General features: G+C 41.3%; 2 protein-coding genes across 2 annotated transcripts; one reads left to right on the forward strand and one right to left on the reverse strand.

Moving 5' to 3' along the window:
• The first annotated feature begins 796 nt into the window (after nt 1–796).
• ubl3a (ubiquitin-like 3a) lies at nt 797–35,425 on the forward strand. Its single transcript, XM_075487494.1, has 5 exons — nt 797–1,456; nt 26,558–26,666; nt 29,523–29,609; nt 30,867–30,944; nt 33,498–35,425. Exons 1-5 carry the CDS (start codon nt 1,430–1,432, stop codon nt 33,548–33,550), a joined length of 354 nt encoding a protein of 117 aa, XP_075343609.1. The 5' UTR covers nt 797–1,429; the 3' UTR covers nt 33,551–35,425.
• Nucleotides 35,426–52,198: 16,773 nt separating this feature from the next.
• hmgb1a (high mobility group box 1a) lies at nt 52,199–56,138 on the reverse strand. Its single transcript, XM_075487495.1, has 5 exons — nt 56,032–56,138; nt 53,687–53,847; nt 53,363–53,508; nt 53,032–53,206; nt 52,199–52,920 (listed from the first exon to the last, which is right to left on the reverse strand). Exons 2-5 carry the CDS (start codon nt 53,831–53,833, stop codon nt 52,771–52,773), a joined length of 618 nt encoding a protein of 205 aa, XP_075343610.1. The 5' UTR covers nt 53,834–53,847; nt 56,032–56,138; the 3' UTR covers nt 52,199–52,770.
• Nucleotides 56,139–58,705: the final 2,567 nt, after the last annotated feature.

The raw sequence follows: 58,705 nt of genomic DNA on the forward strand, positions 1-58,705 counted from the left end.
CACTTCTGTATAGGAGGTTATTAGTTGATTTGGTTTGGCAATTTAGTGGGATTACCCAAAAGTGAAATGAAGTTTTTGGTGCAGATCCAAATTAATTTATCTATTCATCATTTTTGTATTTTCATCCCAATTTCATCTGAACTTTATACATATATATATATATATATATATATATATATATATATATATATATATATGTGTATTGTATAAATGCAACAATTATTGTTATTTGTTACCCTTTCTTATTACTTTCATCACCAAAATTATCCAAACCTCTCGAGTTTTTACCCAGATCTTAGTACATATTTATATATATATATATATATATATATATATATATATATAAATATTATTAAATAGAATAAACTCAACAGTTCTTTTGCAGGAAATAATGCCTCATTGCAGTGTTAGAGGGATAAACCAAATACAAAAAAATCTGTAAGAAATTATAAATCAGGTACACATGAACACATTTGAAAAAAAATCAACGCATAAACACACACAAAAAAATGTAAAAATATGTATACAAAACAATCAATATGAACAAAAGAAAATATTATTTTGTATACAAGTTCTACGTAGACATAATACCAAAAAATAAGTGAAAGGAATACAAACAAAAACAACCCAAACTTGACAAGGTTCCACAACAAAATAATAACAACAACAGCAACAATAATAATAACATTTTTATTTATTGCGTTACAAAAAAAAAAATGGTGTTCTTATTTTGAAAGTTTTTACCGGAAGTTGCGCATCGTCATCTGTTGCTGGATTGACGACGTCCCTTCTGAGAGAGGATGACAGCTGAGCTGGTTGTAAAGGTACAGCAGTGCGGTCCGTAACACCAACGAAAACCGTACCCGCGCTTTAAAGAGAGGGGCCTGACACGTTTAACGGTGTGTCACTTTTTTTCTCCGCCATTTCCCCGGACGCATCTGAGTTTAAATAAAGGACGGTAGCCGTTAATCTTGCGGATATTTTTTTTATTTTTTTTTGTTTCTTACCAAGAGAGCAAAAGACCCGTCTCCAGTCCGGATGTGCCAACAGCACTTGTTTTTTTCGTATGGCGCAGGCACCTTTTCCATAGCAGGGCATTGTTGAGGATTTGGAGGTTCGAAGGAGGCTCTCGGGTCGACAGCTTACCCCTTTAACGTTAGCCCTACTTTTAAGGTTACCACTTTGTGTGTGGTACAGTCGACGAAATGATTGTGCAATAGAGAGAAAGAGGCATTGTAACCCGTCTTGACTACCTCAGTGTTGTGACTGGAGAGAGCGAGTCACCGGGGATAAATTGTGTCCGTCTCCCGCTCGATACCCGACGAGGACGCGTTCCTGTGGGGGAAACACTCGCGTCTATTTCTGCTTGCGTGACAGTTGTGTTTATATGTGCCTGTGAAGCCCTCTGAGGACCGGGAAAACCTTCAAGATGACGGGCAGCACCCCAGCGGACATGGTGAGAGAAATTCCTGTCAGCTCTTTAACACTTTTACCTGTAACAGGGCTCCAGGCAAAAAGATAGACGCTGAAGCAGAGGAGCATTTCTGAAGTTCAGGGCTGCTTTTATTATGCAGATTATTATCACACAGCTGTGCAGTGTGGCTGCAGGGAAATCATACTTCCTTGTCATGTTTAAAGTTGGGTTTGTGGACTCTCAGGGCAAAAGAAACAGCAATAGCTCAACTTGATTCATTCTATTCTATTTTTTTTAAATCACAATTGGTGTAGATTACTTTTCATGGTGATCCTTTGCTAGACAGCTCTAGATTAGATAGCCATTGACTCCCTTTAGATGAGACTCTTACAGGAAGCTCTCGAAGCTCTTTATCTTCTGTTGTTGACGGTGAACATGAAGCCATTTGTTTATTATTGTGCACTGGAAAAGTTTGTATGCACCCCCCACCCCTGCCCTGATGATAATCTGACAGGAGTGAATGTGGCCTGTCATGTTTGTCAAAGAAGATAGGTGTTAAAATTGGCTTTGTTCGTAGACATTATGAATGAAATAGTCTCTGTATTTTTCCATGACCTAAAATGATCCAGGATGGACATGAGACATGACCTTAACTGAGACTGACCCAGACAAAACGGGGAACCCTGAGAACCCAGGTGTAGAAGCACACACACATTATTTGGGTTATTCAGAGACATTATTTGGCTTATGCCTACTCATATCCAATCATATTTGATCAATAAGGGATCCAGCGTGTGAAACAATGACACATATAAATACAAAATGTTACCGGAAATCGAGGCTCTGTCGGATTCCTGCGAAAGATCTGTCATACCGAGTCCAGCGCTGAAATACTTCATTTGTTGCCAGAAATAAAGACTTAATTTCACTTGAGATTTTACTCCTAACATAGGATTTGATGGTCCTCCTGTCAGACTCTCACTAACGTATCAGAAAACATTGTTTGGACTGCCGTAAAGAAAAAGAAAACATTTGAAACGCAACATTTGACCAGCACTTTAAAGCGCTGTGACGTCCAGGCATCATACGAGGCCGGCATAAAACACCCCTCTGCCCTTCCCATGCCTGTGAAGGGTCTTTTTTCTTCCGTGCGACAGGGTGGGAGGCAGTGTGACTGATTTTAGGCTCTCTGGGATGACCTTTGGCTAGGACCATCACTTGTCATTTTGATTTGGAGGAATCAAAACTTTGAGAAAGTTTCAGGAGTCTTATCAAGGCAAGGCAAGGCAATTTTATTTATAGAGCACAATTCGTACACAAGGCAATTCAAAGTGCTTCACAGCTACATAAAATCACAAGAAGGCAATAAAATCATTAAAAAAAATAAATAAATAAAAAATAAAAAGGAAAAAAATAATAAAAAATTAAAAAAAAAAATTAAAAACCCATTAAAAATAATCATTAATTAATTAATTAATTTAAAAGTGAAGAGTGCAGATAAAATACTTTCAGGTGTCATATGCACAGCTAAACAGAACTGTTTCCAGCCTGGATTTAAACATTGTCAGAGTTGAGGCCTGTCTCACATCTTCTGGAAGACTATCAATTGGTTTTCATGTTGCCAGGAAATGAACGAAGGACAGTGGGATCCTTGAAATTTGTGCAAAACGGACACAATGACGCAGCCGCATGGTTTGTAGAATGGTTAACTCTGATATTAAAAATTGCCAGAGCGTTTAAAACCACCAAAATGGTCCAGCTTGAACAAATATAGTGAACTGCTAGTTACTACAGTAACGCACCTTTGTCAGATGGAGGCTCCGACGTCTACTCTGTATTTTACGTTTGGCATTTTTTGCGATTCTCCAGTATCACAGATAGCTGGCCTGAAAACAAACGGGCTCTCAATAGCTTTGCTGCTCTTTTCCTGTTTTTTGAAGCGAGCGGCGCTTGCACTGCAGCTGTCACAGACCCCGTAGATCAGGCCTAACGGCGAGGGGCACTTTAAACGGCGGCCAGCCTCCGGCCTCTCTGGCTCATGGTCATCGTCAGGTGACTTGACAACTCTGTCCGTACCCTTTCAATCACCATCCTCATGTGACAAATGAACTCGTTTAACACCCGTTCACGGACTGCAGTATGTGTTATGAGCCCTCGCCATAAAGATTTATGTTGGCCTCACATGGGTTAGCAATTCCACAAATTGAAGTTGCCTCTGGCTGGTTTTTTGCCCAGTGTTAAACAGACTAATTCCCCCTCTGGCAGTTTTCTATCTGTCATCTTTGCTGCTCGTGCACAGTGGCACTAAGAATACTCCCAGGTCTATGTATAGAAAGGATAAACCACGTAATGTGCCCCTCCACGTAGATATCAGTTATCCCAACTGTGCGTATGCTCTTGCCCGTCCAAGCTCGGCTGATCCTCTGAACAGCAGGTTCATTTTGGTTGTCTGTCAGATGTGAGCCAACCTCTACGTTTAAGTCCAGTCAGAGCTAAAGCGTCAAGGAGCACTGCACGTGGAATTCCCATGGATTATGAGTCGCAATCATGATACGAATCTTTCAATTTCTGATCCGTTACGTCTGGAAACCTAATCTCTGAGAATCCAAAGGAAGAATTTTTAGAAGTTCCTCTCCTACGATGTTGTCTTTGTGGCTTGTAAAGTGTGTAAACTTCACTCACAGTCACGGGTCAGTCTCTGCTTGTGGCGACTGTAATTAGTGTCATTAGAATGGTCACACGAGATGATCTTTTAACCGGAGAACGTTTGGGTTTGGGCCTCCAGCGTGTCTTTGAGCATCTCTTTGAGCCTCTGCCAGCTGGTTTTCGAGCGCAGTCCGGATTTGTACTCTTGAGAATTTCCCTTTTTGGGGGGGAAGAATCACCATATCATTACATAATTTACTGGCAGTGTCTGGCGTAGAGTTAATCTTTTCCGTGGTAAAGTTCTTTTCAGCTGCCTAGTTTTGAACGTTGTTTTGAATAGATTTATTCAATCCAGAGTTGCTGGCTCCAGGCTCATGCTGTTAACATGCCTGCAGCAGAAACCTAAAGGTCAGACTCCACATTGGAGGTTTCCCTAATCTCCAGAACAGTTACTCTCCTTTGTGGTGTAGCTTAGTCTATACATCAAATGAGCTCTTGTGTTCCCCAAGGAAATTTATATCAGCTATCAACATCTCACTGATCCTGAGTAGGTGATTTCAGCAGCATATACACATTCTCACTGCACCCCCCCCCACCTCCCCCCCTAACTCTTTCAGCCTGTGGAAGGAGCAAATGTACACACACATTCTTAGAGAGGCTCCATTGAGTGGGAGTGAGAGTAGGAGGAGAGAAGATTGCTGGTGCCAAACACTGTGGGTGAATGAATCTGAGGGGAAGAATAGGAGAAGGAACAGTCATGTCCCTTGAGGATGGAGGATGGGATTTTTTTTTTCCATCTCCGAAGGAAAAGAAGGAGGGGGTGAAAGGATACAAAAACTGTGAAGGGTAAGGGGGGGGGGGGGGGGGAAATTACCTCGCTCCAGGGCGGATCTCAGAAGTGCTGACAGGGTCGAAATGGTACCCATGGCAACAGCGCAACGCTTGAATCTGAGGTTTGGAGGCCTGTTTGAGTATATGTACGGGGTGCACTGCAGATACGCGTGTTGTAATGTGTGAGGGACGAGGCGGAAACAGGAGGAGAATGAAGCCCCCCGTTTCAGATAAGACCTGCTGAATGATCACACAACCGACACGGCTGAGAGCCTTGGGGAGCGGGGAGGGAATGGAAAACATCATCACTTCCAGTGTGCCCCCAGCATAGCGGATGAGACGAGGAGAGAGCAACGCATGATGATAAAGCAAGGCTTTATCGTGATCACCATGAACACCTTTCATTCATTTTTGTCTAATTGCTTTTAATTTGACAGGGAAACCCATCAGAGGTTTGCCGGCCGGATCAAATAATCAGAGCACCAAAGTTGCTACAGAAGAAGTTAGTGTATGCCTGTGATAAACATTTTGTGAGTGTTAACAGGACTTCTTGTGGCGTGGGGAGGTTACAGCTACGGGAACAGACGCGATCCTGACGAAGACAAAAAAAAAAAGCCCGTTGGCACACGTGTTCAGTCACGCACACTCAGTGGGTAGAAGTCAGACACCCTGTCATTTGAGCAGCGGTGAGGACATGTTCATTTGTGTTGGAGGTGGCAATCACAGCCCTGACTCAAGCAGGCCAGGAGGTACGATGGAACATTTCAACCCCTCAAACATCAGGTCATGCTCACGCGACGCCTGCTGATTCTTTTTTTTTTTTTTTAGTGACAAGAGATTTGGAAATTGCAATAAAATAGTTTTGTTTGTACAAATAGGTAATTGTGTGTAGCCTCTTTAACTCTTGCCCGATCACTCGTTCTCCTTTATAATCAGCATTTCAGTTCTCAGACCTGCATCGTTCATTCGTGTTGTCGTGCAGCAAACAGCAGTGTAAGCTCTTAAAAATCTTCAGGTTTTTTTTTGTTATAGCAAATTGTAGGATGCACAAGGGATTTCCATTACTTATTATCATTAATGTAGCAGTTACCTTCATAAATGTCTATTGTAGAAATAATCGGAGCTTTTTAGAAATGCATTTTACAGATTCCAAGAACCTAAAGTGATCCACAGTCCACAACCCAAAGGAGCTCAGTTTAATATAGTAAAACTCCAACATATGAAGCTGAAAGCAAAGGCATTTTTCACAATTTTGGCATAAAATTTATTACGTTATTAAGAATATTTGTTTTACTTGCGCCACCGTGACTATTTTTTATAAACTAAACATCTGGTAAGGATTATACATTTTTTGTTTATTGTGTTAGTGTGTGGCTCACAGCTACTCCGTGTGTGGCTTTGAGAGCAGCTCGTCGTTTATACCCACATAGACCCTATTGGCTACACAGAAACGCACACACACACACACAAAAAGGAGTCAAAGGTCAGGGTCAGAGGTGATCAGTGTGTTGGTCTCTGATGACAGAACAATGGATGGGGAACCCTTGCTGCTGAAAACGGCAATCCCTGTCCCTAATTCAACTTGTGCTTGGCTCAGCATGCCTGACACAGAGCAGGAAGAGAAAGAGAGAAGTCTGCAGGCGCTCTGCAGCCTCAGGCAGGTGCTGCTAACAGGGCTTTGATTGACACACTCAAAGGAGGCGAGAGCCCTGCTGAATCCTGACACTGCTAGTTGGACGAAGCATGTCAGTGGATATGTGTGCATTACCATGCATGCCATGTGTTGGCAGTCTAAGTCACACTCCGGGATTACATCATGCCGCCTGGCGCAGCAGTTGATGTATTGACTCTGACATTGTCACATGTAGGCCTGGTAGAGCCATGGAAAGTTCTGATGGCAGCTCTAAAGGTGCCAGGACTGCGCTCGATTCATATTCCGTGGATGAATCACTCATAAATTAAGGGCACATTTTGATTAATGTGAATAGAAAACCACCGAGTTTGTCTGTTGAACTGTTTCTAAATGTGTCCCTTTTATTGTTAAGCTGTAAGATTGTGCTTTGTCTTTGCAAGATGATTGTATTGCATTTTGTATTCGTATCGACAGTTGCTGGTATCAGCAAAGTCTTTGTCAATATATAAGTCCAGCAGTCCTCGTGATTGCCTGGAGTTAATTCAGTTATGTATTGATGGATGTCTGTGACACCAACAGGAAGTCCTATTGGGAACCTCTCATTTATTGATCGCTTATGTAACAGCTTTTTCCTCATGTTTGTCTTTGTGATCTTCTTTGGGGCATGTGTCGGGGCACATGTGTCGTCCTCTGTGAAGAATGGCACACTGTTGCAGAGTTGTAGCATTACATGCCTATCAACACTATCCCATTTTCTAACTTTCTGAACTGTTCTCGCTTAGGAGTTCCTCTTAAATGTTGTGAGCATATATTGTATTGCTGTGGCCTCCTCAAACTGTGTATTTTTGACAAACCCATGTAGTCCATTACCGTGCAGCATTTAAACATAGAGCTTCTTTGGCATGTGACACTAAGGAAAGAAGAATTGGTGTAAAATGAATGACACAGGCTGCGGTTATGGAGAATAGATTTTTATATTACACCAAATACTCCAAATACCGGAATATACCAATTATTCTTCAGATCCTCAAAACAAAAACAGATAACTTCTGCAAAAGGGACTTTTCCCTGTACTTTGAAAACCATAGCCAGGTTTCTGTTCACTAGAGAAGCAAATCTGCTGCCATTCCAAAAAAACAAAAACAAACTGCTTCAAACAGGGATAAGACACTTTTCCTTTGACTTGTGAAAAACTAGGCTTAAACTAGACAGTTAAAGCCAGTGGTACAGAAGGCTACGTTGCTATTGGTTGTAATTCAGTAGAAGAAGTAGTGTTCCAAACTGGAAAAAAAGAGTTTGGAGAGACGCAAATCCACTGCGGTGGACATCCACAAGAGTAAAGTGGAGAGAGCTCTTTTTCAGGAATAGCTTTCATCTCTGGGAATATTTGGGATGCGTAATATCTGAGAATAGCCAATTTTCATGCTCTTGATCATTTAGGCTTGATGCAGATTTTGCAAAGCAAATTTTAAGAACCACAAGGATTAATTCCTCAGTGTAATGCCAACTGTTAGATTTCCTCAGTCCCCAGGTCTGAAAGTCCCACCCTATTTCTTTTGTTCTCAGTTTGCATTTCTGGTCAGCTCGGCTAGAACACTGAATAGTTCTGTGAGTTCCACAGAGGATTTTTAGGGAAGGTCAGTGTGTGAGTGTTGGGTTGAGGTATTATTCTGCCAGAAAATCCCTCTCTTTTCATCAGTCAATGTTGACAGGTAGGCTTTGCATAGGCTGAGGAATGTGAACTTCTTCAATTGCTCTGGGGGGGGGTCCTCATTTGAGAGGAAACTTCTAGTCTGTCCTTCTGAATTTTGGTCCTGATCCTACAAGACAATTTATCGACATTTCTTTCATACTCGATGTCCCTAAGTCCCGTATTATATGTGCAGTGAGGGCGACAGAAAGCGCTAAAGTCTCTGAAGCACATTCTGAACACTGAACACCTCAGGAGAGGGATAAAGTGAGGACACTCCTCAGCTTTTCTGCCAAATGTTTCAGAGTCCAAGCATGACATATGTGAGTGGGTGTGGGTGTGAGTAATATGTAAGCAGCTGATAAGACGCCAACTTATGCGAACTCGACCCCGTGTTCCTGCGGCCTGTTTTGAAGGGCTTGTGTGCATTTGTCCACAGGATTATGCATGCGCACATTTGCATGCAAAGCCAGCGAAAGCACAACCTGTCCGTCCTGTTGAATGTGACGCGTTTGCTGTTGGCGTTGCCGCTGGTGTGACTTCCGTGCTAATTCATTGTTGCTCCGGATCCCAACACGAACTGAGCTGCATTTAACAGCCATCGTTGCATGAAATGATTTTGCGTGTCTGCTTGTGGCAGTGTACCATTTGATGAGCTGAGCTTGCCAGCCAAAATGGAAGAACTCTTTCATCCTACAACTTTTGTGACATTTTTTTTTCAGATACGAATAATTTTATTCCCTGTCAAAATCTGTGATCTTCGAAGATCATCCTAGCTGTTTGAAATAAAACTAGAGCAGGGAGAAGAAACTTGAGCTGTCAGATGGACGGATAAGAAAAGAAGAACGGCAGCTTAAAAAGAGATGTAGTTTTACTGTATGTAGTTTTTTGTGCAGTAGCTTCGTAGACACTTCAATTATTCTACTCAAACCTTTTATCCAAGCATTCATCTGAACTAATATGAACCATTCACGCGAGCTTGGTGTCACCAATGAGCTTTTGTATTCCCTATAGATAATATGGTTCCAGTCAAAATGTTCAATATGTATTGATTTTAGTTGACACCAGGCATTCGTTGTACTGACAAATTCATCTTGGAAAAAGCCTTTTTTTCTTTTTTTTTTTCCCCTATTGCATTGACATGACATAATAAGTAATGCTCAAATAAAGATGTAAAACTATTACTATTTTCTTAATATGTTACATGTCAAAGTAAAACACTTCAGTAAAAGAAAAGAAAGCTTTTTTCCTTTTCATTGTAACGTTGATTTGAAATAGACTATGAATGTGCACGTCTGTGTGTTGAAGAAATAGAGGATGGGGAGGGGGGTGGGGTTTGACTGGTTCAATAAAAGGAGCCTTTCAGCTGCACTGGAAACAATTTCCAGCTGAGGGGACATTCGTATTAAAGCTCTGCTGTGCCCTCACACACTGTATGCTTTTGTATTTTGCTCGCCTGCATGATTTCGCCGTGTCTTTTCCTGATAGATTTTGGAACAGGCTGCCACTTCTAAATAAGTGCCTGATATGCAAACTTCTTGGCTCGCGCAATCAGACGGTCGACTGTTGACAGAATTAGAGGGTCGACGTTTCGACTCTTCGGGTCCCAGACAGGGCAGATGAGAGCCACCGAGCTGTCATCCAAAGGTCAAGCCTCATTGACTGGATGTTCCGACTGGATCTGTTGGCCTCCAGTCATCTGTAGCATTCCTTGAAGCCGGCTTTTACTCCGCTGTGGTCGCACACAGAGAATTCTCCTTTAGTTCTTTCAAAGCCCAGATGGATTGACAAGCTTTCATGCGCAACACCAACTCGGCCTGGCTCAGGAGCGACACCTCGCTCTGTGATTATCATCATAAATCTCATAGCGGGGTTATTATGAAATATTTAAACTTTTTAAATTATTTTATGGAAAACAAGCGAAAAAAAAAAGGTCATTGCGTTTAAGAAGCTAAAGCTGCTAAACACTTGGCTAATAAGATAATCCAACTTCATCCTCATCTTTTTTCTTTAGGGGTTTTCCTCTGCTCTTTTCAGACATCGAACCTTGGATTGGGAGATGGATGATGAAAAATGAACGCTAGATTTTGGCATGCAAATGGGAGTGGTTTTAAGTTTTTGTTATTCAATTCATTCAATTCAAATTCAAAAGTACTTTATTTATCCCAGAGGGAAATTAAATGTTGATGTAGCTCAATTAAATCAAGGAGTTATTATAGATGCTGATGGCTGTGGGCAGGAAAGATTTCCTGTAGCGGTCCGTTTTGCATCCAAACTGAAGAAGCCTTTGACTGAAGAGACTCTGTTTTCCGATAACAGTCTCATGGAGAGGATGTTCAGGGTTGTCCATAATTCTCTTGATTTTATGCAAAATCCTTCTTTGCATTATTGTCTCCAGAGGTTGCCCAACAGATGACGCAAGAGGAAATGACGCTCTCAACAACAGACTTGTAGAAGATCTGCAACATCTTGTTGCAAATCTTGAAGGACCTTAGCTTCCTCAAGAAGTATAGTCTGCTCTGTCCTTTCTTGTGGATCTTGTAGATTTCCTTTATGCGACTACTTTTAGCTCCTTTTAGCTCCAAGAGACTTTCTACACATGTTATGCAGCAAGGAGGTCTGTTCCACTGTCGGCCATTGCATGAACCTAACTGTTTTCCTATAACTCTGGTCGTATAACTAACCTTCTTTGACAAAATTTAGTCATCTTCTGCAGCTGTGGCTACTATTATCCAAGCCTGTCGTTGACTAGTGAATCTCACATTTTCAAGCATCCCCATGGAAACCACGACATGTTGCATTACTGCAGTGATGACGGCTGCCGGCGCTGAGAGACAGAGGAGAAAGCCGTAAACCTGAATTGGGCATTTTTCATGTCGATCGTAAAACAAAAATATATAAAAATGACTGCAGTAGTTCAATCTTCCAGCTGAAATTATACTCTGTCCACGCACCAAACACATCAGGATCGTTTGTTTCTTGTTTAAGCATGTGATGGGCATGAAGGGACGCTTGGTTTATTGAGCTGTAATAGCAGGAGCGGTCACAACTCGGCAGGATGTGTTTTTGCCCTTTTGCGGTTGCCATACAGTCAGATGAGACGGTAACATTATCCATTGTTACATCTTCTGATTTCAGGTTGTTCGCAGAGAGATATGATGGTGGAACCTAGACAATGAGGAATAGAGAAGCTGAGGTCACAGAGGAATTAAAGATAGAGTTGGAAGGGGGGTGGGGTAGATAGCAGGGAACATGGAGAGAGGGTATATTTGGCCTTCATGCTGTCTTGCACAAATTTGTCATTGCATGTTGGGTGCTATGGAGCACTCCGACTATGAATATCTCTAATGATCCCAGCAAGGATTTTGTGTGTGTGTGTGTAGGCTGTAATGAAGCAGTGGACATTGGAAGAGAATGATTGAGGGCTTTTAAAGTCTCTTGTTTTCTCGTAATGAGGAACAGCCTAAAGAGAAGCAACGGAACTTTGACTTTCGTAGAGGACGAAAACGTCTACATTTAGTGAAGTTTCATTGCACAACTCTTCAAAGTGGCTTCTCTGCGCCAGATGCTGTATGACTCGGCTGAATATACAGCAGAGCTCACCAGCTCTTTCATGAGCATTCTAGGCCAGTAGGTTCAGAAGCTCGGATGCTTTTGGCTGAGTAAAGCTGGCACATTTTAACTGAGCGTAGCTGACTTCCATTTAGGTTGGCACTGACTTCCTCAGTTAGCTGATCTTAGTACAGTAACGATGCAGTTTAAATGGTCCCTTGGACCATAACTGCTCAGAGGTACAATCCCTGTTTAGTTTTTAATTTAAAGGTCACGGTGTTGAATAAACAGGGACTTACTGTGTTGCCATAGTGTGCTCAGTTCTGCGTCTTGCTGTGACACTGCAACCACATGTGGTCATAATTGAACAAAATGCTTAAACGAAATAGCATGTATGTAGACATCATGATTACGGTCACGTAACAGGCAGCGCAACTTCCCATAAACAGCCCAGCCCGGCTGATTATGTCATCCTTCACTTTTCCATATTTTTTGTCGCCTTGTGATGGAACAGTGTTTGTCAGAGAACTTGACTCGGCCCCCTCGTCCCCTTGTCGCTGCCTTGTTCCTTCCTGTTGTTGCTTGTGTAACGGGTGAACCTCCATTGTCTCCCCACTGAGGCTTCCTCTTTTCTGTTGCGCAAAAAAAAGCATAACCAGTGGCTCAAAGATCAAAACCAAGAGGGTACCCTCAATGGTGAATATTTTAGATGTTCTAGACACAGACAGTTACATACTTATATTGTCTTAAGGCCATGTTTATGCTTGTTATGTTTGGTACTGCTCATGACTGTTTCAACATTTATTGAACTGCTTTCATTGCATACTTGTCCTGATGAGGCCAAAACAATAAAAAAATTAAAGGTACTATATACGTGTGTGGCTGGAGCTGTAGAAGGTATGTACCTATGTAACTGATTTATCAAGACATTCCCCCTGAGAGGCTAAACATTCAACAAAACTAACACTGCAAGGTGCAAGATTGGGAGTACACACATGAATATAATCTAAATTACAGGTACTTGGCTTTTATACATGGCTGTAAGTTGAATGTGTAAGTTGCCCGTTAAAGCTGCGGTCGGCAACTTTTTTTCAGTCATATTAGCTTGAACTGTCATGGGATTCTGGAAGTAGAATATTAAATAGGCTGTTTAGGAAAAATAACAAAATCTGTAGCTCCCTCTGAAGCCTGTAATCATGCTTGCAAAAACCGAGCGCTCCCGGCTGTTTTTAACCAATCAAGTTAGGGTGGAGGAATCCTACCTGTCAATCACAGCTTGTGCACACGCTGCTGAGCGTGAGTCTGCCCCAGCTTGTGTGCGCGCACACTGGTGTGAACTCACGTGCACAACCTCGTCCACAGAGGGGGAGGGGTTTGGGGGGCGATTCGGAGCTTGTTAGAGGTTGGGGGAGGGACCTGAAAGTTGTATCAGTTCGAATTTTCCGACTTTAGACTCGTAATTTTGAAAACCTGCCGACTGCAGCTTTAACTACCTCAATATGAAACTTATTTTGAACATATTTAAATTTGGGTTTTTTGGGGCTTTTTATGCCTTTATTAGATAGGACAGTGTAGAGAGACGGGAAGCAGGAGGCAGAGAGAGGGGGTTAGACATGCAGCAAAGGGCCGTCCAATGCGGGACTCGAACCGGGGCCAGCTGCAGCGAGGACTGTAGCCTCTTGTACATGGGGCGCCTACTGTACCCACTACGCCACTGACCGTCCCATTTTGTACATATTTAGCAAAAAACTTAAACCTTGAGTCACTTTCTTTACAGGTTTGACTTGCTAAATAACTAACGGGACTAGCTAACATCCAACCCTCATCCACAATGGAGGCTGAAAGGAGCAACGTAACAGTCAATGTTTTTTTTTTCCCCAAAGATGCTAGCAAAAACATTACATTTGCATATAGAAATGGGTAAACGCTGAATAGCTGACCTAAATTCCTCAAAATACTGTAAAATAACGAGTTTTACTCAAAAATCTAAAGCCCTTAATCTGCCGGTATAGCCGGTTGCACAACAGCTTTCCCCCACTTCAGACTAGTTTTCTGTGTTATGGAGCCAGTCAAATAGTCTGTTGTCTTTTTGCCACTCAGTGGGTATAACCCAAGTACAGTCCTGACATTTGATTTCATCACATGCATTCCCTCTGTTTAGGAAAAAAGTAGCTACATTGGGTCAGTCAGCATTGGCTCCTGGTGACTGACTGGATACAAAATCTCCCCGTGTTGTATTCGGTATTCCACTATTGCAAAGCAGCAAAAACACGACATAAATTAGAAATGTTAATGCTAAAAGAGGTAAACAAAAAAACTAAACATTTGGTAGACTCAGCAAAGGGGGGGGGGGGGGGGGGATCGGCGAGCTGGAGGAAGTGAAGCCATTGCTTTATAAAGTATAACAAGAGCAAGATTCATTGCACAACAGGTGCTTTACTAGAGCAAGCTTTTGTTACAAAACCAGCCTATACGTAGTAAGATTTAGTGTTTGTAGATAAGTTGTTGCACTGCAGCACTACACAGCAGACATCAAGTGCACAACCATAAACACTGAGATGATGAAGATGACTCTCTGCTCTCTCCTTGGCACAACACAACCTCTGAGCTGAGCAAGCACATGCGTTCACATAGAGCTTGATGCAGACAGACAGGCACGTTTCTCTGTTATCATGCTTGCATGGCTCTGGACCAGAGGCTAGTGGTCATCCCATGTACACTTATAGATAATTAGCCGATTTTGATTATTCGAGCAGTAAGGCTGTTTGGCTGTAGGTCTGTGCTTCTGGAAAGCATGGTGTGTGTGTGAGTATTAGCCCTGGTTTCTGTCCAGTACCATCTGGTAAATTCCAGCACAGAGGGCATTTTAGCTTGCCAGCTATCTCTATGTGCGTGCCCCCCTTTCTCTCTCACACTCTAATAGAAATACAGTCAGACACTCGCACGCACACTCACTTTTTTCTCTTCTACACACACTCGGTCACGTGAGCTGTGACTGCAGGGCAGTGCTCTTTTCTGAAGGAGAAAAGAAAATGCAGCGTTGTGGATATAACTGCTGTCTCGCAGCCGTTCCTGCTCTCTGCACTGATGTCTCATTGTTCTCACACGTTCCATCCGTTTCCCTGTTAAAGTACTGCTCAGCCTCCTCATAAATGCACCCTTTCCAAGATTAAAGACTAATTTTGATTTGTCTGCCACCATCAAAACCTCACTAAAACGATTCTGGACCTGCAAAGTGAGAAGACGGATTTGTCTCTTTTTTTACGACGTTCTTAATTATTATTTTTTGTTTTCTTCAATTAATCCTCGAAATAAGATCCACCGAGACAAAGCGAAAGATTGGCTTCGGTATCTCCAATGAGTCTTTGACATGCACACATTCAGTACAGAGGACAAAGGACAACCCGAAAGGTTACAAATCAAGCTAATCCTGGCAGCAGGGCATCGACTACACACTGCTGGGGCGACCACCTAGGAAAGAGGACACATGGATTTATAGAGACATTGGAGGGGGAGGAGGAGGGAGACGAGGGGGGGAAGCAGAGGTCACCCCATACTCTGCATGGGAATGCTTTACATGACTCCAGGGTTTTCACTCTGCGGGGGGCAGGAAAACACGGGGGAGGAAGTCACATTGGTGAGGCACCCTGTGATGGAAGTGAAGGAGAGTGACAGGAGGGGGCCCGAGCAGACAGAGCTGCTGGAGAGCAAATGGTAGGATGAGAGAGGTAAAAGACAGGAGGTCGTTTCTATTGTGCGATCATCAGGGATCAACAACCCTCTGTGTGGTCCCTTCACACCCGCAGCATGCTGACATGTGGCGAGTTGGCCTTTTGAGTTTGTTTGTTTGCTGGTTTCTGGTATTAGCATAATGCATAAGCAAACGGGTCACGGACAGTCAGGTAGAACTTCACAAGAGGGTTTCCGTTTTTTGGAAAGCAGACCGCAGAAAATCTAAATCTGCTGCTAATAAATCTGGCTTTTTCTAATCACGCGTTTCGCAACTTGCTCCATCGTGGGCGTAGTTGTACACATTTCGAGCTGTGTGCTACGCCTGTTACCAGAGAATTCCACTGGGGGTGGGGGGGGGGGGGGTGCACCAGATGACTTCGGCCAGAGGCAGTTTTATAGAGTCTATCATGAAGGTCTGCATTCTGTCGTTAAAGAAACTCGTATGATGTGCTGTACGACTTTGTCAGAAGGCAAAAGTGTTTATAACTGCTCGAGATAGATGTGTTGTGATGGAGAGGGGAGGAAAACATGCAATAATGGTGTACACTTTCAATTTCATGGGTTTCTCTGACAGACAACTTTGTGCACAGGAAGATGACAGGTACAGAACTGAAAAGAAAGAGGACGGAGCAAAGCGTTGAATATGTCCGTTTCAGAAGGTTATTTCACATAGACTTTGGGGAAGCTGTGGCAGGAGCAGTTTCTGGGGCCGTTCAACCCTCTGATACGAAGATGACAGATGACTTTTTTTTTTTCATAAACCCCTTGTCCTGTCCAGCATTATGGCAGCAGAATTGTAATCTGAATACCGTTTATGCCAAACACATTTGCTATGCCAAGGGAAGCTTTATGAATGTAAAGCTCCCCTTGATGCCCATCAACTCCTTATTTATTTATTTATTTATTTTTGTTACAATACTTAACATGTGATAGTGCCGAACCAAAGCGCGAGAGGGAGAGCGAAGAAGAAAAAAAAAAAAGGGAACAGATTCTCAGTATAGTTAATGACACTAGGTTTTACATCATTTATAGTATTCACATAAACGTATTTTATTCAGTGAAGTAAAACTTGCCTTTTTAAAGCTTTTGTTCGAGTGTTTTTACGTTTGCAAATAAGTTATCCTTTTGTTCCAGGAGTCGTTCTGTGTCATTTAGTTAACTCACTTCATTAGCTTTTTAATTCAAGTGGTGTAAGCCGAACTGTCACGGTTATAAAACGGAGTGAGATACGGCTGGACATTCGCTGGAGATTTACAGCCGTTTGTTGCAGTGCATCACAATTATGGCCCCTTCTCAGAGCCAGATATGTCTGCAGAAAAGTGACAAATGGTTGGTGGTTTCACAGTTTGTATCTGGTGGAGCAGGGTGATGTTATTAGTCGTGTATTGGGTGGAAGCATACGGGGTTTAGATCTCGCTGTCGGAAAACATCTGTTTTGCGGAAATCCTCATCAGCTCCATATGTGCCCTCTCTAGCTAACATTTAAACTTCTAAGTCAAACAAGGAAGTTGTAATTTCTGTACCTCTTTCAGGCTGCATCTTTCTATGCTTAACCAGTTCTGAAAACCGCAGGCGACTCACTTATTTGGGCCTTGTTATTTTCTGTTTTTTTTTTTTTTTTTTTTTATCTTTTTCACATAAACTTAACCTGGAGAGCGGGGCAGACCGTCTAGACGCTGACAAAGGGATGAGAAAAGAATCGATTGAAGCATACAGGAGCAATTTCACATCTCAGCCAACCGCCTCAAAATCAAAGCCTAAACAGCACCCCCAGCAGCAGTTTTGGGAGTGCATGCTGATGTTTGTGTGCTTGTGTAAAACACCAGCTAGTAAGTGGATGACCGAAGGAACTTGGTGGACTTTACTGCCTTGTTCAATGTCAAGCTTCCTCTTCTTGCTGCCCCTGTCTGACCTTTGTTGTTCTGCCTTTGAGTCTCTCTCCACCCCCTCTTGCTCTCTCATTTCCTACCTCGGCCCCCTCAGGCCCACCTCCTGAAGTGTCAGCGTTTTTTAGCATCAGACTTCGACATTGTTCTCGCGCTGTCTGTACAGCGTCAGCACTTTGGTGGTGATGTGGGGCTCTACAAATTTCTGCTGTCTTTCTCCTCTCCTGGTCATTTTTTTCTCTTTCAGATGGTCTTTTTCTCTTGTACATTGTGGTTCCAGGCATTTGTCTAAACGTATTGATAGGAGTCTGGTTTTTTCCCTGCTGAGATGAGAACAGTCAGGCCTCCTCTACCAGATGTGTGTACGGTTGGCGCTGCCTTCTTGAATCCAAAACTCTGATAAATGCAGCGATGCTTCCATGTCCAAAGCATGGCAGATAACCGGCGGAACGGGGTGCGCAGCGTCACACTTCACAGATGGTTTTTAACCTCATCCCGACATACTCCACCGTGCAATAAAAAGCACGATGTGTTAATCCTCACATCTAACGCACTATGCAGTGCTGCAAAGTGGAGCAGCAGTGTAGGTAGGCTGTACTTTTCACCAACGTTTGTGTGAGCTTAGTTTTGAGTGCAGACTTGCAGTGTTAGCGCAGGCTCAGTGTCCAATCATAGAATTTAAGTGCTTTGCAGATGCTTCAGTGGGGAAAAACGCTCGAGTATGTCAAGGTCCTACTTTGAGTGTGCGGGTCTCCAGCTTTTATTGTCATTTGCGCAGACACACAGGGTTTAGGAGTGAAAATCAGGATGAGGCACAATCTTAAAAGTAGTGAAAAGTTTAGGTGCATACCCGGTAAAATGAAATGATGAACTGAAATACGTGTGGCATTTTGAGTTTTTCTCCTCAAATATAAACAAGAAGGTATTAAAACACTTCAGATGGCATGTTTGTGTTTAACACGTGACCTTAAATGTCAGAGCACTGCATGTTTGAACAATGTTTTTATGTTAAAACATCTAAAAGTCGTATCTGGTAACATGTCACATCACATGGCAACCATCTGCTCAACAGATACAATATGTGAATCTTATTTACTTTATGCTCTCTTTCCCCTGAGGTAACATGGTGAAATTATTTCAGAGTCAGAGTGCAGACCAAAATTTCAAACATTTGCATGATTAGTTGATACGCAACTTCCATTTCATTGTGAAATGCGTCTGCAATTAAATACACGTCCAACCAATTTTCAGAGCAAGGAAACGTGTGTCGTAGCACTGAGATACGGGCCTGAATGGCACTTTTCTCTACAATCTTATCATAGCAAACCCACCCCTTATTAGATACTCTAAATGGTTGTGCATGTGCGTTAAAGGGCACATGGAAATCTGTTGGAGCGGAAGGAGGGCTGGATAGATTCAGCCAGGGCCAACGAACCATAAGCTCTCTGATTGAACCGGCTGTTTGGCTGCCTTCATTACTTTATTATTCATCAGCAGGTTGGCTAACACATCAGCTCCTGCTTCATTGTCCCCATATCTTTCTGCACCTAAATCACACACACAAACAGATGACAAAGGTCTCTTTGATCACGCTGTATCCACACACAGTGTCCTGTGGGTGTGGGGGAGTTTAAAGAGGATGTCGTACAGTCGCTCACTTGTTATGGCCTGGTTCACATTTGCCATGTTAATTAAATTTAGTCTTGGGGTGTTGAGCAACCATTTTAAAGTGTGAAGCCGCTCCCTTAACAAAGCACTGGGGGAGAAGCGGGAGGCTGCTCTGCAGGGAACACCTGTCTCAATGCCTTGTGACATCTCTGATCACACACAGGCAGCGATACGAGGAAGATGTGATCAAAGGCGTCTGCAGTACCTGGTGTCTGTCAAGAGGAAGGAATGCAGTCTTGGGCGTGTGCGCAAGCCAGGCGAGTTCATGATGGCCCGAAAGGCAGTACTACCTGTCTCTAGAGAGGGGAGGAGCAGCACCTGATGGATTAAAGGGTTATTTGTATGTATACAGGTCGAGGGGAGTGATGTAGGGAGCTGAAGCTCAGGTACAGGAACAGGCTGATCCAGCTTGTGACGGATAGGAGATGGAGGGAAAAAAAAAGAGGAGCAGAGTGGATTCCAGCTATGATGTCATCTCAAAGGATATGTCTTTTTGAATGGCGGTCTAAAGGAACAAGCTGGACAGAGATCTGAGGCAACTGTATAATCAGACATTTGAGTGATAGGAGTGGGCAGCCCAAAGAGAGAGGTTTTTTTGTTTGTTTGTTTTTCTCTTTAAAAGCAAAAAGTCGGAACTGCCTAAAATGATAACCCTCATAGTTGCATGCCCAACACTCTAGAAACATATTAAATAAGTCTATATCAAATACCAAAGTCTTTAAAATTTAAGAGGTTTACCTAATGATTACAGGATTGCTCACTTTGTACATATTCTACATGAATAGTATTAAAGATGAGCTCTAAATGGAGGATCAATTTACTTTGTGCAATTATAATGCCACAGAATGTGTGGGGCTGCTTTGAAGGCAAAAGACGCTAATGTAACCATTAGCTGTCTGCGCTTCAGGAAGCTAGCAAGAGAACGGCACCAGAAAGTGCATCCGTGTCTTACGGTGCATGATCTCTTTAATGATTAATGACCCAACAGGAACGCCGCTTGTGTTTTATGGTCACAGAGGAGGACGCTCACTTTAATCAGAAACATGGAGACACGGGATGGAAAACTCTGCTGCGAGGTCACACGAGCAGCCTAACAAGTTGCAAACAGAACCACCTTGTATCAGGTGCCTCTATTACAAATATTGACTCTATAGATGGCATAGATTTGAGTGAATCTGTCCTTTTTTTTGTTTTGCCGGTTTACACCAAACTTTATCTGATCTTATCACATAAAAAGGTCACAGAATAAAAATCTATGTTAGACATTTGAAGAAGTTTTAGTGCCAGGCGTGCTGCTGTGTGCGTCAGGGCAAATAAGCAAGGATTTGCATTTTCCTCAGCAGCCACAAAAGATGTAAATGCTTTACCTTAGCTGTTGTTTGTATGGCGTACATGTTGTTATTATTATTATTATTATTATTATTATTATAGAAATAAGAAAAGCTGTTAACTTTATTCCAAAAGTCAGAAACTTCACATGTCGGTATGTGAATGTGGTGTTTGGGTGTGAAAAGGACGATTCTGCAAATGCAAGAATAACTATAGTTTTGCCCCCTTTTGTGAAACAATTTGTATTTAAAGAGACATTGTTTTTATTGGTTAATCAGGTGCAGCTGTTGTGCTTTCTTGGATTTAAAAACACACCGAAAGGAGTATTATTTGGAGTATTACTGTATGTGACTGAACTTGAAGGATGACACGGCTCAGCAACTCTGAAGCTTGAGCAGAAAAGCAGTAAAACCTTTACTTTGTGGTATTTAAGGTATTTCTTTTTTGCATTGTTCCCTGATTACACGAGCACCCAGAAGACTACCGCACTGTGCACATGCAGAAAAACAAGGCAGAACGGCACAGATGACTAACTAGCTCCATGGTTAACACAAGGGTTGGCATGGCAACCAGCAGAGCATGACTGTGGGCATATTCAGCAGTGTTGGAATAGGCCTTGACCAGTCAGACTGCTCGGCTGTGGCTTTCATTCTTTTTGCTTGTGTAACAGCAAAAATGCCAATTTGTTCCAAGGGGAGAAGTTACAGGAAGAACAGGAGTTTTGCTGCCTCAAAGTCCAGCATTTGATGGTTGTATACACAACAATGATCATAATGAGTCCTCTCTTCTTGTCTCACTGTGTTCACTGTTGATATTCTTATTAAGTTATCCATCCTCAACCTTTGCCCTTTGGTGTTTCACCTGTCCTCTATGTATTTCTCAGAGACAACAGATGTGTGCTGGGGTTTCCAATCTGTTGGTGGAGAAATTCAAAACAAACTGTGACGTTCTGGCCATAAAAGATACGTAGGTTACAAATATGGTTAAGTTAATGATAAACAAACTTCTGCTGGGTCAAGGTCTCTCCTGCAGTGGAATCTCTTTTATCGGGCTAAAGTAAGGCAGATACTGTATTTGGATGGCCTCAAAAATCTTCCTACTTTTGCTTTGGTTCCTTAGTGGATATGCTGAGCCTTTTTTTTTTGTTGTTGTTGCTGTTCCTAAGAATGCAAATGTCCACATTTGTTTGAAGCAACCCATGTTTCACAGCACCTGACCCCTTTGCTGTACTGTGGAGTCATATCGGTTAAAAACACAGCGAGTCAACAATGATATATTTGTCAGTTTGCCGAACACCTGATTAACCTGTGAAAGATTTTATCACAAGATGTATTCGCTGCTTATTTGAATGTATCCCACTCAAGTTTTCTGTCAGCTAATCAAATTTGTATCCATTAATAAAGAAATCAGACAAGAAAGCAAACACAAGTTTCCAAAGCAAAACATTTGAAGTATGATGTTTGCATTATGGTAAATCATCGTTGACTGTAGTAGAAACGCAGCTAAGTGTAATAAATTAGGGATTCGTGATCTATGGCTGTGTGTTACTGACAAAGATGTTTTTTGTAGCATCAGTAAACCCTTTGATTTAACCATTTAATAATGAATATACATGAATGTAAGAGCCATCTGATACGGCAAGCTGCAGTTAGTCATGCTTAAGTGTCAAAATAACAAATAAAGAGAACTTGTTTAAAGGAGGAACTCAAACTCTAAAATGCTAATCGAGCATTTTGCTCCTTATAACACTCAGTCACAGAGCCTCTGAGAATATGTGTCCTTGCCTTAGGCTTTTTCTTGTATCGTACAATCAGTCAGCCCAGTTGCATAACTGCTCTGTGTGTACCCACAGGAAGGAACACATACAAACAGTCCCCCCCCGCTCACACACACACACACACACACACACACTATTTATAATATTATATTAATATGCTCCTTGACAAATCGGATGAGTTTATTTTCTCATGAGCTCGCTTGAAATGTTCTTTTCTGAGGACATGAAGCTGCCGCTTCTCATACAGGGTTCCCTCATACTCGATGGTGCTTTAAAGTGTTTCTGATTACAGAAAACAATGGCTCCCTGATACAGCGTGTCGCCAGTACGGGCTAAGAATTGCAGTTGCTCTTGCATTTGGAAAATTGCTGACAGTTTGCGGTTTTGAGCGTTTAAAAAAAAAAAATATCTATAGTGTTTCTCAGGTTGCACTTTTTTTTTCTTTTCTTTCTCCAGCATGACACAACACAGCCTCTCATGTCTCCTCTTGGGTAGCAGCTCATTTCTATTCACATTTAAATGTGTTCACAGCTAGATATCAGTGCCAGAAAGGAAAGTTCCTGTCTGCGATTTGAAAGGAAAGTCGGCATGTAATTCTTATGACATTTGTTGTTGTTTTGTTTTTTTTCCTAGAGAACTGTGTGGGCAGGTTGCTGAGTTTACAGCTGAAATTGTACAGGCAAGTCGAAGCAGGCGGCCTGCTGGGTTCAAGCGCCTCGCTTTAAACAGACCACAGTCGAGCTAATCACCAACCTCCTCTCTTAAATTCATTCATCCAGTTGGAAATCAACACTGACTGCAGCACCTAACCTTGTTGTATAGACTACATATAAAGCTGCTCTAATATATTCTCACAGGAAGGCTTCCCACACTATAATTTGTTGCCTGTAGCAGACGGTCTAAAGAGCAGCGATACTCCTTAATGTACTTGTAAACACGAACATACGTAAACATACGCACGGATTCACACGCATACACTCCTTTGCCTCCGGAGAGAGCTGAGAGCTGTACTCTGGTTGGAATGATTATAGACGGAAATGAATTTCCTGCTTTTCCACTTTCGTGCAAACAGTGTTTAACAAAGACGGTTTGCTTGCTTCACATGTTGGCAGCGGCACGGTCACACTGACGCAGAGTGAGTGTGTGTGTGTGTGTCTGTAAGCTTGACAACTGTAGAGCTGCGTCACTGGTTTCCTGCACAGGTAACCTGTTTCTTCGCTTTCGCCGTCTCAGAAGGAGTGAGACTTTCAGCATTCTGTTTACAAGGCCTACAGACGCTTTCACATCTCCACAGTGCAAACGAAGCATTATTCACTATGTGGTCTCTTCTTTCAACTCTCCATAAGCTTCACAAACTGATTAATTCAGCTGATGCGGACGCTGATTCTGATATTCACAAGTAGCCTAATTGGAGTTTTGCCTTCAGATATGTGTTTATGAATGAATTGATGCCCTCCCTCTGAACTTTTGGATTTTAGTAAACAGTTTCTAGTTGAATATACTTCCCTAAGCTTCCGCAAAACCTTGTTGCCGAGGGAAACCCAGGAAGAAGCCACAGTGACACTCGGTGGGATGAAGGAAGGAGTTCGAAAAATGAAATATATTCAGATAAAGTCGGATTCAAAGTGATACAGACTGGTGATTTAAAAAAAAAATAGAAATAAATAATTCACATCCATCAGTGCAGTCTCTCCTTGAAATATTCCTAATTTGATATTTTAATTGGAGCACTGGTTCCACTGTTCTGTAGAATTAGATTTTTTTGGTGATTATGTTTATTCCACAAGCAATTTAATTTGTATAGTTTCTGTACTCATACAGTCATCATACCATTTAATAATCCATGTACCAACTGTGGAAGCATCAGCTGAAATGATTAATCTTTCCACTGGGCATTTCTTTTCACGCGTCTCTTTAAAGGAACTAGACAAAAAACATATTTAGATGAATACAAGAAAGCAAAGACTGAGGGCAAAGAAGAAAGTAGCAGACAGATATTCTGTGTTGTGTGGGATGGTACGAGCAGAAAGGCAGAGTGTGCCTTCGCTCAGAGCATTTTGTTACTCTGGGCTCGCACATATCTCAGCTGTACGCTGTAAATATACAGAGATTTCCAGAAAGTGGCTCGAGGAATGCAGAGATTGCTGCAAGTGGGGGGCGTCAGTATGATGTGACACGGTTAAAAAGTGGGCTGAAGAAGCTATCTTGAAGGTGTTATCAGGTTAAGCCACCCACGACTGCCTGTCGCCATGGTGACAACGTGGTTACGACCAAGTGTTCAACTAGAAAGGAACGAACACATGTTTGTGTTAAAGTACTTCCTCTTTGAGTTGGTTTCTTATGTCGGTCAGTGCCTTTTAATCCTATGAATTTGCCAGTTGCTAATATTCTGCAGGTTTCTGCATGGTTCTCCGTTTAGTTGAGGTTGAAACAATAACAGGAAGCTGGAAACACGAATGTGTCAACAACAGTTAACACAATTAAGTTGCATTTAGCTCATTTGTCTTGTATGAACAGTCGTTTCTACATCAAAGTACAGCTTGGTGCAGTGGGGAACTGGCTTGAAATGGCTGCTTTTATGATCATGCTGTTATACGATGTATAAACTTTATGCTGAGCTGTACTGTTGATTAATCTACGTGACATTGATGAAAAAGTCTTTGGGTCACCAACTCAGACAGCAGTTGTTGAACCTGTGCTAATATCTGGTCCGGATTTTGGTGTCCCAGACCGCTGTAAACGAAGGCATTCTGTTTTCTACTTTGCTGTCAACTGCATGAATGAGGAAATGAGAGTTAGACAGCTGCCTCATGATCTGCAAGAGGAAGGAGTCAGGGGGAAGCTTTGTTTCAGATAAGTTTGTTGAAGAAAAACCTTGCCAGCGACCAGTTTAGGGTCATAGTCGCCATGGTAACTGGCTCAGTTCAAGTTATCCCTCTTAGCATTTTTATTTTCTATTCTATTTGTGGCAGTTTGTCACTGATGAGATGGAAAAAAAAAAATCATCATTTGTGATTGTGACTGTTTGTGATTTGTGATTTTCACACTAAAAAATGTGTGTGATGCGTGCACGTGTGTTTGTTTCTCTGTATGGCTCCTCTGTGCTTAAACCTATAAGCTGATTTGGCAACGTGTTTACAAAGATCTCTGCTTTAATTCGTTGGTGTCAGCTCCGTTACATCACTGCAGCCAGTTCAGAGCGGGGCTGTTTGGGTATCGTTTCTGCATTTACACGTGTGCGCGCGTGCTGTTAGCAGAGTAGCTTTAGTGGGGCAGAGAGTGGGGCTAACATACGCTCAGCGTATGGAAAGACACTAGCAACAGAGACACACGTGCTTGTGCCATCCGAGCACCGCAGGCCAGCCACACAAATACAGTAAGCGGAGGCAAAAACACGCACACACCACAGACTGCTGCTCTGGTTCTTAAAGGCATACTGTTCCATTAATGAACACAAATCACGCTGGACATGAGAGAAACTCTGATCTGCATCCTAATGCAGGGCAGTTTAATTGCTTTACAGATTAATATTTCAACCCAGTGTGTGCACTTTGCCTCTGCATTTTCTAAATGTTGCTAAAGTGAAGGATGCAAAGACATATGGCGCTTAGAAACTCATATTTTTGTGTATATATTGGGTCGCTGTGCCCCTACTGGCTCCAGGGATGATCTGAGTCTGACGTCTCTTGAGAGCTTGTCACATTATTAGTCATTTTTATTCGACTTTTGACTCAAACATTTCAGTCTGTTTTCACACTGGAACAATCTTTAGTATTTCACACGAGCTTAATGTTGATGTTTGGGTTGATTTTTATAAAGGTGTTATAAAGCTCTCTGTCTGTCACTGTAAGGTTGCTTAATGCCCGCACACCCAAGGTTTTTATGCTGTGCTCAAGTTCGGGAATTAAGAGTGTAATTAGGAAATCTAAAATAATTGGAAAATGTAAGGCTGAAAACAAATGTGCATCATGCTTCTAAGTTGCACCTTACTGTTTGACGTGGGGAGCCTGTGTGGTAGTCTGATGGAAATAATTCTGTTATAAAGCACATGTTTAAAAGCAGTCTTGTTAATGTTAAACGTGAAAAGGGAGCAAATTGTCATTCGGCAAACCGGGCGTCCAAGACAAAGCAGAACAGTAAGAGTCATGAGAGAAAACTGAGAAGGAAGTTGGAGCGACAGATGGGAGTTGATCCAGCGGAAGGATGCTCCACAGGGCCCTCATATCCTTCTCCTGTTTCCTATTAAATTACTTCACTTGAACCTGTGTGCTTTCTGATCCCACTGCTTAGGCAGAAATGCAGTGTTGGACAGATGTTTCTTGTGTGATATTAATTTTTCATGCGCTCTGAACTGTCTATCAGATACTAACGTATCGACTGTGGTCTTTGTGTGTTTCAGATAAATCTGCGGCTTATTTTAGTCAGTGGGAAGACGAAAGAATTCTTCTTCTCTCCCAACGACTCTGCAGCTGACATTGCCAAACACGTTTATGACAACTGGCCAATGGGTGAGTAGCTCATGATTGTCACTGGTAATGGCAGTGGGAAGTGTACAGCTGAGGTGTTTGTGTGGTATAAAGGTAGTTTATATCCTTCAGTGATAAATAATGTCAATCTAGAGCGATGATACTTGTAATTTACCTTCAAAAAGTAGAGACGGGTCACTCAGACGTTTGATTTTATTCATTAGTCCTCACACTTTAATCAAGCACAATAACCCTTGTAAAAACAGACTTTCCCATCACTTGGATGACCCATATCTAACTGATTTGACTCTACACTTACTTTAAAGCAACTGTCGTTCAATTGTTTTTGTCAATAATAAACCTTAAAATGATCCTGAATGAGCAGCGTGGCTTGACAGAGCTTCATAGTAAATTTCGATGTTTCAGCTCACAATTTTACTATTTTTCACTCTCACCTTTGTTAAAGCGTTTTCTTAAAGCTGCAGCAAGAAGCTGTTTCTATGGAGAAAAAAAACAAAAAGCTGAGGGACTGCTGAATAATACTATTCTAAATAATTATAAGCCGTGAAGCTGAAATAGGTTTATATTTATTATGCTTTAGATAAAGTCGCGTTTTTTTTAATTTTAAAGCCGCACTCGATGGAACGAGCCCTGCCCTTCACGATGCATCCGAACATTAGGCTCACATCAAGCCAGCGGCCGGCCAGTAGCAATTCAACACATGCAATTTCACGCACAATTGAAGCAAATTAGCCAGCAGAGCCCCCGTGACAAAAACAGTCTAATGGTTAGCGCAACAATAACAAAAGGTAACTTCAGCAGCAGGTGAAAGAATGCAACAATGGACCCCTAAAATAACTCGTCTGAGAAAACAGACCCTTAGCTACCAGTGACAAAAATCAGATGTTTGACAGTTGGAGTCACCTATTAAATTCTTCAGGTTCACCTGGCAGACCCTTGCTTTGCCTCCTTTTTTTTTATTATCTTCCTAATAGCGCTCTTTGGAAACCTGCTTTCGTTGAAGCATGCCTTTTTTTGTCAGTTTCTGTTGTGCTGCCTGCTGTGCGAATGTTGCCGCACAGTTTTGCTCACCTCTATGCTTACCAAGACTCAGCATTCCAGGCTGTCTCATTTTTAATTTTTTTTAACATTAAATCATCCACCAAACCTCTTTAAAATTGCATGCAGTGTTGCAAGATATGTACGATTGAATTAATCATGTAGGTGTATATGCATTTCCTATTCAAATAACGTTGTCAGCTGTCATCATGACACAGAAAGCGTGGTTTAGAAGTGACATTCCATGCTCTCGCATCAATAGCGCCACACGTGGACGCAGCAAAGCCAAAGTGTCAGCAGCTTTTTGCCTAAGGAAGAAGGTCCACATTGACAAAGTTAAATGTTTTGCTGGTTTTCAATGATTTTGTCACGCATGTCCGAATGCCATTTATTCGTTACATATTCGGTAGTTACCCCTGTGTCTGGTGCAAAAATCATCACAAGGTCTGGTGTGCATGCCAGCCAAATAACTCATTAAAAAGAATGGCATTTAGTCTGGTGACAGTGAGAGGTGCTCACCTCACATTTGTCAGTTTTTAATAGGCTTGTTCGGTGCAATATAAATGGAGAAAATGCACCTCGTCCATAAACACGATCATTGAACTCAGTTGCGCATCTGCACAGAGAAGATTTATATGCAAAGTGAAGGCCCTTCTTACATTTACATCCATATGGCAGTGAGGGTCTACTTAGATCTTGGCTAACTGTGGTGAACTCTTTTTAACCTGATTGTCAATGCATACAGGAATGCTGCATCTTTGTAATACACCCACTCCCTCACTGCTATAAGACCAGAATTAATTTAATACGGCAGACCTTCACCCACCCTCCAAACTGAACCGAGCGCAGCATATTTTCACGGTGCCGTGAATGCAGTCCTGTTCTAGAGAAATTCACAATGTAAGAAAAAAAAACTGCAGATTGCACAGATGGACTTGGATTCTCTTCGATAAGAGGGCTTTTCTGTTCAGTCCCGTCAGTTTTGGAAGCGCCCTGTGCTACTCCCAGACAACGGGCTGGAACCCCGTGAGACCAAGAGCAGCAACAACACCCCCGGCTTAGCTCGAAACAAACATCTGGTGGCCAGACTCTGCAGCCATGCAACTCCCTCCACTGTTTTCTCTCTCATTTAATGCCTTCACTTTTGTCTTTAGCTCTTCCCAAGCCACACCTCATGTTCTTCTCTTACTGCAACTCTTTCTCAAGCCTTGCCGTACATTCCACAAAGCCCAAATAATCGGATTCATTATTGAATCATTTGTACACTCTATCCCAGCTACTGTTGGGCAAGAGGCAGGGTACAACATGGACAGGTTGCAAGGCCATCACAGGACCAACATGGAGACAAACAACCATGTATGCTCGGTGTCACCCCTGCAGTCAGTTTATAATCACCAGTTAACCTAAAACACATGTTTTTGGACTGTGAAACAAAGTCGCGGCACCCGGACAGAACCCACGGGCGCACAGGGAAAACATACAAACCCCACGCAGAAAGGCCCCACCTAAGATTTCCCGCTGGGAACTTCATTGCTATGGGACAGCAGTGCTACCCACCACACCACCGTGAAGCCCTTTTAAACTGAATTTAATTTCAGGTAGCAAAGGGGAAGATTAGGACATATTTACAATAATGCAGGGATGTTTAATTACAAAGAAGATTATGTCAAATGACGTATAAAAGGTAAAATGATAGAGAAATTCAGAAAAAAAAGGATGGATTTACGGTCAAATCATGAGATAAGCAACAAAGAAAAGTAAAAGTTCCTTTCGTCCATATCCATAATTGATTTTCTTTTAAACTCTCACTTTCCATCCGTCTCTCTCTTCTTCTGTCAGACTGGGAGGAGGAGCAGGTCAGCAGTCCTAACATCCTGAGGCTCATCTACCAGGGACGCTTTCTACACGGCAACGTAACACTAGGAGGTGAGAAAACACTGGCGCTGCACCACCCGACGAAAACGCCCATGATGTGCACGTAGACCTGCACACGAAATCACAGCAGCGTGCTGCTGGAAAGTTCTTTGCTGTTCTCATCTTTTTCCTGAGCCGCAGAACAGAGGCACCTCAGTGCTCTCGACAAGCCCGCTTTGACGGAGAGGGAGGAGAGAGGAAATACAGAAAAAGAGGGGAAAGAGACTGGTCAGGAAAAAGGGGGAAGACTGGGTAAAGCGTAGACTTCAGGAAGGATAAAGAAGAGATGGAGAGGGAGGGGGTTTGAAAATGAATGCAGCCAGTGAAGAGTAAAGAGGATGTCTTTCTTTTGTGGCTGAGCCACCTCATTTCTCCTTGCTTTTCGACTTTTTAAAATTTTTTTATACCCCCACTAAATCAATTTAAATTTGACCGTTCTATTTGTGGTTGATTCAGTTACCACTGTCCATACACACCCCCCCGCCCCACCCATCAGTGCCATCCATCTGATAATTCTCTTTATCATTTGTCGTAACACGTTTGCACAATAACGCCAAATCTTGTCACTTCCAGAGTCCGGTGATGCATACACACACACACACACGTGCAACTGTGACGTAGCATTTCAGCAATGCACCTGCAGTGTTCGCCATGTAAAGCTGGCCTTTCACATTCCACCCCCGATCAGCCTTTTTAGTGACCGCCGATCACATTACTCCGGACAAATACTGGCTGATAACGATCATAAGGAGCTCCTTGTGCACATATGCTTCTCCCTGGCACCGACACAATTCACCCATCTTTTGTTAAACGTACTGGTTTGTGCTGAAAGTTGATTCAAAATCGTATCGATTTGTCCCCCGACTAGTACTTCTGAAATTGAATCGTTTAAGATTTTCTTTTATTCCGAGTTATCCTGGTCATTTTTTATGGACTTTTGGCCATCCAAGAATAAGAAATGAGCCACTAACTCCATATCAAGAACCGACATTGATCGAACACTACATGTATGTTTACACTGTTTCATCTATCTCTGACACTTTCACACTGTAAGACGTTATCTTTCTGCAACCAAATGACCTCTCAGTCATGTATTTTGACATCTACAGCCACAGCTTACTTTTCTTTACAGTGAAGCTCAACCCTGGCTCGAAATTTGAAGGAGTCAAGTGATACTCGTGGTGAATGACACTTTACAGACAGATTTACTGTAGCTGACTGAAAATAACCCTCTCTTTCTCTCTGTTGCTCTCATTTCTCCAATGCTAGCTCTCAAGCTGCCCCTGGGGAAGACCACAGTGATGCATTTAGTTGCCAGAGAGACTTTGCCTGAGCCAAATTCCCAAGGTAACAACCACCCCCCACCCCCTCCCCGTCTCCCGTCTTTTTCTTTCAGAGGGCTTTTCACTTGCTGAAAAACTTTAAATGTTCTGTTCTCAAGCCCTCATTTATTTCTACACATGGCTTCTGTTTCAGGAACGGCCACTAGTGCAAGTAATTGGCTCTTTTAAGTGTTACCCAAAGATACAGCACATTGTGCAGAATGTATCGCTAGTATTAATCATTCTCGGTGACAGGCTTCCTTTTTACGACGGCGTTGTAACACGACTCTACCTGCAGATCGGATCTAACAAATCTTTCATTTGCTATGCCTTCTGCAGAATTACTCTGAGGAAAGGTTACAAAATAGAAAAGAAGAAAACTCGTATTACTTCGGGGTAAAACCTGTTTTGTGAATTAACAAATGGTTTAGTTAACGCAGATTTATCAGCTTTCAGTAAAGGACAGGATACAACTAACTAACCATTAGTTGTATTAGTTTTTAAAAGAGACACAGCAGTGTTGCAGGTAAAGTGTTTAGTTTCTTAAGCAGTTTAATATTAAAATGTATTAAATACTTTTAAGCTTTTTTATGGCGAGGCAGTGTTTCCTTTTGTTTCTCAGAAACTTATTATATCTTCAGGGTCTGTACAACCACTAAAGTCAATTACAATCCAATTAATTGGAATACTATAATAATCCAATCAGATTAATTCAATTCCAAATGAGTCCAATTCATTCATTCACAAAAAAGTAGATGATCTCAGGAAACCAACAGACTGCATCGAAACTTCTCTTTGATCCAATCCCCCATCCTGAGTATGAGACAGTGGAAAGAAAAAACTCCTTTTAATAGGAACAAAGCTCCATCAGAACCAGACTTGGGAAGGATGCCCATCTGTGTTGACTGGTTGGGGGCTGAGAGGACAGGAAAGGGAAGACAAGCTCCATAACACCAGGCCAGGCATACCTGCTGAGAAAGAGAAACACAAGTTAATAACAACAACAATGCCATGTGTACGTAGAGAAAAATAAGATCAGAGTGAGAGAGGTGCATCATGGGAGCTCCCCCAGCTGTCTAGGCCTATAGCAGCAGAACTATGGGATGTTTCAGGCTCACCTGAGCCATCCCTAATCATAAACTTTATCAAATAGAAAAGTTTTAAGCCTAATCTTAAAGGTAGAGAGGGTGTCTGCTTCCTGAACCCAAATTAACAGCTGGTTCCACAGAGGGGGGCCTGATAACTGAAGGCTCTGCCTCCCGTTCTGCTTTTAGAAACTCTGGGAAACACAAGGAAACCTGCAGTTTTAGAGCAAAGTGCTCTGTTGGGAAAATATCCAACTATGAGATCTTTAAGATATGATGGAGCTCGGTCATTAAGAGCTTTATATGTGAGGAGAATCATTTTAAATTCTATTCTGAATTTAACAGGGAGCCAATAAAGAGAAGCTAAAACAGGAGAAATATGATCTCTGCTGTTAGTTCTCATCAGAACTCTGGCTGCAGCATTTTGGATCAGCTGAAGGCTTTTCAGAGAATTTGTGGGACAGCCCAATAATTAAGAATTACAGTAGTCCAATCTTGAAGTAACAAATGCATGGAGAAGTTTTTCTGAATCAGTCTGAGACGGGATGATGCTAATTTTGGCAATATTCTGAAGGTGAAAGATGGCAGTCCTAGAAACCTGTTTTACATGTTTGTCAAAGGACAGATTCTGGTTAAAAAAAAAGATTCCAAGGTTCCTCACTGCTGTACTAAAAACAAAGAAGTAAATATGTAGCTAGACAGTTTCTCCCTGTAGTTTTGGATCCAAAGGCAACGACTTCAGTTTTGTCTGAATTTAGGAGCAGAAAATTCAGTCATCCAGGTCTTTATGTCATTGAGACTTGCTTGTAGTTTCACCAGCTGATTTGTTTAATATGATTTCATAGATAAGTACAGCTGAGTATCATCAGCATAGTAATGGCAATTGATGTCATGGCATCTAATAATATCACCTAACGGAAGTATGTATGAAGTGAAAAGAATCTTGTGGGACTCCATGACTTACTCTGGTGTTCTTCGTTTATATGAACAATCAGGAATCTATCAGATAAATATGATTTAAACCAGCCTAATGCAGTTCCTTTAATCCTGATAACACGTGGAAGTTTCTGTAACAGAACGTTGCGATTGATCGTATCAAATGCAGCATTGAGATCCAACAAGGACAAGCACAGGCACAAATCTGCTATCTGAGGTCGAGAAGAGATCATTGGCCTGTCGATTGAATGAAGCCAATATGGAAGAGTTGATTAAGGGGAAAATAGTCTGGTTGGGATTGGGTCTAAAATACGGTTACAAGGGGAGCTTAACTGGACAAAAACGGTCCAAACACAAATCTAAAGATGCTTCTGATGCTGCTGTACTTACTGATGTCATCTCATTGATTATAGACGGCCGTGTTTATCTCTCTCCAAACCTAATGTTTTTCATTCCTGAAATTATTGCTGGTCATCTCATGCGGGATCAGTTTCTCACTGTGCAGGATCATTGTTTGCCTTTTGTTGTGATGCGTTTTTGTCTTTGTGTGTGTCCAGGTCAAAGGAACCGAGAGAAGACCGGGGAGAGTAACTGCTGTGTCATTCTGTAAACACACACCTACGCTGCCAGCCCTCCATCCTTTCTCATCTGTTCACACCGTCAATATCCTGGACCCAGTGAGCGTGTCCCCTGTCCTGGAGCCTGTCCACAATACGGATATGCATACAGACAAATGCACCACCCCCCCACCTTATGCACACATTCACACAGATATTGGAAGACAGCAGGCTCAGACTGATCCAAGACACAGAGTTGGGGAGCAGGAAATTGATTAAACATAGAGTTGATTCCTTTGTTGTACTTGATTTGTTGTCATAGCTGAGAATTAGAGGAAGGAACTGGATTTGCATGTGTTTTTTCTTCTTTTTTTCCCCTTTTCTTTATTTCTTAAGCCTTCTGCCGTTCACTTGTGCACAAGACCACACCTGCAGCACACACACACACACACACACACACACACACACACACACACACACACACACACACACACACACACCTTGTCTGGCCTCCTCAGCTGGTCTATTTAGTCAGTTCTCAAATGGCTCTTCATTCTAACTGGTTGCCATTTTAATACAGTGCTCAAGTTTATGGGTGTGGCCTTGTTATCCCATACGGAGCACTGAGAACTTTAACCACTAACAGCTCACCAACACACACGCATACAGACACACACACACACACACACACACACACACACACACACGCATACAGACAGACACACACACACTCTATGACACCCGGTCAACACATCCAACCGTATGTGTTTGTGTGAAATCCCTCAGTGCAGCAGACGAAGCGTTGATGTGCCTGATCAGAGAGCTCAAACTAGGACATGCTCAATCACAAACACAAACATCTGTGTTCTTTTTACTGCCCTGCTCTACATGTGCCCTCCCTGGTCACAAGAGAGAAATTAATCCTTTCTGTCTGCAGAGTGCTGTACAGTCCGAAACACATCCTGCTCTTTCAGTCCATCTTATTCTAGCCAAACGAAGCCTACTAAGCAAACAAATAGACAAAAACAGCCAGTGTTAGTGGTATTGTTTTGGATGTTTGTTGGTCCATGACTTTTGTGACTGTGTTTTGACAGTCCATGCATATTACTGACCGACTCGTGTTGTGATTTGATAAAAAACATTTTAAGTTTCCCTCCCTCTCTGATGCACCATCCCACTCTCATCGTGCTCCTTTTTTTTTTTTTTTTTTTTTGAAGGATCTGTCCGACGGTCACTGCATAAGCAGGGAAATCAACTCAACTTTTTTTTTTCTTTGAGAGGGGGGGGTCTTAATTTACTCCTTTCTCTCTCATTTATTCTCCTGAATTAATAAGTCCATTTTGCACAACAGAAGCATGTGCTCCTTTATCGGATTATTACAAATGTATAAAAAAAAATGTATTGTTTTATTTTATATGTTTCCAATGGAATTAATGCTCCAAACTAAGGTAACATGTGTAGAATATATTTAATATAAATCTTATATAGAACATGATGACTTTAGATCTTTGTGATATACATTATATTGGTGTTTAGTCTATGATTGTGTAAATGGTTAGCTTCTAGCCAGTTCACAGTCACTCGCTGACAATGTCTTGTGCTTAACAGCAGCAAATCCTCTCTAATCATTGATGGACTGATGGATTTTACTCTTTTTTTTTTTTTCTTTCTGTGCTCTTTTATTATTTTCTTTTCCATTTGTTCATAATTTAATGTTATCCTTTTTTTGTGTTTTTTTTGCTTTAAAGAATTGCTTTGTAACAGCACTAGGTCTTAAAAAAAATATTGTTTATATTGATCAGGGTTCAAATCTGTACAGAGATAAAACGTTTTCAAACCAATTGTAAATAGCACTAATGCTCCTTCTCCTCCCTCCAGTCTTCAAAATGGAATACATCTGTAAACTAAATAAAGGTTATTGAAGTGCGCTTCCCTCTGTCATGATTCATTGCCCATAGTGTTAAGACTAGTGCCACTGACTGATCAACAAGAATCCAAATGGAGGTGCGAAACCACACGTATAGATATTTTTAGCGGACTTAAACGTGGAGTTCAACAAACTCGGCAGGTATTTCTGTGGAAATCGATATTGTGAATTGTCAAAGGTGGTTTGAAGTGAGGATTAAAGCGCTCTTACACACTCAAACACCTTTAGTTTCAAATTCTAAACTGTACGGGGCAAATTCTCTAAAAGCACGAAGACCCTGAAGCAATTACTCCAGTCGTGTGATATTTATGGATAATTATTCTCAAGAACAAGCCCTTTTATTCTCAGTCCATTTCTCTGATTATACTAATGCAAATCTATGCAAGTAGTTTTCAAGGAAGTAGGAAGTTTTTTTTATGTGCAAAATGATTTAGCTGAACTGTGTGTTCAGCTTCAGTATAACAGGATCAAATATCTACTGCAGTTTAGTCTGAAATGTACTCTATAGTGATTCATGAAAATACAAAATTACAGCCCGAGAATCTCTGACATCGTGAATACTTTTTAAGAGTCCTTCCCTCAAACTTGTGTTAAGTTACCGGAGGACAAATGTACCGATCATATTGCACTGTCTAACCACAGGTGTCAAACCTTTATCGACTTGTTATGGGTGCTAGTTGGAAAGACCAAATTATGAATATTTCAAAACCTTATACATAAAGTGACACATCAAATCTTACCTCAACAATCATTAGCCAGCTCACCACTCAAAGTTAAGTGCTAACTTGTGCCTACACAGCTGGAGGTTGGAAGGTTGTTGGGAGACGGCTAAATGGTTTCCCGTTGCTGCTTCCTCAGCTCGGAATGCACTTAAGATTTGTCAGTTCACAGGAGCCAGTGAACATCATGTTGAGGTCTGGAGAACCCCTCTGAGACTGCTAGAGAGCCATGAAAATACATGAACACATTTGACTGCAGAAGAAGTTTCATTTGAAGGCCAAGGCCTCTTCTGTTTACCTGTGACTGGGGGTTATTTAACATTTAATGTGTCTCTGATTGTGTGATGTGTCCCAGAGAGGCTCTGCGAAGTGTACAACAACTAGCTTTTCCTTCTTCTCTCTGTGTGTTTGTTCAGCCTGCTCAGCTGACATGGGCATTAACAATGATTGTGTAATGCGCAACACTACGCTACAGGCAAAGCCGTGGGCCCGCATGTCAGGTATTACCTGGCGGAATTGTGTTTAGCAGGTTTCACTACACTGAATGTGCCATTAAATGTGCTCCACTTCTGATGACATTTTCCCTTCTCTGTCTGTTATGTGAACACACACACAGAGATCACACCTTCATCGCTCCCAGGTGATACAGTTAATGACTTTGTTGAGCCTCTGATGTCTTTTTTTTTTTTTTTTTTTATCTAGCATGAGTCTGTGAAATGTCTCAACAATCTCTGGAAAAACAGGATAAAATTTGGTTCAGACATCCAGGTTCTCTGCAGTATAATATATTATGGTATTTGAAATCATAAATTCTCTCAACTGCCTCTTCTTTCTAAACTTCAAACAACAGGACGTTCACGCCACATCACTCAGAAATTTGACTGATCAAGAGTGCAAAAGACCTTTACTCTGACTCCCCCCTCTGGTCAGTTTCTGCATTTCTCCATCTACAGTAACTATTGGTTTTTTCCTTCACAATGAACAGCTTCTTTTAGTTTTGAGGAGAACGATTACACTGAAGCTCATTTTTCTGCATTCTTCCCTTCCGGCTTTCCTTCCCTCGTATTTTTTATTTTTCTTCATCCCATTTATTTGTCCCCTAATATTTTTATTTCCTTTCATTTTCTTTCCATTCCATCAGTTTTACTTTGTTCTTTTGTATTTTTCCTTGTTTCCTTGTTCTTCCCCTTCAATCCCACCTTCTTTTTGTTCTTTTTATCTTTTTTTCCTCATTTGTTTCTTCTACCCATTTTTCCTTCTTTCCACCCTTCATTTCTCTCTTTCTTCCCTACTTCCTTTTTTCATCCTTCTTTCTCTCCTTCTTTCTTTCCTCATTTCCCTCTGTAATTTGTTCTTCCCTTAAATCCTTTTCTTTTTCATCCTCAATTCCTTTTGTCCTTCAAATTCTCTTTTTCTCCCTATTTCTCTCGTTTTTTCTTAGATTTTTTTTCATTCTTTTCTTTCTTGCTTTTCCTTATTTCCCCCTTTTTCCTTCCTCTCTCTTTCTCTTCTGATTTGTATGCCTCTTGGGCTATTTTTTTGTCCCTTCTTTACATCTTTCCACTGGTCTTTTAGTCCACCCTTCCATCATTGTTGCATCATTTTCCTCCATCCTTTTCTTCGTTTATTCCTTTCATCCTTCTTTCTTTCACTTTCCTGCAGTTGTTTCCTTTCTTCTCTCCACCTGTCCCTCTCAAAAAGATCCCCTCATTGCTGTGGCACTGTCAAGTCTGTAACTATTATTACCCGCCTGCTTCTGCACTTGTGCCAATCACGGTTTCTGTTTGGGGCATTTTGTCTCACCCCTTTTCCCTGCAGCATTCAGATAATACGTGGACATGCACACACACATCATCACTAGCATTCTTCCACACCGCTGTGGTTTTAAAGCAAACAACAAGTGGTGCCAGCCTCTACATGAGTCAGCCTCCACTCCTTCCTTCACCCGCCTCTCTTCTGCTCTTCCCCTTATTGTTCCTCACTCTATCATGACTGGGCAGGTATGAAGCACACAATGAGGTGCTGTTATCAGCAGTGCTCGAAATGCATTACGGTTAGAATGTCTACATGAGAAAATTATAATGGTACATAATAGCTGTGATTTTGATGAGCTGTGGTCTTCCTTTCATGGCTCAAAACAAAAGCAACTGTGACATAGTATACTCTGTATGGGGATCCTTTGGTCACATAACAGTCGAAGTAGATTATGTCACAAGAATAAAGGGCTCATCTGCTTCATTCAGTCTTTATTCAATCCACACATGTAACTCCACAGAGCAAATAATAGGATTACAAGTTATTTTTTGCTGGACTGAGCCCTCATTGTGTTGCAGGTGGTAACTGGATTGTTTGTTTGTGAGCTTTTGCAGAGCTTAAAAGAATAAAGGTTAAATAAATCCAAGTCTGCCTTAACAGTAAAGCATTATCCAAGCAGTTATAAAGGGATTTATAGTAAGTGTAGTTTTTTTCAGAAAACTTCTCGCTCCATTCATCTTTTCACAGACATGTGGGAAGATGCAAGGACCTGTGACCATCTAAGTCCAGGTGTTATTTTGGACATTTAGATGGACTTGTTTTCTTCATATTTTGCCCACTTTGTCAACCTTTATACAATTTATATACAGAAACACTACATGATTAAACATCTGTATTAGAAAAATGCTCATAATTTTTTTAACATGGACATATCTAGTATTTCTTATGCCAAGTCTCCTTCTATAAGACAGTTGGCTCTCCACTGGGAGTGGCTGTGTCTATTTTTCTATGCTGTTGGCGCCTCACTTCCTGCTTTGGTTTCGATCAGCTGAAATTCACTGGCATTTAATCAAGGGAGGAGATGTTTGCATGCGCAATACCACACGCACATAGAAACACAAACACTCATTAGGTTGATGAAGCAAGAGGAACAAAAACATATTGTTCCTCTTGTTCATTGTTGAACTAATGAAATGACTACTACCATGAAAAAATACCCCCCCCCCCCTCCAACTTTTTTTTTTTCAGGATAAAGAAAGAGCATGTAGCTGCAGGCGCCATGTTCACATGACGGTACAAGAAATAAACTGGAATTTAAAATGAATGTAAACATGTTTGTCTGACTGAAATCGTACAAAACGAAGTTAAAAATGGGCTTGCACACCACAGTCGTGATGTTAGAGTTCAAATTCAACACGATTTCATTACAGTGTGTAATATATGTACATGTTCATTTTACAATAAAGTCTCAAAAAAGTCAACTTTTTGCTTCTACAGTTCTGAGCTTTGCAACAGCTGCTGTTACACTTCTGAGGGCATTTACACATGTTCACGTTCACGAGATTATGGTGTTGACAGTTGCCACCGATGACATTCAACTATAAATCATATAGCTCGTCTGTCCTCAACATGAGTGCATTCACACGATATTGGCTTTCGATCAACATCCAATCAGGTGGTAAATTCCAGTCAGTGTGATGATTTCAGCTTTAACCGTTCCATTAATTAATGTGCTAAACCTTTGTCATAATCCAACACAGAAGACATTCATTTAAGAGGGCTCTGAGGATACACCCCCCCGGGCACTTTTTCACTTGTAATAACTTTATTTTTGAGGACACTGTTTGATTTCGTGAGAGTGCCAAAATCCACAACCTTCCCCCCCGCGCATTAGGTTTTCTTTTTTTCTACGATACCAAAGGACCACATGAGATTATTATTTGTAACTTAGTAGCGTTACTGTGTCGTAAACCCTTATGTTCATCATTGAAAGCAGAATGATTATCCTGCTCATTTTTTACAGGCTAATATTTTTTATCGGTCTCTATTTTTAAAAGCACTTGACATGTTACAGTGGGGGCTATGGTATTTTACATGGTGACAATATTCACAATACAATGGGACACTTCAGTGCACTGCAGCCATTTCTAATGCGGTGAGTAACACCTTGGAAGATTAAAAAGCCTGCTGGGAAAAAAAAGTCCATTAGCCTTCATTTGGAACTGTGTTTCTTCTGGCCACCTGTGTCAAAGGGAGTTCAGGAAAGGATCCCAAATGCAAGATGTTTAAACCAAAAGTGAGCTTTAATTCAACCTGAGAAACCTCAGGAGAAGGAATAAACGGAAACGATAAGGGAAATGGAGACCACAGAAACAGAAAATCTAGTCACCAAAGATTAACTTCGCTGCTGCACAGTGGTTTGTGGCTCATCATGATAGATTCTCTAGTTTGGCCTTTTATCAGCAACATCGTGGAGTTTTGGGTTAAACAGGCAGCCACACTACAAGTGGGATATCTGGACCAGCAGGCCAGGGCAGGAGGCAAGGCAGGTGGCTACCCAATCCCGTGTGGCTACCAGTCGAGTATCACCAAATTGAGCCAACAGATCTTGTGTTGGCTAATGACCTATGGCTGCGGCCAATTTAGGAGCTGGCATGTAATCAGCTGACTCTCTCACACAGTGTGTGAAGTGGGAGAACCACAGACCAGCACAAGACAAGCATATATGGAAAACCCTGCGATTAAAGAAACAAATCAGACTGTGGCTGAGTCGGAGTCGCAGGCCCATCATTAGCTCACTCATGAACAGACAAACGCCAGGACAGGCATTGAGTTTGGCACTGGGAGGGGGAACTGTGTAACTCTGGGCTGTGGTGAGGATGAGGAACTGAGCACGAGTGAGCAGACCACAAGGGGCTAACTAGAGGCTGAGCGGCTGGTGCTGGTAGTCCCGGCAATGTGCTGGGAGCTTACAGGCGGCCAGTAGGAGAGTTGTTGGGGGAATCCATGGAAGGTAGTAAGCTTCACCTGCGGTTTGAAAATGTGGTTTTCTATAGTGCGAGAAATGTCACAAAACATGGGATTGACAAAGAAATGATTTGCTTTTAAGAATAAACAAAAAACATGTGCCTTTGACGGAACAGTGAAATCTCTTTAGAGTGCAGCTTGCTTCCTTGAACTCCTTCATCAGAGATCTGTTTTCTGGTTGTTTCCTTTACAACCAAACTGCCCCAGATGGATGGAGAGACAAAAAGCAACTTTATTGCTCGCTGGCAAACATCCAGGAAGGATGGTAAAAAAAACAAGAGAACAGAGTCCAAAAACGAAAATTCCCAGAAATATGACATGTGATAGTGAAAAGAAAGTGATAAGCACAAAAGGAGAAGGCAACATGGGATAAGGAAATGAAGGGATTCGTGCTGACAAGACAAATGCAGATCTGAGGTAGACACAGAATATGAGCTGAGAAAGACTGAGGGGAAAATAAACAAAGGCTTCGTTCACTTTACCAGCCACGATATCCAATTCTTATTCCACTGCAGTTCAGTAAGATTCGATTGCACTGTTTTTTGCATCTAAATTGTCCAAAAAACCCTTTTTTTGTGAGACCACTTTGGAGATGGCTCTTGCTTCAATTCTGTTTTTTTGTGAACAATCCCTGCTGTCATAGAAGTGATACGATGCACATTGCTTCCCATAATGCCCTATCTATTTGGTCTTTTAAATGTAGAAAGCCAAAGAAACAGATTATCCAATTATAGTGCACGAGGTGCCTAACTGCAGAAATGACTCATTTACATTTCCCAGAGGAGAAATATTTTTACACCAGATCTGTGACTGCAATATGATCAGTATAAATTAAACCTACAATGTGCTGATGTAAAGACGTGATTAGGTCAGTATCAACATGCTTCACAGAACAAGGCAGAAACCCACTAAAGCATTTCACACACCAGTGTAACACATTTACACATTTCTGTTCTACGGATCAGCTTGTTTTCTCCTGTTGATCTTCTGTGCTTCCTCTCTTTGTAATAAATCAAGATGCTACTCAGCAACTCTTTTCTGACATTTCAGTGTCAGTCTTGTTAATGTGGGTGTGTGTGTGTGTGTGTGTGTGTACATGATGCTACTCACGAAAACAAACTGATGGAAAAGCTGAGAATGTTAGAAATAAAAAGATTGAAATGAAATGAACTGAACTGAAAGTTTAACAGTGCTGTTTCTTTGCTCTCCTTTGCATTTAGTTCTGGCCTGTTTTCCTGTCTGGTGCTGGTCACTATCAGAAGTTATAAGCAATCTCACTGGAGATCTCTTGTCTGTGTTATTCTTGGCACGTAACTGAAACCTTGCTTTGACATTCCAGAAAAAGAATCAAAAGCACAACAACAAAAACAGCCAGATGTGATTCCCTTGCAGTTTGCTGAAGACATAGAAGGCAAACAGGACAAAATGAGCATGTGGCCTGTTTTTTTTAAAACAGGCCACATGCATACAAAACAGTCAGTCTGGCGGCTGTATGAGTGATAGAGTGATAGTGTATGTCATGGATAATGGCTTGCAAACCCACATGCAGGGCCAATAAAACAAAGGAAAAGGACCGGTTAGACCGCTAGAGTATTTATTTCTTAATCAGTAATCGTCTGAGCCTTACTGGAATTGAGGTAGAGAGACTGAAGGCTGGGAAAAGCAGTAGGATGACAGGAAATGTAAGCTAGAACCAGAAACACAGCAAAAAACACAGAGAAACGACAGTTTAAAAAACACAATATGGACTGGAATCAAAACAGGAAGCGGCTGGAACTTGTCAGAGAGTGTGAACTGCGTCTATGGACTGAGCTGATCACAGAGCAGGTGATTTTGAGAAAGTATTATTGTCTGAGGAGCGACAGCTTGAAGCTCTTTCCACTGTTCTATAAAGGTGTCTTAAGTGCTAAAATCACTAGGAGACACAGAGGAAAAGGAGGGAGAAAAGACAGAAGTGCTGGCATGATATAATGTGTCCTTTTCCCTGTGCTGACATGTGCTTCCTCATGCTCTCTCTCCTTTGACATGTAGATTGTTCCTCCTCTGCCATCCTGGAGGATCCTCCCGTCCCTCAAACACATATTGAAGAGTTGTCAAGCAAAGTGAAATAATGCATTTGGAGCAGCTAGGAGTGAGGAAACACTGTTCAATCTAATCTGGAAGACCAGTATCCAGTATTGTGGTGTATAAATCCACCCTTCTGCTTCTTACATTTTGAACTCGCTTCAGATAGACTTCATTTGAGACGAACAAAGGATTTTCCATTTGGCTTTGATCTGTTCTCACTTCTCACTTTCGACATCCTAACAGGGAGAAACAAAGATGGAAGGAAACAGTGGAAGTAAGGGCAAGGATGAAACACGAGAATGGAAACTAAAGAAAAAAGAAGAGCACGGTGTATGTGGTAGTGGCTGCAATCCACTGTAAAACTGAGAAAAAAAAATCTGAGTCAGTATTACAACTGTATTGGCATTTATGTGACAAAAGTCACACTGAAGCTTCACAGGCACCCAGACACCTCACTGCCCATAAAGAGGGACGAAGGCCACAGAAGGTGAAACTCAGGACTTTTACTCGTGAGACTGAAGTTTCAGCACTATGCGTCATCAGTGTAGCTGTTTTCAATTTTACCTTGTTGTTTTCAGTTTTAAGTCTTAGTTTTGGTCAGTTTAACCCCCCAAAACATATTAGCTGAGTTCAGCAAAAGATCAAGGTTTGGGTTCACAACTTCAACCAGAAAGCCTTTATAGTAGAGATCTGCAATGTCTTTCCATGGGTACTTTAAACTCGTGCTATTGGCCACTGACACCTGGGTCCAAATGGCATCTGAAATACAGCTTTCCTCATTTTTTTCTTTACAAATTTGGAGCATGAAGTGGTACTTTTGATCCAGAAAGCAATACTTGTTTGTTAGTATATTAAAGTCTGCTGTGGAGGTGTTTTAATTACAAAAAGTGTGTTTCTCATCGCTTCAGTGTTGACGTCTGCAATATGTAGAATGAATGTAGACATGTTTCAATTTCAAATCTAAACCTATTTCCACACCTTCATGTTGTCTGAAGCTCCTTCACACTGATGCAGCTTTATGCTTGATTACAGATACCAGTAGTGACCTGCCTGATCGATAGGAAGGCTCGAATAGGAATAGGAAGCACCGAATCAACTGTAATTTTTTTTTCTACTAGGAATGGAAACACATCAAACACAAAAAAATGCACAATTTCTGTATTTTTCCGCTTCATCATCAGACAATATAGTCTCAATTGGTCTCAACTCTCAAAATGATGTAACAGTTTTGAATTAGCCCAAATTCTGAGGTGTGACCACGGAACAATCCACTGTTTCCGAATTACAAGAAGAAATAAATGAACTGAATAAGATTCCCATGTTGAGGCATCAAGATTAGATAGAAAAATGTTTAAATGTTTTTTTTTGGACAGATAAAATGAGAGTGACCCTTGATGGAACTGAGTGATAAGCCTTTGCTGAATGGACAAAATGCATCGATTCGAGTCAGGGACTAGTTGTCGGTTGCACAAGACATTTATATATTTATACGGGACAATGCTAAATCCGATTCATCCAAGTGCTCCACGGTTTGACTGTCAACAAAGGCCTCAAAACATTACTGACGTCCCGCCTGACTTAAAGCGAGAGAGCAGTGCACAAGAATGACTATTTCCCAGTGCAAAACAATGCTCTTTCACAATAAAGTCTCACAAATGCAAAAATCCCCGCACTGTCTGGTTTACACACTCCTACAAAATAACGAAATGATTACAAATTATCATACAATTATACCTGCTCACAATTTATGTGTCTTTATGGTGTCACTGCTACATTTTGGACATGCGGACCAATGTACCTTTTATACATTTTCTTGTGAAATTGGGAAAAGCTATACGGCCGTTTGAACAGTATTGCAAGGCTGCTGCTTCTAAAAAAGTTGATGCATTTGTCTTTGTTCAGTCTGACAACACCCACGTGTTCGTATGCTCGCAGTAACGACGCCAACAAACACATGTTAGGTCACAAATAAAACATAAGGGGTTCAACAAAGTTTGTCTGGATTCAAACAGCCTGAGTGGACTCCTTTCCTTTGTTCAGGCTGATCAAACACACAAATATATTCCCTGCAAAAATATGAATATGGCTTTAAATCAAAGGGTTGAAATACACAGACAAAAGAAGATGCAGCAACTAGTGCTGGGTGACAAATGGGTTCACGAGAACTCAACATTTGTCACCGCCTACTCAACTGTTTGCAACACTTAGAAATGCATTAGAAATCAAACATACTCTGCCTGTTTTTCACTGACTTGTCAGCTTGTAGAAATCTGCATCCTTGAGAAACCATAATATAATATGATTCTTCCAAAAAATAATTAAAAAAATCCACTATAGCAGTACAAAGAATGCAAAATTTGAGATTTAAGATTAAATGTGCATGAATCTGGGCTATAAACATATAACCAGTGCTGTTGAACGAAGCGATGATAAAAAATTTAAAAAAGGACTCAGGGCTCATCTGTTGCTTCCCTGAGAAAAAAACACAAGCAAGCAATAAAGACCTGCAAAAATGTGTAGGTGCTGAAGGATTTTCTTTGCAATAGCATCACCTACTGGAGGTAGAAGCTCCCAATAAATCCAATATGAGAAGTTCTATGTCATACCCATCTGTGGAATCGTTTACTCCTGCATCGCTCCAGCCCTCAAACAGTCTGAAACACATTTCTGTTTGAAAATCTATGTTGAATTCAGTGGGGCCATGTGTAGCATCCAGTGAGTCACATCCTGAGGTGTGCTGCACAAAAAAAATCATTTAACATGATATATATACTGAAGTTAATGATTAAGTTTTGATTAAGTAGCATTTGGTTCGGATTACCTTCCGGCATATACTTGGGCCTTGTTTTTCTTTATTAGAAAATATGGAAGAATGCAGAATGAAAAATGAAAAATGTGGATTGCCTTTTTTTCTCACAATTCCTGGCTTACATGCATATACAGTTCTGGCGGGGGACTTTCATACAGTACACACCATCATGGACATGTTATGGCAAAGACTTTCAATTATTTCTCAGAACTTTTCTTTTTATGAAGTAGAATCATTTCTATCTTTTGTATGTATTTTCTTACTCAAGCTGAAACTTGTATTTGTTATTGGCCGTCTCAAACCAACACAGTAAAACGTTTCCTTTGTTAAGAGATAGCCCTACAGCACTACAAACATCCTTTGCAGCCTTCAACAAGCTACAGATACAATTCTGGTTGGATGCTTCGTCACTGACTTTGGCAGAATGGGTAAAGTTTGAGTGAAATTTGGACGTAACTTTTGAGCAACATTGCACATTTTAGGCAGTGATTAGATTCACAGAGATGATAGCTCAGTGATGTTCTGCTCTATCCATTTCCCAACCACTGAAATTTGGCATCGTTGCCCTGCTGGAGTTCCTTGTTGTCTTTCTGCTGTCAAGCTGATGGTTTCGGGTTATGCTGGAGAATTCCATCTGCCTCGTGCAAGATAACATTGCACTGGCAGAAAAACAGTTCCAGACTATGATGCTACCATCACCATAATTAATACTTGGAGGTTAGATGCCTCACCTTTATTCCCCCTTTCAAGCATATCTCCTGTTGTTCTGTTAATAGGATGGCCTAGCGTCTTTTTTCCAATCTCTTTCCCCTTTCCCTTGATGGAAAACAATCATGTGGTTAAGGGAAGATGGGAGGAGAAATTCTTAAGGACTCGGGAAAAGACAACCATGATGCAATAAGAATTCGACCACTCTTACACTCAGCTGCATGGGTCTGCAGCACTGAAACTACAGATGTTCAATGAATATTCTACAAAAAAGTGCTTTAGATACGTTGTCTGTGTAATCTTATCACACTGTTATTCAAAGATGATCTCATGTATATTAGTAGCAATACTATAGAATAATCAAAGTTCACATTTCAAAAAGGAAAAGTGAAATATAGTGTTGTGAGCCCCCACCCTGCTGTCCTCATACTTATCCACACAAATTAGTCAATACGTTACACAGTTAGTTCGAATGAATAAAAATAAAAACGGTTTGCTGTGAATGTTGCAGCCACAAGGAATTATTACACGGAATAGTCTTCTTTCTTTCATAAAGGATGGTCTTGTATATCTTATAGGAACCATTGGAGCTCCTTTTCTTTTTTGGACAATTCAGATAGCTCCTATTATGGCTGACACTTATTATCCTATTATCTATTATCGGACACTTCTGGGTTATTCCGCTCAGTTAGGAAGATTCCCGAGCATAAAATAAATGAATGAAGGCCTTTTTTTGGTCACCTGCAACTTTTAGTTGCGCTAAAAAGTGAGTTCAGACTCAGACTGTTTTGTTCTAATAAGGCGATCCTTGGTTTCTTTCCTTGCTGCCTTTTAGGGGGACGATTGTCACCCTTGGATTCATAAATGATGAATCGGTGCACACCTCATGAGCAGGTGCACTTGCAGCTCTGTTTCCAAAAACAGCGGGACACTGTAAATGACACAGTAGGCCTACAATGGGAAAGTTTACCATCAATCCAACAAGTGCAGTCAGACAATTCCTTTTCATGCATATGCAGAAAAGTTCTGAGTTGCAGTCCATCATGATCAAAAAAGGAACTTTCAGTGTCACTGAATTCAAATCTAATTTAATGTGTTTACACATTTGAAGCTGTCTATGTCTAATTTTACACGGTGATAACTTGATTTGGGCGGCCGTGGCTCAGTGGTTAGAGTCAGTCATCCAATAACTGGAAGGTTGGCAGGTTCAATTTCCACTCTCACCACTCAAAAATAAAAGATTGGTGGAATGACAGCTGGCTTGTCACAGCCAAGGTACCCTTGAGCAAGGCACCATGCTCCCTGCATGCTGTGAATGGCTGCCCACCACTCCAGGTTGTGTGTGTGTGTGTGTTTGTGTGTGTGTGTGTGTGTGTGTGTGTGTCAACAGGTGCCAACCTGGATGGGTTAAAAGCAGTGGACAAATTTCATGCATGACCAATAAATCTTTAAAAATCTGATCTTTAAAAAAAAAAAAACACAACAAATAAATATCTGTGCACCATTCTATGTTTTTTCAGCAGCAAGAAAAGAGCCCTTCAAAGAATTCATCGAAAGCACACTTTTATCTGATATTCAGTCCACGATGCAAACCTTTGACCAAAACTGTATTTTTAGGTATGAGGCATACACTGTTATGAAGAAAATGCCACAGAACAGGGAGAAAAAAAAACTGCATCACGATCCCATGGGATGTGTTTGATTTAAAAAAAAACAACAAACAAACAAAACAACAAAACCGCCTGTCTGCTGCAGAGCCTTGATATGCACACTTCATTGAACAAAGGTTCGATAGGTGCACGGTTATGATGGGCTGTCTTCGGGTTCTGGGCTGAGAAAAGATTTGCTGTTGAGGAGAAACGACGTCTGCATCTAAATCAAGGTGGGACAGATCATTGTGAGCTCAGCTCAGACTTTGTTGTCTCATACTTACTAGCTGAGCCTTTGTGTGTTTTTTACTGACACATTTGTCATCCTAAGGTGATGCTCAGTACACACCTGATGGAGAGGTGGACACTGAATTGTACAAATACCATATGTCAATTGCTTATTTAATAGTTTTTTGAAAATACATGCGCCCGCGACCCGATCGACGGATTCAGCGGTATAGATAATGGATGGATGGATGAAAATACATGCTTTTCTTCAAAGTTACATTAGAGTTTGGCATATTTTTTGCTTGTTGGCTGCCCTTACAGTTGTGGGATTCATCCCCACTGTCATAGAAAAATCTAATATCTAAGTGAGCCTGGCACATATACAGCCATATGAATTTGTTGCATATCGAAAAATGCCATCAGAAGCCCAAAAATCAGTGTACTTATAGAATTAAGTAGTTTTAAGTTTCACAAACTTCTCTAGTTTTGCTTTAAATGGAAAAGTTCTTGTTGTTCTCTTATATAGTCTTTCACAGTGTGTTGATCACCTGCTTATTTTAGGTCCTGAAAGACTCAACCTTTCTGGGATGCCTTTGATTCCAACTCCTGATTAGTTGTCATTCAACTTATTCAATTTAGATTTTCTTTTCTTTTCTTTTAGCTCAGTGTTGTTCTTGTCCCACTCGTCCAACCTTTTTTTTAAACGTTAGAGGGGCTGGAGCCTATCCCAGCTGTCACTGGGCGAGAGGCAGGGAACGTCCTGGACAAGTCGCCAGTCCATCACAGAGCCAGGCAGAGACAAACGAGACAAACGAGACAAAAACGACGAAGGGTCAATTCAGAGTCACCAATTAACCCGACATGCGTGTTTTTGGGCGGTGAGTGCCCGGAAAGAATCCACAAATACGAGGGGAGAACATGCAAACTCCACCCAGAAAAGGCCCCAGAACCAAGAAACCTCTTGCTGTGTCAGTATACAAGTTTGAGAATGAGGCAAGGCAAGGCAAGTTTATTTGTATAGCACAATTCAACTACAAGGTGATTCAAAGTGCTTTACAGAGACATTAAAACAGTAGAAATAAAAAGCATGATTTAAATTTTAAACAAAAAAGAAAGAAATAAGAACAATATAAAATCAGATAAAATCATTAGTTAAAATGTGATTAAGCTTTGAGCTTTATTCAAACGCAGCTGAAAATAGGTGTGTCTTCAGCCTGGACTTAAATACACTGAGTGTTTCAGCTGATCTGAGGCTTTCTGGGAGTTTGTTCCAAACATGTGGAGCATGAGGGTGAAAGAGAGTTGTGTTCATGTACTGTCGGTAGAAAGTGTCTGGGAACTTCCAATCATTTGCATTTGCCACTGAAGTAATGAACACCCATCTAAAACCTCATATAGCATGGCCTCATTAAAAACCCTGCTTTCTTGAACACCACATTTCATCAACAATCATAAAATCCACATTCGTCTTGAATTGACATCACTATGCCCTTTCTCTTTTGAGTTGTCTGTAGGAACTGAAGTATAAAATAAGATTTTAGTTGTTTGGACCTAATCATTAACCTTGTAGCACCCAAGCATATGAATAATCATTGAAAAAAATCATTTTTGGCTCTTCTTGCATCTTATTGGGTGGGAATAAACCAATATTTTTGGAATTTTTGGAATTGGGCTATTTTTGATCATTTTAGGCAATGTTGCAGATTTGCAACTGTGGGCTTTCCTGATTAATTTTGTTCACAAAACCAAGTCATCCTCTGCAGATCGTTTGGCAATAAAACGTATAGTGAAAGTTCACCAGTTACCGCTGTGAAAGGTGGACAAAGCAGACCACACCAAACGAGACCAGAACGAACTAGAACAGAGCACCGCAAAACAGAGTGTAATTCACTGACCCAAGAAAATGATTGCTGTGACAACTGTCGGCACGTAAAATGTAATGTAAAAAAATATTTCACATGAATGTAAATAATGTATGTAAATTTAAAAAATCAAATAATGTCATGTAAATAAAAATGTAAATAAAAATATATTGTAAATAAATAAAAAGCTTGTTGCATATCTGCAACTGTGGGTGTTACAAGGTTAATATCTAAGTCAATATCTATATGAACTACAAATACTCTTGGAAATTCCTATGGTGGTTGATTTTGTCACTGGTTAGGCTGCAGATATAGGCTATGGTCACTAGATGTCGTCCTGAGACCGCGTATCGTGCTCAGAGTCGACAGTGGGCATTGGCAAAGATTAAAAGGCTTTAGATCCTGCAGTGGCGCTGTGTAGCTAAGCCTGCCTGCTACACTGTGTTCGCAGTTCTGACCTTACAAACCCCGCACAGAAACTGATCAACAGCTGAGAAGGGCCATGTGGCACCGCAACTGTTTCAGCATAGTTTCCCCTTCCTGCTACTCACCACTCATGATCAACTGCAGTACAGAGAGCATCATTTGACGGCCATTTTAGTGCATTTAAAGGTAGATCCGTGATTTTAACTGCATCATTTACGGTCTCTGTAACTTGGAGCGTGCCATATTGCCTACTGATCGCATAAAAAATTTAAAAAAAGAGGGGAACTGACTTGCAGCTGTCAGATATTTGGGGGGTGTTGTTTCCCTCAGGTTGGCTTTGAATGAAACGCTTGTAGTTTTGAGGAACAGTGACAGCAAACATGTCCAATGATGAGATTTACAGTTTAGGGGATTTCCCCCCGTGGCAGTCTTTATCCTCTGGATTGTTAGATTTAAAGTGTAAGGAGTGATCAGAGATAGAAGGAGGCCATGCCACCTTCAGGGTCACACAAGGCTTTATCAGAGCAGTGCTTAGGTCAGCTGCTGCCCTGTGTGTGCCTGTCCTCTTGCCTACTTGATAGCAGGGCTCATTCAGCGGGCCAAGGCCGGTCTTAGTGCAGAGACAGAGGAGATATGCAGCACAGCAGAAGACACATCCTTGTAATTTACACCACGGGTCAGACGTGTCAGTGCTGCTCAGTGAATACTTGCGTACGCTCAGGCTGGGAGCTGGTAACCCCCTGCCTCTCCGGGTTCTCTCCCATGGGGGGTTGGGGCTGAGGAGCTGCGTGGTTGTGACCATGATGCGCATTATGTGTGTAGCTTTTAGGCTTGGTCTGCAGTGGTCTGTACGGGCCAACCATATTCTTATGTCACTGCGATTTTAAAGCACATAATCCTTCTTATATAAATGGCTTTTTTTTTTTTTACCCTAGATGGGATCTGGAGTACAAGAGATGAAGCAGCTGCATCTAAATAAATCAGTAAGAGTCAGTGATGCTTGTTGCATGCAAAAATGCCACAACTCTCAGTACCTCGCCCATGGCAAAGTGTCACCATGCGGCGTGTTTGCATTTCACCACAGTACGCTTAAATACAGGACACAGACAGTTATGATGAGTCATACTTCATAGGAATGGCTTATGAAGGCCTGAGTCATTGGCTGCTTACAAACTCTCTTTGGGCGTTATGTTAACCTAGTTTTTCTTCACTAATTGGTTGATAATGAAAGCGGATACACTTCCAGAAAGATAACAGTTAAGTCTTTGGTCTCATTGTGGTTAGAAGCATCAATAGACAGTTAAACATTCAATTGTTGCTCTCATACATTTGGGCAAGTCTTGTACATAAAACCAATTTCTTTTTCTTTTATATATATAATTAAATATAAATTCTTTTTTTCCCCCATGAAAAAACAAACACACACACATAGATAAACATACAAACATCTATAGATCTGGTTCAGGACCTGCAAAAACTAAACGAGACCTGATCAGATTTCCAAGACACAGTGTGAAACCAAAGTATTAAAAAAAATGTTTATTGACATCAGAAGCAATTTAAATTTCAACAATAAACAAGGCGTTTTTTTTTTTTTGCGATTACAGTGGTACATAAAGATCAGTATAACAACTGTGATACGTCAATTTTGATAACATGTAATTTAAAATAAAAACACACAAGTAAAGAAAAGAAAAGAAAAGAAAAAGAGAGAGAGAGAGAGAGAGAAGGAACACCTCAAATCTAACTCATAATGTTTTTATGTGCTGTGCACGGCTAGCTAAGGGAAATACTGTAAGCCCACCCCTCTACACTGTACCAGGCAGGATAGTGGTCTAGGAACTACCACTGGGAAGAAAATAAGACTGGCAGAAGGATACAGACACCATACTTGTGTAGTGTTAACTATACAAAAAGGAGGAAAAAAAACAAAAACTGTACAGCATAAAAACAACCGATATACACAGCCTTTTTGTTGGCGTTTTCGTTTTTTTTTTACCCCTTTGATACTAATGTATTTTCTTTCAGTAAGTGAAGTGTGTACAAGGGGTTAAATGCTTTATAAACAAGAATATGACCACTATCTCACTTGCTATCTACTCATCATCGTCGTCATCATCGTCATCCTCTTCATCGTCCTCGTCTTCATCATCGTCGTCGTCGTCATCCTTCTTCTCTACCTTGGCAGGCGCTTTTGCTGGTGCGCTGCTGCCCGTTTTGCCCTTAGCGCGGTAAGCTGCAATGTCCTGCAAAAGGAGGAACGGGAAGATGGAGAACTGTAGGTAGGACACGGGCACAGCTCGACTCAAGTATCCACCGACTGCCAGCGTCACAGCAACAGGTCACCAACACCTTACCTTCTCATACTTCTCCTTCAGTTTAGCTGCCTTCTTCTCGTAGGGCTGCTTGTCCTCTGATGAGGTAGTGTTCCACATCTCACCCAACTTCTTGGCAACATCTCCGATTGTCAGGCCTGGACTCTCACCTTTCACCTTAGGGCGGAAGTCTGCGCAAAAGATGAAGAAAGCAGATCTGGGGGAGAAAAAAAAAAATAAAATAAAATTAATTACTTATTTAAACAAGACATTATGGTTAATGCTGCGACTCATCAGGGAATGATTCAGAACAGTGTAAAATACTTTCTATCGCAGATTGCAAAATCAAAAAGCATCAACTTTTAGTACTTACGGGGGTCTCTTGGGGGCATTAGGGTCCTTGAACTTCTTCTTCTTGCCTCCCCTGGCTGGAACGTAACTCATCATCTCCCGCTCGTAGCGGGCCTTGTCCTGTCTGGCCAAATCCTCAAATTTGCCCTTCTCCTTAGCGGACATTGTCTGAAAGCAGAGTCATCTTGCTCATTGGCCACGTATTACAACACAAACACAAATTCTGGTGTGGAATGGTTCTGCATTTTTCTGCTGCAATCACCAACAACATCCCAAACTTTCCTAACTGCACCAAAAAAAAGGAAGTTAACCAGGACTAAGATTTATGATCGTCTTCGTGCACTACCTTCCATCGCTCAGAGCACTTCTTGGAGAACTCGGCAAAGTTCACTGAAGCTTCGGGATGCTTCTTCTTGTGCTCCTCCCGGCAGGTCTGGACAAAATACGCATAGGAGGACATCTTCCCCCTCGGCTTAGTTGGATCTTTCCCCATCTTGATGGCAGTATCTGTTGACACATGTTTTAAAAAATATATAATTAACTTCACACCCGCACAATTAAAAAAAAAAAAAAACATTTTATAAATGTACAGTTTATTGTTATGAAGAGTGTGGATAAAAATCACCATCTAGAGTTGTGCTCTGGAGGTGTCCTAAATAGGAAAAAATAAACAAATTGGTCTTAATCGGTCTTACCGGTCTGTCACACTCCTTACTACACAATGGAGGCATCTTATTTACTTCTACTGACCCGGACTACTGGTTGCGCTATTTTAGTCACCCGCACCCGCTGCCATCAAACTGTTAGGATTAGTTAACAGTCCATTATAATAAAAACCCGCTCAGCACGGGCGGAGCAGATGCGCTCAAAATGACTTTTATTTATCGACGCAATCTGCACCGTGGCCTTTTACATAAAAAACAGTCGTCCGCGGTCTGGCTTATAACTGCCTAAAGGCATGACACCAGACAAAACAGTCGTAAATTGGTGTTTTTTATTCTCAGACGCTCACCGCTCCGCTATCCCTCCCGACACCAAACGAACAAGTTTCCAAAGTTCAGCCGCACAACATGAACCGCAGCCCGCTCTGGGCTTTTTCGGATATTTGTTGCGGAAAAATGACAAATATACGCCTTCAAATCTCACCTGCAATGACAACCGGGCCAACCTGGAAGCCCCGTTTTAATATTGTTCATGTTTTCATTCGTCAAATGAGTTCGACACAAAAAAGGACACAAATCACCAAAAAATACTTTTTTATTGAAAATGTGACACTTAAAAAGTGCAATCCTGTGTGATTCCCAACTCCTGCTATAAAAGCCTGCGTTGTCATGTATTTTGCGAACAATTTGACAAACTGTTGTAAAAATGCATCTTTTAGCGTTATTTCCCCCTATTAAACGCTACTGTAAGTCCCAAAGTAAGCTGCGTCGAGCCAAGTAGTAATGGCGCATAGGCTCTCGTTGAGGAAAAGGAGGTCAACAACGACGGCAATATTTCTTCTTCCATTTTGTGAGAATGCCTTCTTCATGAAAGAAAGTCCCCCTCAAATGTCTCCGCCCGCCTCCCAGTTCGCTTTGCAACACGACAAATAGGTACAGAAAGCCGGCTATCTTGACAAAAATTCTTCCCCGATTGATTCCTATTGCACTAGCCGCCTTCTATAGTAATACATTGGGTCTGTGCTGTGTCTATGAGCGGGCTGTGCTACTGACTTGGTTTCTATGAGCCTCCTAATGGCCGCTCGTCTTCATCCACTAACATGGAGAATATGGCTCCTTCTCTTTGTGTCAGCGCACAGCCATTGCACTGCATGCAATAGAGGGCAGAGCGACCGCGGTCGACTCCCTCATTTCAAGCCCCGATTTAAACCCTTTCCCGGCGTCGGAAAAATCCCCCTTTGGCGTCGTTGGAAACACGAAAGATTGAACTTTGTTTTGCCGTCGTTACATTTTACAGTTGCGCGTTTGATTCTCGAGAAAAGCCGGTTAGAAAAAGTTGAGCTCAACTGCGCCTCTGTCACATTCGCCTCGCTGCCTTGTTTCCTATGCTGAATACAGTCAGCCATTACAGTAAAGCGCAGATCATGAGGTGATTTTTCCACAATCTTGTCGACCGAATATATATCCGAGGAGTTTTTCAGACGGTCTTTTTTTTTCTTCTGTTTTTACCCATTTTTAACGTTTGAATTCAGACACGCACTCTCTGCTCGGTCTTCCCATGACAGACGTTCAAGCTTCGCAATGCACTGCAATGCCAATGGCCAGCTAACGGTGAGTCTTCTACCATTGTCGCTAACCGTACCGTCCGCTAGACATTCCTGAATTTTTACGCGATAACCACCAATTGTTTCAACCCCATTTTACACAAACGACACGACATTAATAAACAAAATTTTTCGCATTTGACTAAATTCGCTGTTTTTGGTCGAATTTCGTCAAAGTTAATATTCATTTCTTCTTTTCTTTTTTACAGCGCGTCTGTTCCACACTCCCAGGGCAAGAGTGATATGTTACCTGCTTTAGCGCCGGCTATTTAATCTGTTTATCTTTAAACACAATAAAATCATTTTCAAAGCAATAAAACGTGTTCTACTAGCCCGTGGCAAACGCACAAGTAAGATATTTTGGGATGTTATTGTCATTCTCACCGTTACGAACACTTAAAATATTCGTGTGTAATGATACTCACCTAGTGACAATCGCTGGATCTGAATGCTCTGCAATGGCTGTGTATGAGGGAACACAGGCGATACGCAGTGTCTTCAGCTCTCTCAACGTTACTCGGCGGGGCCGGCACGCCATTGGTCAGCGCCCAGTCTGTCGCTCCTCCGATTGGCCAGAGACTTTTCATTGTCCTAATAGAAGACGCTTTCCCATTGGCTGTCTTTTGTGAAACGTCACCGAAGTTTTCTGAGGCGCGCCGATACGAAAACATTCCCGTCTGAGCATGCTGAAGCTGGTAGTAGTGTAGTGTGTTTGCCATAGTATTGAATTCACTACGTTGAACACAGTGTACAGTAGGCAAGTGAAATGAATGAGGCAACGTGGAGCGCTTGTTGTCTGTGAACGAGGAAGCGGCTCAGTGTTGTGCAGGTGTGTTGGACGGGTTGTAACCCTCTTCATCAACCGACTCCATTGTGCCTTCTTCTCATTATACGCGAGCTTATTTGCAAATTATGACGCTGAAAATGCACATTTACGACATCGCGTATTCACGTGTAAAAGACACATGAGGCGATGGCTCATCCTAAATGCGATAGTTAAGCACCGGATATGAAATTTTAAAATATTTCCCTCTCTTAGAATGAACCAACAATACCAATTCTGCGAATTGTTTTGCTTATGATTTTCCAAGCCATGCTTTAAATTTGTAGCCGATTACGTAGAGAGAGTTGGCACAACGGCTGCACGAGCCTCTATTTTTATATTCTCACTGGCAAGCATGCACATAAGTTCACATTAGTTGCTACTCATATGGCTTCTGACCATGTTTACCCATGCATCTGCATTCTATTAGAAACAGATATAACAGCAGCTTTAAAATAATAATGCAACCATTTAATGAGTTAAGAGCCAGGAGATTGCTCATGATTATTTTTTCTGACCACAGTATGGTTTTTGTTCGATATTTATGGCCTTTACATAAAGTGACTAATTGAAACATGGCAGGGGCTCCTCTCTAATTAAAGCAAGACTATAAGATCAAAGAGGACTGCTCAGTAAAGCAGTTTATAGTTGGAAGAAGGACTGTAGCAATCATTTTGGCCTAGAGGAAATAACTTTTTGTGTGAGGGGTTGCTTGTGGGCCCCTTTTGTTTTCAATTGAACTGTTTTGCTAATTGCGCCAGACAACAAATACAGACCTTTAATTTAGTTTTAATTTCCTATCCCAGAACACATTGTTCTGTACAGTTAACGACATATTATATTTTAGAGCCTTGAATGACAATATAATCAAATAAGACAAAAGAGCCATCCGGGAAAATATTAAATAAATAAGGAATCAGCCATATTAGATGATATAATCAGACTCTTAAAACATTTTTAAAATGTTTTTAGGAATATATGTATTTTATTATGAATTGACAAAAAGTTGTGTTCCAGATGTGTTAATGCTTAATGAGCAATGCCACCTCACTTGATCATTTCACACAGATTTCTGTACAGAATTTTGTACACCATACACAGTTAAAATAGGTTTGCCACCTTTCCCCCTCTAAAATGTGACATTTACTAATTAAGCAACGCACTAAAACCGCAAATTGTTACACTGCTGTTATGCAGTATTATAATTTGGCTCAATAACACAGTCAAGTGGGGTTCTGAATCGTTATGTGTCTGAATTTGTTTGTTTTCTTGTCAACACATGTTCGCAACTCTGATTATTTTTGGCATGAATTATGCTTGGTTATGTTTGGTCATTTCTAGAGAGGGATATGTGATGTTTGGAACCATATTTCCACATAAAAAAAAATGAACCACAATTTTGTTTGACCTTCTAGCGCCACCACCGGGCAAAGATGAGAACTGACCTGTCAGACATATCTCATGATCTAGCTTTATGATGTATCTGTATCTTTATGATGTCTCTTGAATGCAATGCATGCAAACATAAACTTTGCCTTGGATCTCTTTTATGTGAGAGTAACTGTTTTTAACAAGGTTATAAATGATTTATTATCGTATAAAGGACATGCACAGGTATATGCACCTTAAATTTGCATTTCCCATTATAAATGCACATTTTATGACCTGAAGTCTAGCAGCACCACCATCCGAAGTTTTGGATTGAGGAGTAGTTAGGAGCCACTGCATTATACAGACTCTAGACTCCTTAAAATTTCAGCATGGTGATTTCTGATTATGAAAGGGAGCTTGCTTATGATGTCTTGCTTATTTTCTTTTCTACAAAACTAAAATGCAATTTGACTTTAAAGGTTTGATTATGTGTTTAAATCAGGTAATGGGTGTGGTGCCAAGATAAAGAAAATGTCGAGCGGGATTAGCAATTGTAATCATGTGTTCACCCTAGACGATCTTGGTGTTATTTGTGCTTACAAATAACCAGCTATCATGATTTGAATTTTGTTAGGAAACCTAATGTATGCTCTTCTTCCTAACAACTAACATACAAACAAAGAAAAATGGCTGACACAGAGTTTATTCATATCCTTGAATTAAGAAAGAGAAGGATGAACTGATTCCTAATGCCAATCACAACCCAGACTCAGGCCACATGTCTGCCTGCGATGCTGCCTGTCTGCGCCTCATTTTGCATCAGGAGATGCCACGGCAGAAAGCTATGGCCTGCTCATGTTTATGCATTCTAATGAGCACTCCCTGGGAAAAATATGCAAATACAT

This window comes from Odontesthes bonariensis, chromosome 16 (assembly GCF_027942865.1).
Source record: "Odontesthes bonariensis isolate fOdoBon6 chromosome 16, fOdoBon6.hap1, whole genome shotgun sequence".
Lineage (NCBI taxonomy): Eukaryota > Metazoa > Chordata > Actinopteri > Atheriniformes > Atherinopsidae > Odontesthes > Odontesthes bonariensis.

Bases quoted from the DNA above. Each gene is read 5' to 3' on its own strand.
- ubl3a (XM_075487494.1), top strand. From the start codon at position 1,430: ATGACGGGCAGCACCCCAGCGGACATG. The intron at 26,667-29,522 runs GTGAGTAGCTCA...TTCTTCTGTCAG, and splicing joins TTATGACAACTGGCCAATGG to ACTGGGAGGAGGAGCAGGTC. The intron at 30,945-33,497 runs GTAACAACCACC...GTGTGTGTCCAG, and splicing joins GCCTGAGCCAAATTCCCAAG to GTCAAAGGAACCGAGAGAAG.
- hmgb1a (XM_075487495.1), bottom strand. From the start codon at position 53,833: ATGGGGAAAGATCCAACTAAGCCGAGGGGGAAGATGTCCTCCTATGCG. The intron at 53,207-53,362 runs GTAAGTACTAAA...TTTCTCCCCCAG, and splicing joins AATGCCCCCAAGAGACCCCC to ATCTGCTTTCTTCATCTTTT. The intron at 52,921-53,031 runs GTAAGGTGTTGG...CTCCTTTTGCAG, and splicing joins TGAAGGAGAAGTATGAGAAG to GACATTGCAGCTTACCGCGC.